Source organism: Nicotiana tabacum, chromosome 22 (genome assembly GCF_000715075.1).
Source record: "Nicotiana tabacum cultivar K326 chromosome 22, ASM71507v2, whole genome shotgun sequence".
Lineage (NCBI taxonomy): Eukaryota > Viridiplantae > Streptophyta > Magnoliopsida > Solanales > Solanaceae > Nicotiana > Nicotiana tabacum.
Window position 1 is genome coordinate 143352782 of NC_134101.1, and position 72089 is coordinate 143424870.

General features: G+C 39.2%; 2 protein-coding genes and 1 long non-coding RNA gene across 3 annotated transcripts; 2 read left to right on the forward strand and 1 right to left on the reverse strand.

Annotated features, from left to right (window-relative positions):
• The first annotated feature begins 15308 nt into the window (after positions 1-15308).
• Positions 15309-25309, forward strand: LOC107824257 (uncharacterized). Its single transcript, XM_075244065.1, has 8 exons — positions 15309-15613; positions 16394-16699; positions 17446-17645; positions 17776-18126; positions 18237-18437; positions 20208-20278; positions 24320-24459; positions 24653-25309. Exons 1-8 carry the CDS (start codon positions 15538-15540, stop codon positions 24982-24984), a joined length of 1677 nt encoding a protein of 558 aa, XP_075100166.1. The 5' UTR covers positions 15309-15537; the 3' UTR covers positions 24985-25309.
• A 2445-nt stretch (positions 25310-27754) lies between these two features.
• On the forward strand, positions 27755-28388 carry LOC142176090 (uncharacterized). The gene is made up of 2 exons (XM_075243157.1): positions 27755-27793; positions 28077-28388. Exons 1-2 carry the CDS (start codon positions 27755-27757, stop codon positions 28386-28388), a joined length of 351 nt encoding a protein of 116 aa, XP_075099258.1.
• Positions 28389-43417: 15029 nt separating this feature from the next.
• Positions 43418-45626, reverse strand: LOC142176516 (uncharacterized). The gene is made up of 2 exons (XR_012705173.1): positions 44778-45626; positions 43418-43609 (listed from the first exon to the last, which is right to left on the reverse strand). It is a non-coding gene; the product is annotated as an uncharacterized LOC142176516 (long non-coding RNA).
• Positions 45627-72089: the final 26463 nt, after the last annotated feature.

Consider the following 72089-nt stretch of genomic DNA (forward strand, 5'->3'; position numbering starts at 1 on the left):
GAAACCCTTCAGGGGCAGGCTTCCGGGGAAATCCAGATGCTAGGAATGACAGGTTGCGGAAGCAAAGAACCTTCACAGAGCTGGGAGAAACCTACACCGCCTTGTTCCACAAGCTACGACAATTGGGTTTGGTTAGTCCTGTCCAGACTCGGGAACCAAATCCCCCACCTTAGAATGTAGATCGATCAATCAGTTGTGAATACTGTTCAGGGATGCTCGGGCACGATACCGAGAAGTGCTGGAAGTTAAGGCATGCCATACAGGATCTTATTGACACCAATAAGATCAAGGTCCAGACACCGGAGGCTCCTAACATCAACCAAAACCCACTGCCAGCGCACCACGAAACTCACATGATTGAGTTGGTGTGTGAGGGAGGAGAATTAAGAAAACCCTCACAAACAGTGATGATGATCCAAGCTGCCCCGAGAGAAGTCTTAACCAGTGAAGGAACGAGTATACAGCCGCAGGGTGAAGGCGTCAAGCCGGTAGTAATATTGGGGAAGAGCCCGTCCGTCATAGCAAGTAAACCCGAGCCAAGCAAGTTGGTAATACCAGGGATCCTGCCCACACCGGCAGTCATGTTGAAAGGGGTATGTAGAGAACGGGTGACCATAAAGCCGGTGGTCCAACTGCCGATGATTGACAGCAGGGTTGTGCCCTGGAAATATGAAAAGGCAGTGGTGACGTATCAAGGAAAACAGGTGGAAGAAGTCAGTTGTCAAGCGCAAGGGCTGACTCGATCAGGTCGATGTTTTGCTCTGGTGGAGTTAAGAAAAACCAACCCAGTGGCAACCAAGAAGCCAGTGTCTGAAGAAGAGGCTGAAGAATTCCTGAGGAAGATGAAGGTACAAGACTATTCTGTGGTTGAGCAGCTGAGAAAAACACCGGCCCAGATCTCACTATTGTCGTTACTCCTCCATTCTGAGGAACATCGTCGGGCCCTGTTGAAGATATTGAACGAGGCTCATGTACCCAGTGAAATTTCTGTAAACCACCTGGAAACCATTGCCAGCAAGATTTTCGAGGTGAACAGGGTGACATTCTCAGATGATGACCTGCCGGTGGAAGGAACGGAGCACAATAAAGCTCTATACCTAGCTGTCAAATGTGAAGACTCGGTGGTAACCCGAGTATTGGTGGATAACGGCTCAAGCGCCAATATTTGTCCATTATCCACCCTGGACCAGTTAAAGATTGACCGTGGAAGAATCCGGGAGAATAGCATCTGTGTCCGGGGGTTTGACGGAAACGGAACAGCCACTATGGGGGATGTTGTACTTGAACTGACCATTGGGCCAGTCCTATTTACCATGGAATTCCAGGTGTTAGATGCCACAGTTTCTTATAACCTGCTGTTAGGACGACCCTGGATACATGCAGCCAAAGCGGTGCCTTCCACCCTACATCAGACAGTGAAGTTCGAGTGGGAAAGACAAGAGGTCGTGTTACACGGCGAGGATACAACATGCACCATGGGCGGAACCATTGTACCTTTCATAGAGACCGCTGATGACAAAGGTCCTTGGATCTACCAGATCCTCGATACAGGGTCGGCCAACAAAATTTCTGAAGGAGAAATCATCCCGCACCCTAGGGTAGCTGCCGCAACAGTCATGATGGTATCAGAAATGCTGGGTAATGGATTTGTGCCGGGAAAAGGCCTGGGAGTTAAACTTCAAGGGATAGTCCAACCTGTTTCCCTTCCTAAGAATCTGGAAACCTTCGGGTTGGGGTTCAAACCAACCGCAGCAGACAGGAAGCAAGCGCGAAAAATGAAGAAGAGGGTCTGGTTTCTGCCTAAACCAGTGCCACGCCTCTCAAGGTCTTTTGTCAAAGCAAGTGCCAAGGGGTCAGCGATCCCAAAGATTCGAGGACCTTTGATCGGTATAAATGAAGACCTGAATCAGAGTTTTGAGAGGCTATTCACGGATGTCAGTATGGTGGAAGCTGGAGAAGGTTCCAGCCGAGCAGAGATACAATTTGTGGGGCCTGAGGCCAAGACCAACAATTGGACGGTTACTCCTCTTCCTGTCCGAGGGGAGTCTTGGTAGTAGGCTTTGATTAATGTTTTGTTTGTTTGTTTGTTTGATCGGATTATTCAAGGGTGTAATCCCAATTTTACTTTCGTTTTGTAAAAGTGTGAACCCTTTTTATCCTGCAAATTTAATAAAGTTCTTTTCTTTTGTCCCATTTTAATTTCTTGTTTTGTTCTTTTTCTTTCTGAACAGTTCTCTTTTTACTGGTCCTAATGACATGGCATGCACAGCGGATCTTTGACCTAGTCTAATAAATCAATCTGAATCTGACTCAATGATGCAAGAGGTCGTTTGTGATAATGAATCCGAATGTGATGAAGGGGAAGCCTTCGAAGAAATAAACCGAGAACTGTGCCAATTTGAAGAGAAACCCAAGCCTAACCTAAATGACACAGAGGCTGTGAACCTAGGAGACACTGATAACATCCAAGAGACCAAAATTAGCATCCACATTGAGCCGAATGTCAAAGCAGAATTGATCGAAACTCTCAGGGAATTCAAAGATATTTTTGCATGGTCATATGATGATATGCCTGGATTGAGCACCAATTTAGTGGTTCACAAACTACCCACTGACCCGGCATACCCTCCGGTCAAGCAAAAACTAAGGAAATTTAAAACAGAAATGAGTGTAAAAATCAAAGAAGAAGTGATCAAGCAGTTGCAATCGAAGGTCATTCGGGTCACTCGATATCCCGAGTGGCTGGCCAATGTGGTACCAGTCCCAAAGAAGGATGGAAAAATTAGGGTGTGCGTCGACTACCGCAACCTCAACAAAGCAAGTCCCAAGGACAATTTCCCGTTACCCAACATTCATATCCTGATCGATAATTGCGCTGGGCGCGAGATCGGATCCTTTGTGGATTGCTATGCGGGTTATCATCAGATCCTAATGGACGAAGAGGATGCTGAGAAGACAGCGTTTATTACGCCATGGGGAACCTACTGCTATCGGGTAATGCCGTTCGGGTTAAAGAACGCCGGGGCAACGTACATGCGAGCAATGACTGCTGTGTTTCATGACATGATACACAAAGAAATAGAGGTGTACGTCGATGATGTGATCATCAAATCTTGGCGTCAGGAGGACCATGTGGCAGACCTAAGGAGATTTTTCCAAAGACTCCGGAGGTATGATATCAAGCTTAACCCGGCCAAATGCGCATTCGGGGTTCCATCAGGAAAGTTGCTAGGATTCATCGTCAGTCGACGGGGGATTGAGTTAGACCCATCCAAAATTGAATCCATCCGAGATTTGCCACCGCCAAGGAACAAAACAGAGGTAATGAGTTTGCTGGGTAGACTCAATTACATCAGCAGGTTCATCGCTCAACTCACAGCAACTTGTGAACCCATATTTCGGCTGCTGAAAAAGGATGCTGCGGTAGGTTGGACGGCAGAGTGTCAGGAGGCTTTTGACCAAATCAAAGGGTATCTGTCTAATCCACCCGTATTGGTCCCGCCTAAGCCTGGGAAACCTCTAATCCTTTACCTGACGGTCTTAGAAAATTCATTTGGTTGTGTACTGGGGCAACATGACGACACAGGGAGGAAGGAGCAAGCCATCTACTATCTTAGCAAGAAATTCACAGTGCATGAGGTCAAGTACACTCAACTCGAGAAAACGTGCTGCGCCCTAACTTGGGTAGCTCAGAAGTTGAAGCACTACCTGTCTTCATATACTACTTATCTCATATCCCGCTTGGACCCATTGAAGTATATCTTTCAGAAACCTATGCCCACGGGAAGGTTGGCAAAGTGGCAAATTCTGCTCACAGAGTTTGATATCATCTACGTAACGAGGACGGCCATGAAAGCCCAGGCACTGGCAGACCATTTGGCAGAGAATCCCGTTGATGAAAAATACGAGCCTTTAAGAACGTATTTTCCTGACGAAGAGGTGATGCATACGAATGAGTTGGAATTACCTGAAGAACCAGGTTGGAAGCTTTTCTTCGATGGAGCTGCAAACGCAAAAGGGGTTAGAATAGGAGCAGTACTCATTTCTGAAACAGGACGGCATTATCCTGTTACGGCTCAACTACGCTTCTATTGCACCAACAATATGGCCGAATATGAGGCTTGCATTCTGGGTCTGCGCCTGGCTGCCGACATGGATGTCCAAGACGTCTTGGTCTTGGGAGACTCGGACCTCTTGGTACATCAAATTCAGGGTGAATAGGAAACACGAGATCTAAAGCTCATACCATACCGACAATGCTTGCATGATCTGAGCAAGAAATTTCGATCGGTGAAGTTCAAACACATCCCGAGAGTTCACAATGAGGTTGCGGATGCCTTGGCCACCTTGGCATCAATGCTGCACCACCCTGACAAAATGTATGTTGATCCTCTACACATCCAGGTCCGTGATCAGCACGCCTACTGCAATGCCATAGAAGAAGAAGCAGATGGCGAACCCTGGTTTCATGATATCAAGGAATACCTCAGGATGGGGATATATCCAGAACATGCCTCTAGAGACCAAAAAAGAGCCCTTCGGCGTTTGTCAAATGGTTTCTTCCTCAGTGGAGGAGTATTGTACAAAAGAACCCCGGATCTGGGATTGTTGAGATGCATAGATGCCAGTCAAGCAACGTCGGTTATGGCAGAAGTACATGCTGGAGTTTGTGGGCCACACATGAGTGGATATGTATTGGCAAGAAAAATCCTTCGAACAGGGTGTTATTGGCTCACCATGGAACACGACTGTATCACTTTCGTGAGGAAATGCCATCAGTGCCAGATACATGGAGACTTGATTCACTCTCCGCCAACAGAGTTACATACGATGTCAGCACCCTGGTCGTTTGTAGCATGGGGCATGGATGTCATTGGACCCATCGAGCCAGCAGCGTCCAACGGTCATAGGTTCATTCTAGTGACCATTGATTACTTCACCAAATGGGTTGAGGCTAAAACCTTCAAATCAGTAACTAAGAAGGCAGTGGTGGACTTTGTTCACTCCCATATCATCTGCAGATTTGGGATCCCAAAAGTGATCATCACGGATAACGGTGCGAATCTTAATAGCAGCTTGATGAGAGAGGTATGCCAACAATTTAAGATTACACACCGCAATTCCACCCCATATCGTCCTAAGGCAAATGGAGCAGTCGAAGCAGCCAATAAGAATATCAAGAAGATACTGCGAAAGATGGTGGAAGGGTCCAGACAATGGCACGAGAAATTACCCTTTGCCTTGTTGGGTTACCGCACTACCGTCCGGACTTCCATAGGCACAACTCCTTATTTGTTGGTGTATGGAACTGAGGCCGTGATACCAGCGGAGGTCGAAATTCCGTCCCTCCAAATTGTCGCTGAAGCCGGAATTGATGATGATGAATGGATCAAAGCTCGCTTGGAACAGTTGAGCCTGATAGATGAGAAAAGATTGGCAGCAGTGTGTCATGGTCAGCTGTACCAGAAGAGAATGGCAAGAGCGTATAATAAAAAGGTGCGCCCTAGGAAATTTGAAGTAGGGCAGCAAGTATTAAAGAAGATCCTCCCACATCAGGTCGAGGCAAAAGGCAAATTCGCCCCAAATTGGCAAGGGCCTTATATCGTGACCAGAGTATTGGCCAATGGTGCTTTGTGTTTGACAGATGTCGAAGGTAGATGTGTCGACATGGCTATCAATTCAGATGCAGTCAAAAGATATTATGCGTAATTTCTTTAAATTATGGCAATTTTGGTTTATTTGTTTGTATTTGGCATTTGTTGAATAATGAGATGACGGAAGCAATTCTTTCTTCTATCCAAACACTTTTAACCCTCGCTTCCCCCTTTGAGCCTTAAGCAAATTCTTTCAATACCCCTCTTTTGGAATCACTAATGGGAAAGATACGAAAAAAAAAAGAAAGGAAAAGAAAAGAAAAAGAAAAAGGAAAGGAAAAGAAAATGAAAAGAAAGAAAAGAAAAATTAAGGAATATAAAACCGTGGGAACTACGTTTGACCTGATTCCTCAAAGAGGATACGTAGGCGCCTCACGGCTCGGTCATAGTATGCATCATAGCAAATATAGGATGCATAATGTACATAGTGTGCATAATAGGCACAATGTGCGTAACGCACATAGCTCAACATAAGCATAAAAGATAAATTCCCCAAGCAAGAAAACTGGGGCAGAGGTTATGTTTTAAGTTCCAACAAAGGTTTGATTCCAAAAGTTGTAGCACATCACCCTTCAAATTCGTTTTCATTTTTATAGCCTTTCTTCAAACCCACACCAAGACCAACATCAACATCCAAAAGACCTCCCGATCAATGTTCGAGAGATGCCAAGTCCGGCGAATAAGACCGAGAATAATACACTGATCCCCAGCAAAAAAGAGGATCGTGAGACTGAGAATGAATTGATAGTCAGAGGAATCTCCAGAAGAGGGGGTCGTATCTACAACGCCCCGATTCATCGAAAGAAATAAAATGAGAGAGTCTCATCGGTGAAAACCTTCGCATGCACCGAGAGGCGATGTAAGATGAGGGATATGAAATGAGAGAGTCTTGTTGGTGAAAACCTTCACAGGCACCATAAGGCGCCGGGAGATGAGAGAAAAGAGAGAGTCTCATTAGTGAAAACCCCTCGAAGGGCACTGTGAGGTGACGAGACAGATCAACAAAGCTGCCACATTCGAAACAAAATGAACACTCCTTTATCATCCCCAGCAAGTCAAACCATCCGGCAAATCGATTGATACAAATAGACTGGGTCGGGAATCTATGGTGCACGCCATGATCACAGGGACCAGTTGTGTCCTCCAGATAAGTTCTTTTGATTGTCTCCTCCCACAAAATATATTGGTTCAGAAAGATTTTCTCCTTTCCATATCTTTTATTTCTTTTCCTAAAATGTGTCTTGAAAAGATTTTTCAAAGCTTACTACCAGGAACCGAAGGGGAATTCATCCAATGCAGGATAATACAAACAGTCTTAAAGGCCGGTCCCGGGCAATGCAGTGATTGTGCCCGGAAATTTTGGAAGAAGTAAGCTCCAAAAGGGAGTGGTTTCGGGAGTTAGAAGCAGACTCCCACATCATGTGTTTAAAGAGAAAGCAGAAAAGGGGATAAATTGAAAACCAATCCCCAGCAGGCTAGAGACCCCCAACAGGCAACTTTGCCCGCCAACCAATTATGGGGACAAAGAGCAAGAAAAGAGGAAGAGAGAAAAATTGCTCGCCAGAAAGGCACCCTCTACCACCACGATTAAAACTGACCAAATCCTTTTGTCTGTTGCAGGAGAACAGAGGATTGATGATGGCAGCAAGATGCAACGCCATGGAAGTCACCAAAAACCGGGGCAGAAAATTTCTGCCAATTGTCGAAAATTTTCTCGGAAGAACGGGGAAGCAATTTCAATACATTTAAGTTCTAGGTCGCCCACCAGTATAATGCGGGAATACTTTTAAGTTCTAGGTCGCCCACCAGTATAATACGGGAATACTTTTAAGTTCTAGGTCGCCCACCAGTATAATGCGGGAATACTTTTAAGTTCTAGGTCGCCCACCAGTATAATGCGGGAATACTTTTAAGTTCTAGGTCGCCCACCAGTATAATGCGGGAATACTTTTAAGTTCTAGGTCGCCCACCAGCATAATGCGGGAATACTTTTAAGTTCTAGGTCGCCCACCAGTATAATGCGGGAATACATTTTCTAGGTCGCCCACCAGTAGAATGCGGGAATACATTTAAGTTCTAGGTCGCCCACCAGTATAATGCGGGAATACTTTTAAGTTCTAGGTCGCCCACCAGTATAATGCGGGAATACTTTTAAGTTCTAGGTCGCCCACAAGTATAATGCGGGAATACATTTAAGTTCTAGGTCGCCCACCAGCATAATGCGGGAATACTTTTAAGTTCTAGGTCGCCCACCAGTATAATGCGGGAATACTTTTAAGTTCTAGGTCGCCCACCAGCATAATGCGGGAATACTTTTAAGTTCTAGGTCGCCCACCAGTATAATGCGGGAATACATTTTCTAGGTCGCCCACCAGTAAAATGCGGGAATACATTTAAGTTCTAGGTCGCCCACCAGTATAATGCGGGAATACTTTTAAGTTCTAGGTCGCCCACAGTATAATGCGGGAATACTTTTAAGTTCTAGGTCGCCCACCAGCATAATGCGGGAATACTTTTAAGTTCTAGGTCGCCCACCAGTATAATGCGGGAATACATTTTCTAGGTCGCCCACCAGTAGAATGCGGGAATACATTTAAGTTCTAGGTCGCCCACCAGTATAATGCGGGAATACTTTTAAGTTCTAGGTCGCCCACCAGTATAATGCAGGAATACTTTTAAGTTCTAGGTCGCCCACCAGTATAATGCGGGAATACATTTAAGTTCTAGGTCGCCCACCAGTATAATGCGGGAATACATTTTCTAGGTCGCCTACCAGTAGAATGCGGGAATACATTTTAAGTTCTAGGTCGCCCACCAGTATAATGCGGGAATACTTTTAAGTTCTAGGTCGCCCACCAGTATAATGCGGGAATACATTTTCTAGGTCGCCCACCTGTAGAATGCGGGAATACATTTAAGTTCTAGGTCGCCCACCAGTATAATGCGGGAATACATTTATGTTCTAGGTCGCCCACCAGTATAATGCGGGAATATATTATAAGTTCTAGGTCGCCCACCAGTATAATGCGGGAATACTTTTAAGTTCTAGGTCGCCCACCAGTATAATGCGGGAATACATTTTCTAGGTCGCCCACCAGTAGAATGCGGGAATACATTTAAGTTCTAGGTCGCCCACCAGTATAATGCGGGAATACTTTTAAGTTCTAGGTCGCCCACCAGTATAATGCGGGAATACTTTTAAGTTCTAGGTCGCCCACCAGTATAATGCGGGAATACTTTAGCTCTAGAGTTTGGAATCAGTAGCCCCACCTGAAGGCGGAAGGTTACAACAGAGAGTCCCAAGCAGGAAAAACAATAAATCCCCAGCACCAAGAAGCAGACAACTGCAGAGGCAAGCGCGCAATTCAAAAGGAAAAGGGAATGCGTCTCAAAAGAAGCAGTTTGGGAACGCTATGGCATGCCCAACATAACAATTCTGATGAAAAGCCATACCGTTGAAGAAACCATTGAAAGATTTAAGGAAGAGAGCCATATTCCCAGCAAATCAAGCAAAGTGATGAGAACTGACATTCAGAAAAGGTGAAGGACCAGCATCATCTCCAAGTTCACAAAATAAAGGCGTCAGAGGAAAGCGTTAGCCGACAAGAAAGCAAGGCAACAAGAACAAGTTGAAGATGGATGAGATTTCAGGATCCTCAGTTTAACTTAGCTTCTTGTTTTCCTTTTAGAGCAATGTAATAAGGAGATCGGTTGAGCAGTAGCATCCTACAGCAGCATACAACAGCGCACAACAACAGCAAACACTACAGTCACACGGTAGTCCCAGCTACCAAAATTTCCCGAACTACATTGACCTGATTCCTGTTTCAGCCCAGGATATGTAGGAAAACCTCTGAAGCAAAAGTTCGGTCAAATCTTTTTCAAAAAATGCTTCACACGGAGTATTCGGACGGGCAAAAATCGCTCGCTTATCTTTGCGCGAAAACCCTTCGTGTCTTTGTGCAAAGAGGGGCAGCTGTAAGCACGTGGTTTTTGCTTTACGAGCAATCGCTCCAAAAGAAAATAAAAAATAGTGACAAATGATTTCGCTGTACAATTTTTCGAGTTTTCCGTGACATGTGTTGTTAGTCAATTATGGGTCTGTCCATTTTACATCTAGTCATTACCAAACAAAAATACAAAATGCCCGTCGTTAAAAGAAAATTCAAAAAATATATGTATGTGTGCATCGTTCGTTCTAAGCTGTGATCTAACCATTTTTTTTATTTTTTATTTTTATTTTTATTTTTTATTGTCCATTTATGTGTGTTTATCGTTGTGGGTGTCACTCAATATGTGAGTAGGTTTATTTTAATTTTTACATTGTGTTAGGAATTTTTTGTTTAAATTGAAAAAAAGGAGAAAAGGAAAATCCGATTTGGGCCCCGAAACAAGGCCCAAAACCAAAGTACTGATCCAATCCAAACCCAGCCTACCCAAGCACGGACTCAAACGACGTCGTATCGGCGTCCTCATTTGAAGCCATTGATCTGATTCAAAGGAACGGTCCAGATCAGGCTGTCCAACTCACCTCAATGACGCCGTTTTAGGCAAGTTGATCTGAGCCGTCCAACCTCATTGATCCAACGGTCCCTGGTTCCCTCATGACCCGACCTATTTAGCCGGTTTAACCCAACCCCTCACCTAAACCAAAACGACCCCGTTCCCATACCAAACGACCCCGTCCTGTTACCCACCAATAGATCTAAGCCGTTCAGATCACTTGATCTAACGGCTCCAATCTCTCTTCCCCTTCCATATATAAACTTGACCCTTTACCCCGCACCCCCTATCCGAACCCCCCCCTTCAGTCATCTCCTTCCCCGAACCCTGAAACCCCCAAACCCTAACGCCGCCCTAGTTTCCCTTCCACCAAAACCCGGTGGCATGAACGCCGGTGGCCACCTCCCGAACACCCTAAGACCCCCTCACTCTCCTGAACATGGATCTGTTACTCCCTAGCCTCGAATCACTTTCGTTCGTCTCGAATCTTCATTTGAAGATTTGAGTCGAACCCGGATCTATGCCAAACCACCCCATCTTCATACCAGACACCCCCTGACCTTCCTCGTGACCAAACCAAGCTTGGTTTGGTCCGAATCTACCCACAACTCCCAAAAATCCAGATCTGAAAATCCAGACTTTAGAACACATGCACATGGGGAATCCGGATATCCTTAATGGGGGTTTGAGGTCTAATAGACCTTAATCAAGGTGTTCTCATGTGAGAACACCCTGATTAAAGTTTGTTCGGCCTCAAAGGGTCAATGTCGAGTCAGATTTGGTTCAGTTTTGTCTGGACATTTTTGGTAAGCTTTCTTTTCCTTTTTGTTTTATTCAACTGCTAGTTAAGTATGTTAGCATGTTCTGTTGTGTTTGTTCGGTGTTTTCTGATACTTTTCTTAATTTCTTCCGTCTTTGTAAAGACCTTTTATTTGGTCAATTGTTTTCTGTGTATGATTTGAATGTGTTCTGTGATAAACATGATCGTCGATTAGTTTAATCGGCAGATAAGTTAACTCATATAGGCCCCAGTAATTGAACAAAAATTGTCTGATGCCCTTTAGGTCCCTAAACGTATTGTTTATGTGAGCGATTGATTATTACCTGTTATAATTAGTATAGTCGACTCGATAAATATCGTCGATTAGCTTTCTATAACTAATAAATCGAATGAGCTAATAATGTCGCATGACTAATTGAGCTTTGCCACTGACTGTATGCCCCAGCATTGTTTGAAATGGTTTGTTTGCACTGTAAAACTGACTGAAAAAGGTTCAGCCCAGGCAGTCTTGAGTTCGAACTTTCATCAGTTCAAAAAATGCCCTGATGCTGCAATAGGCAGGGGCAGTAATAATCAAGGTTGACAGGGGTATTCTGGGGTGTTAAAAAGAACAGAAGTAATTAGTTTAAGTGAGCTGACAAATGGGGTACTAAATTAGGATTAAACTAATGCCAATGGGGGGACAAGACACAAGAGTATGGGTTTAAAAGGAATACTAAAATAAGCCCATAATCCTTGATTAAAGAATAAACCAGGCGTGGGGAACAAGAGGGGCTGGCATCAAGAGATGCTCAAGCATGGGTTTAACAGGGTAGGGGCAGGCTGCAAGTTGCAGCATGGGGGCAGCTTAGCTGCACTTGGTCACTTTGGCTTATAAATAGGCCATTTGAGAACTGAAAAAGGGCTGGACTTTAGTCTTCAGAAAAAGAAAAACAAAAGTGGAATTTTAGGCTGGAGTTTTAATCTGGGTAGAGGTCTAGTGAGTCCAAAGAAAAACTGAAAACATAAGGTAGTTTCCAGTAAACACTGCAACCAAACACTGCCTGGAAGTTGTATGAGAGTGCATATTGGTCAAGCTGTCTTGGCCAAGTTCTTTGTTTGCATTGATTGAGCTGTTTCTGGTTATTGAATTGGTAGTGTTGCTGCATTGAATACTCTGTTGTTGCTGTTGTTTCATCCTTCTTTTCTGGGTTCATTGGTTTGGTACTCGACTATTTGTTGGTCCTCTTTGTTCTGGGAAATATTGTTGGTCGTCTGAGGTTTGTGGAAAACATTTGGTTTGGTTTGTTGCTGTGCTGTTGCTGTGTATCTGCTGCTGCTGTGTTTGTGGCATACTGCCCGACTGATTATTCCTTTCTTCTGTTGTTCTCCATACCAGGTACACACCTAATACACTGTCAGATGTAATTGGAAAATTGAGGATGAATACAAATGAGAAACTTGAAGAATGTCTTTTTATACATAGATTGTTGCATTAAATATCATGTAATGTAGAATAATGTTATTCTTGTTTGGATGCTGGAAGTAGTTTGCAAGCCTAGTTGATGTCAATGTAGGGTATCGAATGATAATTGTATATGTATGCTGTTAGATAAAAGTGGTCTCAATGAATTAGTTTTCATCTCAGATTTAGTTTACTTTGCCATAGATGCTGTAACGTATGCCAAACATGAAACTGTACACAAGGGGTTAAGTTCGTCTTTTCTGATCAATGGTCCCATATAACTAATAAACCATTTGTTAAGACAAAAACATATAATTTGTAACATAAATCCCGTGGAGGTCGAGCCCGGGTCAAAATAGACCCGGCAGGCTCGCGTCGAACAGGCGGTGGCCCAGGTCTGGCCAATCATGCTTGAGCTGGATTTGGGCCCGTGGTTACTTGATCGGCTGACGGTGCACGCAGTTTCGGTCCCGTTTCGGATTTTTAAGTCTATCTGAATGTTGTTACAACAACTTCAAACATGTAATTAATTAGGACTTTCTACTGCTTTCGATTGATAGAGACAAACACGACAAGAAACATAGTTGCTATAGGATATCTTTTTTTTTTTTTTAAAAAAAAAAATAAGAATGAGATGAGCCTCGATGAAAACAAACAAAACGCGCAGATGCGGGGCCCTTGTTAAGTGTATATTATTGAAGCATTTAGTTTCCAGGACGGGTTGCTTAGCAAATCTCACAACCCTCCTAAAATAACAACACGATAGTCTCTTTAGGATACGCTTTAATAAACCTTACCTTCTTAAACTCGGGTGCACATTTATGTGACCCAAATCCAAATCTCGACGGATTCGCAATGTATTTCTAATCACGGGTACATTGATTGTGACATGATCCGAGAGGCATATCCATGACGTCGCGAATTCCTTTTAAAAGTAGAACGAGACGAGCCTCGTCAAATAAAAATATACACAGCTGCGGGGCCCTCTAACTGTATATACATTAAACACTTAGAATTCGGGACATGCCATTTAGCGAATTTTTCGGCCTTACCCAAAACAACAATACGCTAGTTGCTTTAGGCACGTCTTAATAATTTATTCTCCTTAATTCAGGTGCACATTTATGTGACCCAAATCCAAATCTCAACCGAGTCGAAATATGTCAACAACCATGGGTGCATTGATGTAACGTGGTTCGAGATATGTTTTCACGACGTTGCAATTCTTGATAAAATAACAGTAAATGACAAAAGCGGTTTAAAAGTTAAATTTTGCACATAAGTTCACACTTGTATAAAATCAGATAATCAAGCCGAATATAACAGTTGAGCGACCGTGCTAGAACCACGGAACTCGGGAATGCCTAACACCTTCTCCTGGGTTAACAGAATTCCTTATCCGGATTTTTGGTACGCAGACTGTAATATGGAGTCATTCTTTTCCTCGATTCGGGATTAAAATTGGTGACTTGGGACACCCTAAATCTCCCAAGTGGCGACTCTGAAATTAATAAACCAATCCCGTTTTGATTGTCCTTTAATTGGAAAAAACTCCCTCGCGCCCCTCGGGTGCGGAAAAAGGAGGTGTGACAGGTGCTGACTAAATATTTCTTCTGATACAAATACAAATGCATTAACACAAAGAATAGCTTTATTCCAGACCAAAAATTGTATAAACCAAGAGAACTTCAGCTAGAGCTGAAGTTCGCCAGTTACAAACAAAAACTTCAGCTCTAGAGCTGAAGTTCGACAGTTACAAAACAAAAACTTCAGCTCTAGAGCTGAAGCTTACAAACAAAAACTTCAGCTCTAGAGCTGAAGTTCGCCAGTTACAAATAAAAACTTCAGCTCTAGAGCTGAACTTCAGGTCCGGCTACTAGAATGCTGATGTTCTAGAGCTGAAACTTACAAATAAAAACTTCAGCTCTAGAGCTAAAGTTCGCCAATTACAGACAAAAACTTCAGCTCTAGAGTTGAAGTTCGACAGTTACAAAACAAAAACTTCAGCTCTAGAGCTTAAGCTTACAAACAAAAACTTCAACTCTAGAGCTTAAGTTCGCCAGTTACAAACAAAAACTTCAGCTCTAGAGCTGAAGTTCGACAGTTACAAAATAAAAACTTCAGCTCTAGAGCTGAACTTCAGGCTCGGCTACTAGAATGCTGAAGTTTTGCGTGATTGTCTTTGCTACTTCAGCCCCGTATGCTGAAGTTATGCGAAAAAGCGGGTACGCTTGCAATTTTTTTTGCAAAGCGGACACAAGTTAAAACGTGACACAAAAAACGGGTATAGATGCAAATGCCCCGGTTATTTGGGATAATTTTCTGAAGCTATTTCCTTTGGACATAATGAGGATTGGGCTAGTGGGCCTATTTTAGCCACATATTTGAGTTAAAATAGCACGGTATAGCCAGTTTTCGAACTGGTCATTCAAAAATAGCCACCGTTTACGAAGTCAATGAAAATAGCCACTATTTTGCTGCAACAGAGACCGGTCCCGCATAATAACGGGAGTTCGGTGCATCTGTGTACGAACTCCAACATATTATGCTGGACCAGTATACTTTGCTGACTCCTGTATAATATACGGGAGACTGGAGCACCGGTGCTCCAAATTCTAGTATATTATACTGGACATTTATACTTGCTGGAATTCCAGTATATTATGCTGGAGTTCTAGTGTACTTATGCTGGAACTCCAACATATTATGCTGGAGTTCCAGCATAGTTATCCTGGAACTTCCGTATAATATACGGGCGTATTTTCTGGGTTTTGAACAGTGTTTTCGCTCAAATTTATCTTTACATGAAAAGTGGCTAAATTTCGATTACTTTTGAAACTGAGCTATTTTTGAATAACTAGTTCACTATTTTTAAATTTCTCCCAATATTTGAATGTTAATGGATTTGATTCGGGCCCGCAATGCTATTTTTAAATTTCTCCCAATATTTGAATGTTAATGGATTTGATTCGGGCCCGCAACTTAGGTACTGAAATGTTCTGACCATATCACCCTTACTAACTAGTCGTAATTTCTTAATACCATTTTGACACTTTAAGCGTCTACACGGAATACGCCGCCACCGCCGCCGTATCGGAGCTCCATCGGCCACCGCCTTTTGACAAACCCGCTATGTTCCAAACTTTGGGGTTCATATGCATGAACGTGTATATGTTCGTGTATCAAAAATGATGGCTTATAAATCCACGAAGCGTTTATTTAATAACACAGGTTCTGAAGTTTTTTCTTCGGCAATTTTTCCTTTTTGAGTGAAAAATATTTTCTGGAAAAATATTTATTATGATTTATAATGATATTAGCAAATTGGATAGTGATGAAACTTTGAGACTGAGTATTAAAGATTTATAATAATTCCATGTGTTAGTTGGAGCTAGTAATAGGAATTTAAGAGTTGAGATAATTGTAAAGAAAAATGTTTGTTGTCAGCAGCATAGTTTTGTCCTTCTAGCATAGAGTGTTAATCAATGTAGACAATCCAGCTAGTTTGAGATTGATAGCAGATATCATTGTAGAGTATCATCCATTTTGTTTAATAGAGTAGAATTGATGTAAATGATTCATATAGTGGAACGACCTTTACTAATTTGGAACCAATGGGTAGTTGATTAATTGATAAAGTATTCGCCCGTTCTTGTATGAGGGGTATTGAAGGGGAGAGCACGGTAAAGTTGTTTTAGTGTCACCTGGAGCTGGAGGTCACGGGTTCGAGCCGTGGAATGTGAAGCTTGCGTCACGGTAGGCTGCCTACATCACACTCCCTTGGGGTGTTACCCTTGAACCCTGTGTGAACAGAGATGTTACCCGGCTGCCCTTTCTTGTATGATGGGTATTCTATATATGAAACATTGATCTGAATCGGGAGTACTTGATGGGGGAAGTGGATTCATAGAAAGCAGATATGGTTTGTGTGCGTGCTAGATAAATAGACTACTGAAATTATAATGTTTTTACTTGTTAATATGGTACCTAATTTTAATTCTAATCTGGCAGATTTGAGGATTGTTATCTCAAGGAAACAGGTGTTCTGTCAGAAGTTTGTGTACAATATTCTTAGCCGGTGTCAGTCACATTGGTCCAATTCTGAGAAGGCGTCCTATAGTGGCTTCAAAGAGGGGAAGGTAAACTATCAAGTGACAGAGAAACCTGAAGAAAATAGCATAGGCCACGGTCCTCGGCAAAGTAGTTTCAACGTTGTCAATGATGATTTAAATAGTAATAAGTGGAAGTTAGAACTTGCTTGGCTCTCTAAAGCTCTTGAACCTGCTGTTCAACTATGTAGATCGGTTCTGCCAACAGGTATTTTTCGCTATGAATGCTCCAGTATTTTGGAACCTTCAGGAGTTTGATACTTGTTATCTTGTAGAAGGGTGACTCAATAAGCACATTGCTCTTGGCATGTCAAATGAGCATTAGACTGTACCTCAGTTTATTTGCGGCTGCCCATGTTTTAGTTTTGACTTTATACTCCTTAGTTTTCACTTTTAATTTGACTTCTAACCGCTAAATATAATATTCTTTAATATTATCAGACATTTTAAAGATTGGGGTGATAATTGGATTTGTACAATTGAAATAGCTGGCTTCAAATTCATGGCGTGGATCTACTAGTCACAATGTCTTGAAATTTAAATCTTATTTAAAGGTTTAGAAAACCATTTAAAAGAGTTATCCGTTCTTCAGTATATTGGTGATTTAGAGAGGGAAAGTAAAGGAAAAGGATTTTTAAGTTGTTACAATCAACTTGTTATTCCATCAAAGGACTTTAAAGGTTCAGGATTAATTGCAGACTTAGGAAATTCAAAATCAATCTCAGGTTTGGGGAGTCTATCCTTTTATATCCTACCAAAATTAGCTCTGGTTAGTGGCTACAGTTGCTGATTCTGTAAAAGGGTTTAAGTCTTTATAATCAACTTGTTATTCCACAAAAAGGAATTAAAAGGTACGGATAAATTTTGACTCCTGGGAAATTTAAAATCAATCTCAAGTTTGGGAGTCAATCCTTTTGTGTCCTACCAAAAGTTGATTCTGTATTTCCTTTGCAGGAAATGTAATCGGAGACAAACTTCCACCAACTAATAGGTCTCTTGCAGAGATATTTGCCAGCATTCAACGTAGTAAATTGGGACTCCAGGATTGGAGTCTAAGTGATCTTACCATAGGCTTATATCTCATATATCTCCAGCAGGCATCAACCAGTGCTGTTGAAGATGTTAAGGGTGAAGAAATATCATCTGAGCTGATAGTAATCACTAATTACCAGAACCTTTGTAGTAAAAGTGTTTGGTATTCTGTCTTGTTTTGCCTTTGTTAATGTCAATTTTCCTGTCTGTCATCAATTTAAAACTCTAATGAAGATGAGTCTTTGTGGTTAGGTACAAGATCTCATCTACCACCTCGAGCTGGCTAAGGGGTCTTATAAAGCCAACCCTGCTGCTATTGCTAGGAATACTATGCTTCGAGAAAGCAATGTTATCAAATTCATAAAAAGTTCCGATGTGTTGAGGCCTGGATATTACATGGGAATTGACCATCGGAAGAAACTTGTGATTCTTGTAATTCGTGGAACTCATACTGTGTATGATCTTATAACTGACATTATTTCTTCAAGTGATGAAGAAATCACATTTGAGGGTTACTCTACACACTTTGGAACTGCTGAGGCCGCTCGTTGGTTCCTTAATTACGAGCTGGACACCATAAGAAACTGCCTGAAGAAACACAAGGTGGACCTCTTATCATTTTGCAGTTTGTTTTCCTAGAAAGTTTCGGGTTTAGTTCCCATGTGTCTATAAATATAAAATATTCCCATTCAGTGAGACTTATTCATCTACAGGGATTTAGGTTAAGGCTGGTGGGTCATTCCCTTGGAGGTGCAACAGCTTCATTGCTTGCTATCATGCTCCGTCAAAGGTCATTCCAAGAGCTTGGGTTTAGCCCTGATATTGTATCAGCCATCGGATATGGTACTCCCCCATGTGTTTCTAAAGAACTTGCTGAAAATTGTTCTGAATATGTCACAACGGCAGTTATGCAGGTCAGTAACCTATAATCTGTTGGTTTTTGGATAAAGATATTTTTATAAGGGATAAGGTTCAAAATTTCCCCTTAACTAGACTAAATGGTCTAGATATGCCCTCCATAATAGTTGGGGTCAGTGATGTCCTTGCCATTATGGCTTTTAGTTTAACCTTTTTTGCAAACGGCCCTTCCTTAGAAACTAAGTAGAATTAAGCCATTGATTAATCTCATTAAAATAGGAGAAGGCCACATGTTCAACACGTGGCTAAAAAATAAAACCATCTTCCATTTTTCTAGCACTACCTTCGTCAAGTGACGCTGGAGTCAGCAGAAATCACCATCGTCATTTTCCATCTCTCCATTACCACTTTAAAAGAGCTCCAACCATTCACCTTTTTGAACCATTCTCTGCATTTTTGCGTCGGCTTTCTCCTCCCAAAAAAGCACTAAATTTAACCACCACCGCATTGGAATAAACCACACCCAGCCGCTGTCCTTCTCCATTAAAATCTACCGTGCTTCTACAACCACTAATCAGCCCACCATTAGCTACTCAGAAACTTGCAGCAACCACCTCCGACATCCAAGCCTTCATCCCTTCATCACTCCAACCAAACACTTCAATGAGTCACCACCAGTAGATGGGTCACCTCCAATTTCACATTTGGCATTTTTCAAGCTAAGCATTTCTCTATGCGGGTTAAATTAAGGGTCTGAAATTGATTCTTTATCACTAGTTTTGCTGTTCTTCTTCCAATTATCAAGAAGACAAGAGCCGAGTCATTGAATCTAGAATGAAGTACCTGAACACGCCCCCGTGACGTCCTCGCTATTTGTTGCCGTGAAGCGCGCACTGGATTGCTTCTTTGTGTTGGCATAGATTTTGACTAAGCCTCACCTGCAATGGGCAACCTCTATGCACCACGTGACGCTGCAGCTCTTCGGTTACCTTCGATGGCTAAAATTCTCTGAATACCGTATCTATTCAACAGAATTATACCGGTGGCAACATCACCAAGCCGATGCAGAGGGTAGGCATTACCATTTTCAAGCTCAGTACCGTGTCAAACTCGGCATTACCATTTTGAAGTTCTTCTATGTAATCATCTCCAATGACGACTGCCCCAAAGTCCGAATTTCAGCAGTCAATTCTGTCCAAAAAATCTGAATTCCTCTATTAGAAACCATAACTTGACTGAAAATCCAGCAAATTGTTTGCACCTTCAAGTTACCATCTTCTCTATCCCACCTTCAAGAAAACGGTCTTATATTAAAATGTAAGAAATAATTTTGGAAACATTTTCTTTTTGCGAAATTGAAGTGGAAGTATATACACATATATTACATACATACATACAAATAGGTTGTGCATATAGGCTTCAAGTTAGAGGGGAAAGGGAATAAGGATGACCGGCATGTGGGTTGGGTGAGGACTGAGGGGGTTGCCGAAAAGGGGGGAAATGGGGTAAGGGATCCGGTAAGAGGTGGGGGTGTTAAAAGGGTTGGATTAAACATGTGGCAATTGATAGTGCTAATTAGTCCGATTAGAGATAATTAGTCTCTAATTGTTTCTCATTAGTCAATAAGGGTAAATATGAGCCACTTTGTTAACGGCAAGACATTATTGACCCCAGCTATTTACTGAGGGAATATCTAGACCATTTCGTATCATTCAGGGGCACATTTGACCCTTCTCCTTTTTTCATAATAAATGTGACTATGGAGCAGAATCTGTAGAACCTATTGTTAACATTTGATTGATTCTTTTCATGTTTTACAAATGCAGGGTGATATAATTCCAAGGCTTAGTGTCACCTCTCTCACGAGACTTAGGAATGAAATTCTTCAAACTAACTGGTAAGCAAATGTATCGTTAAATGGTCCTAGGATCTTCTTAATCATTGCTTTGAAGATACATGAAGCTGCATCTTTAGGCCTCCGTTTGCATATTGCTGTGCTTCTTGCTTATCGCGCATTTTCTTTTCTATTTTTGTTCTCCTGCTTGTATAGAGATGGGTTGTCTCTTCCTTTAGCAACTGTCTGTCAATAGTTAAATCAAGGACCAACTATTTTCTTTGTACAATTCCTGACTCATACATTGACTGTTTTTTCAAGTGAATGATATAAAGACTACATCTACAACATTAGTGACAACATCAACAACACTAACCAAGTTGTCTTTTTCCTTTTGTTTTTCCCTTTAAGAAATTGCTGTGCATAAAAATTTAGATGGAATATCTATAGTTTCTTTCTACCATTCCTGATGCCTGGACTCTACTTTTTTTTTTTTTTTTTTTTTGGGTAAGGTAAGCTATGATGCCTGGATTATACTAGATCTCTAGCTTGAATGAGTGAGTCAATTTTGTAGGCTGTCACTGGCAAAAGTAGTTGGTTGATAGTTACATGAAATACCCAAATGATGAAATATTTTATAGTTTCCTGCTAAGTTCTCAGTTCTTTACAACTCAAAAAGCCAACTCTATTTCGTTCAGTCTGATTTGGTTAACTGGGGCAAGGATGATGCAATGTCCGCGAAAAGTTCATGGCTATATCAGGGCTTCTCTGCCTTATTGGTGTAAAGCTTTGTATTCGTCATAGTTTAGGATCGGCACCCAAGGTGTAAAGATATGATCAGTGAAGTTGGTGACACATGCTATGATCAATATCCAAACAAGATCTTGATGGGTCCCCGCGCCGGCACAATTTCTCCCCCCTTTGCCTGGTCGAGCTATTGCTCCGACTCGATATAGATAACATAGTCCATGCCCATACTTTAGTCAGCTCTCTCTCTCTCTCTCTCTCTCTCCTTTCAACACTCCTGGCAAAACTACGAAGTCAAGAAGAATTGATGGGCCTGACCTTGTCTTCACTGCTTTCACTAGAAAAAAACACAATTATAGGAAACGCATGTCCATTTTTCGAGGTAACAAGAGCTATTATTGGGATGGAGATGAACTTATACAGGTGTTTCTGGTTGACTTTTGGAGCACCCGCTAGGTTTCTGTTAGTATAAAGGATCATTCTTAGAGAACCATGTTGTGTAGGTTCTCTACTTTTTTTTGTATAGAACTGCTTATATGAGCTGGTTTCCTACAACAATAAATTCGTTCCTTTATCAAAAAAATATGGACACTATTTTGATAAGTTCAAAAGATATAAGATTATTAGCTTATCTTAGCTCACCTTCTAGTAAAGAGAAACTGTCCATTTAAGAGGAGGTAAAATCTGCTGGGACGAAAGAAAAAGGAAATTGGGTCACTGTTGTCAAAAGCGAAAAGCTCTAAAAAGCGCTCCAGGTTGATTGGGGCTTTAAGCGCAACTAAAGTGTGGGCTTTTGTAAAAAAAGGCGCAACTAAGGAAAAAAAATAAAAATACATATATGTACTTCAAGAAGAAAGAAACAAATTCACTCCTATTGTTTGCTTCAACAGCCAATACACTTATTAGCTGATAATATTTGTTGTTTAGTACCGCTCAGTTCAAAATAAAACTCATGGGCATTGAGGCACGCACCTTAGTGGCTTGCCTACACTGAACCGCAGCTTAAGCGAGGCGAAGCGATCTCCTTAAGCTTTTCTGTGCTTCAGGGCTTAAGCGTGCCTTAAATGAGCCTTTGACAACAACTGATCATGACTATTGGAGTAAAAGGAACCTAGTTCATTCATGATTTTATGTTTATAGGGTTTTTAATTGCTAGTTTGGCTAGATGATGTTCCTGTTTGTAGCATTAAGTCATCCTTTAGACATTGTTTACACTAAATAGATGAGAGAGCTTAGCCCTTTGGGCTATGGTTCAATAGTGAGCATGCAACGCCTGAATTGTGGTTAGGCGCACGTCACAAGTTTGAACCCTACCATTGACTGAAACTTGGTGTTTAAGTGGGATCAGGGTAGAGGGGTGGGCCAATATTCTCCTGAGTTCCAAACCTGTGAGCACAATTGGGATTGAGCTAGCTAACTCACAGGGGATTCTCAGTTATATGTCTACGCCCTAATTTAAAAGATCAAGTTGCAAGAAAGAGGACATTCCTATTTATTTGTTTTAGGTCTTTGACACGTCTCTCACATGCTGGACTTAAATCTTTTTCCTGGTCCCCAAGCACGTCAACCATATTTGTTGACGGGTGACGCTGAGACTTGAACCAAGGACTTTTATCCACTTTGATGCCATGTTGAATTGTTTGAACTAAACAACAACAACAAAAAACCCAGTGTAATCCCACAAGTGGGGTCTGAGGAAGGTAGTATGTATGCAGACCTTACCCCTACCTTCAAGAAGGCAGAGAGGTCGTTTCTGAAAGGCCCTCGGCTTAGGAAAGATAAAAGGAAGGGCAACAACAATCACACTATATATAAAACCGAAGCAAAAATACAAAGATACAATCCTTCTAAAAAAAATTCAAAGATACAAAACTAAAACTGAGTATTGTAATCAGAAGGCCGAAATGAAAGCAACGACAAGTAATCACATAAATCAAAGAATACAAAAGTACACAAATAACGCTAACTCATGTACTAAAGCTATTGTTACAGACAAGGACAACACTAAGCGACCTATTCTAACCGTTTACCTTTATTCTCGACCTCCACACCTTCCTATCCATGGTCATGTCTTGCCTAATCACCTCTCCCCAATACTTCTTCGTCCTTCCTCTACCTCTCCTTAGGCCCTCCAGGGCCAACCTCTCACACCTCCTCACTACTGGTGCATCTGCGTCTCTCCTCTTCACATGTCCGAACCATTTAAGTCTCGCCTCCCTCATCTTGTCCTTCACAGGGGACACGCCCACCTTATCCCGAATAACTTTATTTCTAATTCTATCGAGCCTGGTATGCCCGCACATCCATCTCAATATCCTCATTTCAGTCACTTTCATCTTTTGGATATGAGAGTTCTTGACTGACCAACACTCAGCCCCATATAACATAGTCGATTTGACCACCGCTCTATAAAACTTACCTTTAAGTTTAGGTGGCACATTCTTATCACACAAAACACCTGAAGCGAGCCTCCATTTCATCCATCCCGCCCCAATACGATGTGTAACATCCTCGTCGATCTCCCTATTCCCTTGTATAACTGACCAAGGTGTTTGAACTAACTGATCTGAAAATTCAAGTTATCAGAGGAGATGTTTTTATTTGTTTATTTCAGGTTTTCAACATTTAAAAGTAATTTATGTTTTTTTTAATGTTAAGTTTTCAACATTAAAATTTATGCCAATGCATTAGTGCCTTATCTTTTTGGAGGTGTGGGGGGCTAGAAGAGAAAGGTGTGGGCCATTTGCATGTAGTAGTCTATTTTCTCTTTTCCCTCTCTTTTCTCTCTTTTTACAAGCTCAGATTTGCTAAAAGGATTTGTAATATCCACTCTGGAGCTTTTACCTTTATTATTTTAGATATTTGTTGACCCATGGTGACTTGAATTCATCCAAGTCAACTGGGACTTTAATTTACAGAATATTGGTTTTAGTTAAAGGGGCAAAATATAGTTATTTGGCATAAGAAAATTAATTATACATAGTCAAATTAAGGGTAAAGGGTAGCTCTACTGGTTTCTTTTAGCAAGGGGGTTGCAAACCTATTTTAGCAGCACAAGGAAGGGTAATCCATAAGTTCTACACGCAGGGTGATAATGTGACTTTATCTCTTAAACAAGAATAAAAAGCACTACTTTGAGGAGACAGTTATGATGGTCGTATGTCAGAATCTTAAGTTTTATTTCTTTCTTTTTTTATGATAAGTTTTATTTCTTTTTCTTTTCCTCTTTCCTTATTTCCATCTTGTACTACCTTAGGGTTTGGGTGGTTTCATTGTTGGCAGTTAAGGAGGCGGGTGGAAGGTCTATAATGATAAGATCCATGCTAATCTTTGTCTTTCCTGTTATTTGTTGCACAGGGTGAGTGTTCTCCAGAAGGAAGACTGGAGAGGTGTCATAGATTTGTTCACAAATGCGAAGCAGGTTGTGTCTTCTGTGCAAGATGTTGCTTGGAAACTTGCTGATTATACTAAATTGCCAGGCAATGCAAAGTACTCTGGTATGGGAGAGACTTCGAATTGATCAAATGTTCCGTGACATTTGCATTTTTTGTTTTCATTTATTTACTTTTCTGGGTCTGGAATAAAAGAGTGTGTGTGTGTGTGGGGGGGGGGGGGTGGTTGGTTGGTGTGTTGTGTCTGTTTTCAATTATGTTACTTACATATCCTTTCAATTCTCCTCTACGTATTCAGCTAATTCTGGAGTCCAGCCTTCTCCTATTACCTCCAAGCCATCGGGCAATGCAACTTCTCTTGTAAGACGGGAAGAGGCTGGTAGCAAAGTAGCTGATGAGTTGTTTGTGCCGGGAAGTCTCTATTATCTAAAGAGGAATGCAGATGCTAGAATCAATGGAAACAGTGGCGAATATTTCACTCTTTTGAAGAGACACCCAGGTGAACATTTTCAGAGGATACTTCTATCAAGCAACATTATTTCTGATCACAAGTGTGAAGGTTATTATTATGCCTTAAGAGACGTTCTAAAAGGTTTGCCAGGTTCTCCTGATGAAGCTATTTTCCGATGAATACCTATTTAAACCTGTAACATTGTGTAAACTATAGTTTTTTGGTACTTTAATAATCCTCAGAAATGTCCCAAGTTCCCTGATTTGGTAAAGGGAATTTTGGTACCTCTCAATAAATTTGATCCCCAAATTTATTCATTAGTCTTTTTATTCTCTTTGTACCCTCTAGTGCTTGCTCAAATCTTTGAGTCGTGTCCTAGGAAAATTCAGTTATTTCAATTGACTCAGTTAATTGTTGCACTCTTGCAACTCGTTGGGTTGTGTGTTTTCATCGTATTCTATTGTATTATTGCTTTTAATACAACGGATGTGTGTTTTCATTGTATTCTATTGTATTGTTATTTTATATATTATATATAACATTTGCTTTCATTGTTTCTTTATATTTATTGTAGGGAAAAGTACAGAAATAGCTAATTTAAATACAAACTTACCAACCTCTAGCCCAAAATTAGACACTTACCAAAAGTAGCCCAAAATTAGATATACACGTAAGGAAGGATTCTTCTATCCGAGAATCACGCTAAAGATCTTCCTTGCATTCTCTACCTCGGTAAATCACGACATTCTCTCTCAAAAAATTCTCAAAAGGAGCTCCAAATTTTACTCAAAATCGATCAATTTTACTATATACCTTTGCAATTTCTGTGTAGATACAACTTTTGCAATTTCTGTGTAGAAGGAACTACGAACTGCATTCAAAATCAATCAAGGAATTAGTGAGTTTTGACCTAATTTCAGTTACACCAAATATAAGTTTTGAAGATTTTGTAGACGTGATTTCGAAACAACTTATGATAGATACTTCATTGAATGATATTGAAATCAAATACATTATCCAAAATAGTTCTTTGCCAATAGTGATACACAATAGTATGAGTGTATGTATATATCTTGAGCTGAAAAAAAGCTCAGAATTTACAATGTATCCCCTTTGTATAACATCGAGTGAAAAGGATATGGACATGATCTGCTACAATTCCAATTATGCTGTGATTTCCTCAGAATGTGCACAAAGCTCAGTTGTAGAGGAGAGATACAATGGCGATACAATTAAGATGATCGAGTTTGGGGATGGAGAAGACTGGAATGATACAGAATCTGATGAAAATACAATAATAACTGACCATCAACACATAGATGTAGAAGAAGGTCAAATTTATAAAGACAAGGCAACGATAATCGAAGTCATGAGGCACTTGGCAGTAAAGGAAAAATTTCAGTTTAAGGTGCATAGATCAAGTGAAAGCATGTATCAAAATATTTATTGTATAATTATGTATCTCAATGTATATCGTAGTTGATGTTAGAAGCATAATTATGCAGAAAATAAGTTGTTGCTTGTAAGTATGTGGCTGTCACCGTCTAGTATTGTATAGTCGTTGTATTTTTTCATCTAGTATTGTTGATGACAGTGTGTATCACTATATCATTGTATTTCATTTTGCTATGTTTATTGATGGAAAAGTTTATATCCTTGTGTAGGTACTGCCTAGTATGCATCAACAACAACTGTGATTGGTATTTTAAGTCTTCGAGCCTGAAAAAAGCAAACGTTTTCAAGGTCAGAAATTTCAGCAAAGTGCACTCATGCCCCCTGAAAGACAGATCTTATGCACAACGTCAAGCTACTGACGTTGTGTAGGTACTGCCTAGTATGCATCAACAACAACTGTGATTGGTATTTTAAGTCTTCGAGCCTGAAAAAAGCAAACGTTTTCAAGGTCAGAAATTTCAGCAAAGTGCACTCATGCCCCCTGAAAGACAGATCTTATGCACAACGTCAAGCTACTGATAAACTCATCGGCAGTCTTCTGATAGACAAGTATAAATACCCAAAAATAATCTACACTCCTAATGACATAATTGGAGACATGAACAAGCAGTATGGTCTTCAGATGACATATATGCAAGCATGGAGATCGAAAGAATATGCAGTTCAAGTGCTGAGAGGGAACCCGAGCGAATCATATGAAAAGCTGTCAAGCTACTTTTATATGCTGGTTCTTACAAATCCTATGTCGGTGGTAAGTTTGAAAAAAACCCAGAGGAAGACTTGTTCATGTATGCTTTCGTTGCACTATATCCGTCTATAAAAGGATGGCAGTATTGCAAATCGGTTGTTGTTGTAGATGGAACCTTTCTTAAATCGGCATATAGAGGAACATTATTGATAGCATCAACACAAGATTCAACAGGTAATATCCTACCACTCGCATATGCCATAGTAGATTCAGAGAATAATGCTTCCAGGGAGTGTTTTTTTTGCGAGATTCAAGGATGCATTTGGGGAAAGGGAGGGAATGTGCATAGTCTCGGACATGTATGAAGGCATTGAAAATGCAGCGGCAACATTGTATCCACAAGTACCTCATTGTGTTTGCATATGGCATCTATGGAATAATGTAAAAAAAATAAAAAAAAAATCATTTGCTACTCAAAGACATATTCTTTGCTATGGCAAAAGCATACACAGTTGAGAAGTTTGATTACCATATGACAGAGGTAGAGAAAATTGATAAGAGGGTCAAAGATTACTTAATGAATGTTGGGTATGAAAGATGGTCCAGAGCACATTCCACTATCAACAGAACATTGACGATGACTTCGAACATTGCGGAGTCGATCAATGCAGTGCTCAAGGCTGCTAGGGAACTCACAATACTGCCTTTGCTAGACTACATAAGGCAATTTGATCGGACGATGGAATGTTACAAACCTAAAGAATGCAGTAGAGTCATTCACTAATCTTGAAAAAAAATATGATACAATGCTGATGGACAATCTTGAATTGTCACATAAGATGAAGGTATGACTGGAATCTGTAGATACTTGTGCATAAAATATGTAATCATGCCGAATTCACGGATATGTTATATCTTGAACCCTTTGTGTGATTCTGTTAAACTAGTGTCCACCTGCACAAAAGCAAAGGCTTTCAATTTAATGTAGCATTTATGCCTACCCCACTCCTGAAATATTGGTTGGTTTGACATGATATTAAACTATTTTGACTATTGAAGGCTCTCTAGTATATGTATTTTGAGGGCATCTACTTTGTCACCACTAATGATAGTTGATAAATTTTGTAGGTGACCCCTTCGACGAGTTACTTATATTCAGTACTTGACAAGGGTAAACAGAGAATGGTGTTCCTAAAAGATCGAACTTGCAGCTGTAGAAGGTTTCAGTTGGATGAGTTGGCATGTGCACATGCTTGGGCAGTATTAAAATACAAATACATTAATCACATTGAGTATTGTTCGGTGTACTATACTAGGAAGTACCTATTGAAGACCTATGAAATTCCAATTTATCCGGTTCCTGATGAAAGCACATGGGAAATTCCTGTAGAAGTTCTAAATGAAAAAGTCTTGCCACCAGACGTGACTAAAACAATATGAAGGCCAAAGAAGGGGAGGTGCAAGCCAATATCTGAAAGGGAACGAAAAAGGTCGATTTCATGTGGACAGTGTGGAGAAGAAGGTCACAACAGAAAAACTTGTAGAAATAATCCAAAGAGAGGATGAAATGTGTCAAATTTAGAATTACTTGTTATTTTACTTTACTGAATATCATAGAGATTTAGAAGAATGCAATATATCAAGAACTATATCATTGTAGAATGTCATTTGAATTTTAGATATAAATAAATATTTGACCTATCATTTAAAATCGTGTTGTAAGTTTATATTATACGTCTGTTTGATTAAAAAAAAAGTTGTATCGGCTATGTATCATATTTGTATCATATATGTATCGCTTGTGCATCACATTTGTATCGCTTATGTATCACCTATGTATCTCTATGTATAGGCTCTTACTCATGCCTGTATTTGTGTAGTAACAAAGCTAACTAATGGAAAACAGTCGTAGCAGCTAGAAAACTATGCAAATAATTTTAGAAATTTGCAAATAAGAGTGGCTTCATCAATACATATTTGAAAACTGTGTATCATATATGTATCATATGTGTATCATATCTGTATCATGTATGTATCATGCGTGTATCTGCAAGAGACAATGTATCACAAACTACAGTATGTCACACCTCCTTTTCACCCGCACCGCAAGAGCGCAGAGGGAGTTTTTCCAATTAAAGGACAATCAAAACGGGATTTGTTTATTTATTTTAGAGTCGCCACTTGGGAGATTTAGGGTGTCCCAAGTCACCAATTTAATCCCGAATCAAGGAAAAGAATGACTCTGTATTACAGTCCGCGAACCAGAAATCCGGATAAGGAATTCTGTTAACCCGGGAGAAGGTGTTAGGCATTCCCGAGTTCCGTGGTTCTAGCACGGTCGCTCAACTGTCATATTCGGCTTGTTTATCTGATTTTATACAATTATGAGCTCGTTTGCAAGTTTTAACTCTTTAGCCGCTTTTATTATTATATTTTTTTTAAGAACGTGAACATCGTTTAAAACATGTCTTTGGATTGCGTCACGTGAAATGCACCCGCAATGCGAAACACATTTTATTCAATGTTTTGGGATTTGGATTTGGGTCGCATGAAATGCACACTCGAGTTTAAGAAGGTAAAATTATTAGAATGCGTGCCTAAAACGACTAGCGCGTGGTTATTTTTTTTGGAAAAAAGCTGTGAATTTCGCTAAGCGGTCGATCCCGAGTTCTAAGTAATTAATACATACATTTGTGAGGGCCCCGCAGTCTATACGTTTTACTAGGCGAGGCTCATCTCATTTATTTTTTTAAATGGACAATCCTAAAATGACTACATTTTTCTATTAAAATTAGTTTCTAAAATAAAGAAAGAAAATCCTAATTAATTAGGAGCTTTCAAAAAATTAAGAAAACGTAACATACTAATTGCTAGATTAAGACAAATATTAATGGAAAGGAATTTTACTAAATAAAAAAAAACAAATTCGAAATCATAAATAAAATAAGAAATTCGACAACTAATATTCAAAAGAAATCAAATATAGCTAGATTGAAGCTCACATTGTTATATAAAAAAACTATTGGAATTAATTATTCACAACCATTTGAAACTAGATTTAACCATAATTACTAAAGCTTATTAGAAAGTTTATTAAACTTAAACATTATCTAGTCTTGTTTGGCTTTTAACTAAATTTAGCTATCCATTCATGATTAACCTACTGTTGACCATATTAAAACCTTCATAGCTAATGAATTAACCCGTTTTGCCAAGCTGATTCACTAAAGACCAACTTATGTCATTTTCCTCTTATTCCAATTATTAAACAGTAATACATGAAATAGCCTAAATACAATCAGTAAAAGAAATGAAGAAAAAGCGAAATTAAAACTTCAAAGTTCCATTCTTCATATGTATTCATGCTTTCACATTTTCAGCTTACAATATCGACAAGGTTACAGCCATGTACCTGGTATTGAATACAAAAGAAGAGGAAGATGAGAATCAGCAGCAGTAGTAACAATACAACACATCAACAACAGTCCAGCAACACAAGAATAGACCAGTAACAGAGTTTGCAAACCGGTGGAGTAGTAACCCAAGAAAGAAGCTTCAAGCTTCGATGAAACAATAACAATTAATGCTGATTTCAAACAATGAAGGAAAGTAGAAGATTTTTTTCCAGTTTTGTTCTCCCTCTCCCTCTGTTCTCTTCAAGTGTTAAATGAGTCCTCTTATACCCAAAGCAAGACTACCTTTTTCTTTTTACCTCTTTTTTTTCCCCAATATTCTTCTACTATGTATAACTTTTAACTTTTTATTATTACCTATACTATTTCTGATTTTTACTTAAGTAAAAATAGTCAACACGGACACCACGGTTCCCCTCTTTTTGAATGGTCAAAGAAGACCTCATCATTATCCCCTTTTCTTTTTACTTTACATCATTATGTCTTGTCCCCCACTAACATATGTCTTGTCCTCCACCATGTAATATTATTAAAATATTATTTAATCTTAATGGACAGAGCACTCAAAATAATTAATTGTTCAGATTTTCAATTCCAAAAATACCCATCCGACCTTACTGAAATTACCATTTTATCCCTAAAAATACTGCAATTTACCAATCTACCCCCATCAGCTATAACCAATTCACCTAATCAATTCCAACCAAAATACAACAAATATAACCAATTCCTAAACAAATTTTATGAACAAACTCAAACTAAACGACGAACAACAAAGAAACAACTGAGATTATTTTGACTGAACAATATTTTTAAACAACAAATCTACTTTCAGATTTCAACAGGAATTACAAACAAGTATATCCAAATCATTGAACATCAAATTCAAATTAAACTTAAACAGAACAAATAAATAGATTCAAATCACTAAATTAAATAACCAATTGAACCTCAAACTAAATCTTACAATTTTACAAACAAAGTAAAGGATTCAATTGACTAATACATCTCTATATTAAAACTAAACAAGAACAAATGAATAAAAACAAACTGAAGAAATAATCAAAGTGAAAATAACGAACAAGAAAAGAATCAAACTTATACTAATTTTGGATTTGAAAATATTAAACAAAATACGGACAAAAAATGAAACTTAAACCAACTAACTGGAAATGAACAACAACTAGCTCGAACGGAAACAGACAACTCGAACAAACAACCTCGACATACCGGATCTCGACGAACAACGAAAACCCACCTTCATTTTAACCTTGACCAACTCAAAACGACAAACGACGACTTCGACGGATTGAAACTGAAGAACGACGAGGCAGCAGCTGATCGTGGAAGTTGCTACTGGTTTGCTTGTTATGGAGGCGACGATAGTCATTTGGATGTGACGACGACGGGGCTGGGGATGATGAGCTGGCTCGTAGCAGACGAAGCAGCAACCATGGGGTTCGTTTGGACGTGAACTGAGTGGTCGTTTGGGTTGTTCGTTGGTTGAAGGGAGATGTACGATGGCTGTTGTGGCTGTTGCTCGACAGAAAGGGAGACGACACAGGGTGGTCGTTTGGTTGGTTATGGCGACGTGGGTATGGCTGGTTGCTGCTGGGCTGTTGTGAGGACGATGAGGAAGATGAGGGAGTAGGTATGGCTATAGAGCTCGATGGACTGAGCTGTGCGATGAAAAAGAAGAAGAAGCCGCAGCCATGAGAGCTCGAGCTCGATTTCGAAGAAGATGGCGATGACGAAGGCTGTTGGTTCGACGAAGACGATGACATGATGATGGGCAGCTCGCGCGATGGCTGCTGGAGCTCATCGAAGAAGAAGAGGCAGCGGCCATGGCGGACTGGGGTTCGAGGTCGTTCATGGTGCAGGTTCACGGCAAGGGGTCGTTTGGTCGACGAGGCTGTGTGTGATGAGGTGAGTCGAGGAAGAAGAAGACGCAGCGAGGGGTGGTTGTTTGGATGTGAAGGATCAGAAGCCATGGTTGCTTGGGCGTGAAGAAGCCATGGTTGGAGCTCGGAGGTTTGGAGAAGATGAAGAGAGGGGAGGGGGGCGGGTAGTTTAGGTTTTGTTTTAGGGTTTGTACAAGAATGGAAATAGAAAGGGTGGGATGAGGTTTTGAGTTATGGACTGGGTCGACCCGGTTTGAAATGGACCAGGTTGTAGGGGAAGGTTGGGTATCCTTGTTTTGGGCCTAGGTTCAAAATTGGAGAAGAGACCCAATTCCGATTTTCTTTATATTTTTTGCTCTCTTTTCTTCTTTTATTTTTCTTAAACTGAAACTAAATTCTAAAAATTCTTAAATTATCATATAGAACTAAATTAATTTATAAAAGCGCAAATTAACTCCCAATAACAATTAACACACAATTAAATAATAATTACGATAAAATCACACAATTTGGACATTAAATGCTAAAAATGCAACGTACATTATTTTAACGATTTTTTCTTTCTTGTAAAACAAACTTAATTACTTCTAATTGTGGAATTAAATCCTAAGTGCAAATGCGACATATTTTGTATTTTTTTATTAATTTAAAAAATAAACATGCACAGACAAAATACAAATAATTATCCAAAAATGCCACGAAAATTCAAAAATTGCACACAAAGGAAAATTATTTTATTTTGAATTTTTTGGGAGTAATTCTCATATAGGGCAAAAATCACGTGCTCACAGCTGCCCCTCTTTGTCCGAAAACACAAAGAGTTTTCGTGCAAAGATAAAGTGAGCGGATACGAGCAATTTTTGCCCGTTCGAGTACTCCGTGCGAAGCGTTTTTTTAAAAAGATTTGACCGGACCTTCGCTTCAAAGGTTTCCTACATATCCCTGGCTAAAAGGGAATCAGGTCAATGTAGTTCGGGAAGTTTTGGTAGCTGGGACAATCATGGGACTGCAATTTGCTGTTACTGCTGCTGCATGCTGTTACTACTACAAACCGATCTCCTTATTACATCGTGCTTAAAAGAAAAATCAAGAAGCTAGGCTAGACTACGGATTACAAGATCCTATCTATCTTCCATTTGTTCTTGATGCCATGCTTTCTTGTCGGCTTGCGTCTATTTCGGTGCTTCTTTCTTCCAAGAATTGACGGGGATGACACCGGCCTCTTGCTTTCCTGAACACCAGTTTGTATCATTTTGTTCTGTCCGCTTGAGGATGCGGCTTCCTGCATTATGCTGTGGATCTTTTGTTGTAACCTTCTGCCTTTCGGTGGGTTACGTATTTCAAGACCTGAAATGTAAAGACTGAAAAGTATTCTCTCGTTATATAGGTGGGCGCCTAATTGCTAAAGACATGAAATGTATTCCCTTGTTATACAGGTGGGCGCCTAATTGCAAAAGACATGAAATGTATTCCCTTGTTATACAGGTGGGCGCCTAATTGGTAAAGACATGAAATGTATTCCCTTGTTATACAGGTGGGTGCCTAATGGTAAAGACATGAAATGTATTCCCTTGTTATACAGGTGGGCGCCTAATTGGTATAGACATGAAAGTATTCCCTTGTTATATAGGTGGGCGCCTAACTGCTAAAGACATGAAAAATATTCCCTTGTTATACAAGTGGGCGCCTAATTGGTAAAGACATGAAATGTATTCCCTTGTTATACAGGTAGGCGCCTAATAGTAAAGACATGAAATGTATTCCCTTGTTATACAGGTGGACGCCTAATTGCTAAAGACATGAAAAATATTCCCTTGTTATACAGGTGGGCACGTAATTGGTAAAGACATGAAATGTATTCCCTTGTTATACAGGTGGGCGCCTAATGGTAAAGACATGAAATGTATTCCCTTGTTATACAGGTGGGCGCCTAATTGCTAAAGACATGAAATGTATTCCCTTGTTATACAGGTGGGCGCCTAATGGTAAAGACATGAAAAGTATTCTCTTGTTATACAGGTGGGCGCCTAATTGATAAAGACATGAAATGCATTCCCTTGTTATACAGGTGGGCGCCTAATGGTAAAGACATGAAATGTATTCCCTTGTTAGACAGGTGTGCGCCTAATTGCTAAAGACATGAAAAGTATTCCCTTGTTATACAGGTGGGCGCCTAATGGTAAAGACATGAAAAGTATTTCCTTGTTATACAGGTGGGCGCCTAATGCTAAGACATGAAATGTATTCCCTTGTTATACAGGTGAGCGCCTAATTGGTAAAGACATGAAAGTATTCCCTTGTTATACAGGTGGACGCCTAATTGGTAAAGACATGAAAGTATTCCTTTGTTATACAGGTGGGCACCTAATTGCTAAAGACATGAAAGTTATTCTCTTATTATACAGGTGGGCGCCTAATTGGTAAAGACATGAAATGTATTCCCTTGTTATACAGGTGGGCGCCTAATGGTAAAGACATGAAATGTATTCCCTTGTTATACAGGTGGGCGCCTAATTGCTAAAGACATGAAAAGTATTCCCTTGTTATACAGGTGGGCACCTAATGGTAAAGACATGAAAAGTATTCCCTTGTTATACAGGTGGGCGCCTAATTGGTAAAGACATGAAATGTATTCCCTTGTTATACAGGTGGGCGCCTAATGGTAAAGACATGAAATGTATTCCCTTGTTATACAGGTGGGCGCCTAATTGCTAAAGACATGAAAAGTATTCCCTTGTTATACAGGTGGGCGCCTAATTAGTAAAGACATGAAATGTATTCCCTTGTTATACAGGTGGGCGCCTAATGTAAAGACATGAAATGTATTCCCTTGTTAGACAGGTGGACGCCTAATTGCTAAAGACATGAAAAGTATTCCCTTGTTATACAGGTGGGCGCCTAATGGTAAAGACATGAAAAGTATTCCCTTGTTATACAGGTGGGCGCCTAATGCTAAGACATGAAATGTATTCCCTTGTTATACAGGTGGGCGCCTAATTGGTAAAGACATGAAATGTATTCCCTTGTTATACAGGTGGGCGCCTAATTGGTAAAGACATGAAATGTATTCCCTTGTTATACAGGTGGACGCCTAATTGGTAGATAATAACTTGAATTTGTTTCCTCGAATCTCCGAGAAAATTTTCAACTGTGGCAGAAAATTTTCTGCCCCAGTTCTGGCGATCTTTCTTATGGCGTGTCTTTCGGCCATCATCAACACTTTATTTTCCTATTCAAATCAAAGAAAATTTAGTTAGTTTTTTTTTTTAAATATGGCGAGTGGTCATGTAACTCCTGATGGGGGATGATTGTTCCCTTCCCCTTATTCCTGTTTGGCGTTCCCAAAACTTGTTGGGGATGACGTTATTTGCTGGGGATAACATTCTGCTGGGGATGGTTTTTCCATTTATCCCTTCCCAGTTCTGTGTCTCAAAACTTGCTGGGGGTCATTTTGCTGAAGATGAATTTTCTTTTCTTCCTTTCCCATTCTGTGTTATCCGACCACCTCAGAACTTGGTCGATAATCGGTCGGGGTTCTGCTGGGGATCCTCCTGGAACTTGGCCCACAATTTCCTCAACATGCTGTTTTTCCGGTTCTTCCCCGTACTTTCCTTGCCATTTTAGACCAATATTATTCGGCCTTGCAACCAACGTCTTTTGTCATATTGCCTTGTCTCTGGCCTGTCCTCTTCACATTTTGTGTTGTACCATTTTGGCAACTGGTAGTAAACTCTGAAAAACCTTTCTCAAAAATAAATTTCTGGAAAAAGTCTTTTAAACAAAGAAATGAAAAGATGGAAAAAGAGAAAATCTTTCTGAACAAATGCTGGGGAAAAGAAAAGAAATGAACTTATCTGGGTGGTATAACCGATTCCAACGATCATGTCGTGCATTCCGGATTAATCAACCCAGTCTGTTTGTGTCGATCAATCTTTCTGATGTCTTCACTTGCTGGGGATAAATAGATGCCCACCTCGCAAAATGCGGATCCTTTCAGCCAATCTATCTTGTCGCCTCATAGTGCCCTTCGCGGGGTTTCCACTAATAAGACTCTCTCATTTCTCTTAGTTCCCGTCGCCTTATGGTGCCTGTGAAGGTTTTCACTGGTAAGACTCTCTCATTTTGCTTCTCTCAGCTTACGTCGTCTTATGGCGCCTGTGAAGGTTTTCACCGATAAGACTCTCTCATTTTGCTTCTCTCAGCTTACGTCGCCTTATGGTGCCTGTGAAGGTTTTCACCGATAAGACTCTCTCATCTTATTTTCTCAGCTGGGGATTGGAGTGTTACCGGTAAGATTCTATCTGCTGGGAATTCTTATGGCTATCAATTCTTTCAGCTCATGATCCTCATTTAGTCGGGGACCAGCGTGTTATTCTCGGCTTTTATTTGCCTGTCTTGTCACCTCTCGGATACTGATCGAAAGGTCTTTTTTTTTGACATCAATATGGGTTTTATGTGGGGTTTAAAAGAAAAAAAAATTCAAAATAACTTTGATGGGTAAAACATTACAACTCTTGGAATCAAACCCTTTTTTTCCAAAATTTAAAAACATAACTTCTGCCCCAGTTTTCTTGCTTGGGGAATTTTTGATTTTTGTTACATTATGACCGAGCCGTGAGGCACCTACGTATCCTCTTTGAGGAATCAGGTCGAACGTAGTTCACTTGATTCCTTTGTTTTTCTTGCGACCTTCCTCTCTTTTTTTTCCTTCTTTTCTCTTTTTCATTTTTTCTTTTTCATTAATGATTCCAAGAGAGGGATATAAAAGAATAAGTAAGGCTCAAAAGGGTAAAGCAAAGGTTAAAAGTGTTTGGATAGAAGAGAGAATTGCCTCCGTCATTTCATTATCCGATAAGCACCAAGTACAAACAAACAAATAAACAACAAAAGAAATTACACATAATATCTCTTGACTGCATCAGAATTGATAGCCATGTCGATGCATTTCCCTTCGATATCTATTAAACATATAGCATCATTGGGCTTGCTTTGTTCAGATTGCGATAATCAACACACACCTTGATTTTTCCATCTTTTTTTTTGCCCTGGCACCACATTAGCCAACCAATCAGGATATGGAGTGACCCGAATAACCTTAGCATGCAGCTATTTGGTTACTTCTTCCTTAATCTTCACACTCATGTCGGTTTTGAACTTCCTCAATTTTGCTTGACGGGAGGAAATGCTGGGTCAGTGGGCAATTTGTGAACCACTAGATTGGTGCTTAAACCCGGCATATCGTCGTATGACCATGCAAAACGTCTTTGAATTCAATAAGTGCTTTGATTATTTCTTCCCTGATGTTTGGTTCAATGTAGACGCTTATCTTAGCTTCCCTGATATCATCCACATCCCCTAGATTGGCGGCTTCCGTGTTATTTGAGTAGGGCTTGTTTTTTTTCTTCAAATTGACTCAACTCTCTGTTAATTTCTTCGAAGGCTTCATCCTCATCGTATTTCGACTCATCATCACAATCTTGTACTATAAGTTCGAAATCATATTGATTTTTTAGACTAGGTTGAAGATCCGTCGTGCATGCCATGCCATTAGAACCAGTATAAAGAGAACTGTTCAGAAGACAAAAAGAAGAAGAAAAATTAAAACAAAATAAGGAATGAAGAAAAAAAAACTTTCACTTTATTAAAATACGGGATAGCAAGGTTTCACACTTTGGCGAGCATAAAAAGAAATCTGGATTACAACCCTGGAATAATCCAGACAACGAGAAAGAAAATCAGAGCCCACTACCAAGACTCCCTTCGGATAGGAAGAGGAGTAACCATTCAATTGTTGATTTTTTGCTTTCAGCCCCACAAACTGTACATCCACCTTGCTGGACCCTTCTCCCAACACCATAACTGGCTTGTCATCTACCTTTTTCAACTATACCACCGTTTTCCACTGGTCGACTCTTCTTTTGAACCGGCACAGATCAACATCACTATTTGTGAGGGTTTCTTTAGCTCCCCTCCTTCGTGTACTAGTTCGATCATGTGGGCCTCATGGTGCACCAATAATGAGTTTTCATTGATGTTGGGTGCCTCTAGTGCCTGAACCTCGATCCTATTTATGTCAATAAGATCTTGTATGGCAGTCTTCAACTTCCAACACTTCTCAGTATCATGCCCGGGAGCACCGAACAATATTTACAGCTTACTGAGTGGTCCAGATTTCTAGGAAGGGGATTTGGCAATTTGGGTTCAACAGGACTCAACAAGCCTAACTGCCTCAATTTGTGGAACACGGCAGTATAGGTTTCTCCCAACTCAGTGAATGTTCTCTGTATTCTTTCATTTCTGAAAGCCTGATTCCCCCGGAAACCTGCCCCTAGAGGGTTCCTGTAGGCTCTTGGCGGCGGATATGTGTTTTGTGGAGGTGGGTATATATTTTGTGGAGCCGGCACGTGCCATTACGGGCGAGCTGGAGGCTGAGTGTATGTCTGGTCTTGGTGTACGGAGAAGTGTGGTTCTTGTGGCGGGTAATAGGGTTGTGGAGGGTAATTTGGAGTGTGAGGGTAGTTTGGGTGATGGGGTCTGGGTTGGTAGTGAGGGGAAGGACCTCTCGATCTGGACCAGTTGCCTGCCTCTATTGTCGCGACCTCTTCTATCTTTTTCTTTCCAAGCGCACCTCCCGTGCCGCTCTGAATGGCCTGAGTCGTTGCCTTGATTGCCGAGTAACTCAGGATCTTATTGGACTTAAGTCCCTCTTCAACCATGCCGCCCATTTTTACTACTTCATTGAACAATTTACCAACTGACGTCACCATGTGACCAAAGTAAGTTGGTTCCAATGTTTGTAAGAAGTAGTCCACCATTTCACCTTCCTTCATTGGCGGATCGACTCTTGCCGCTTGTTCTCTCCAACGGAATCCAAATTCCCGGAAGCTCTCCCCGGGCTTCTTCTCAAACTTTAGCAATGTGAGACGGTCTGGGACTATCTCAAGGTTGTACTGGAAGTGACCTACAAAAGTCTATGCTAGATCGTCCCAGGTGTACCACCTGCTTGGATCTTGTCTTGTATACCACTCCAGTGCCGACCCCCTCAAACTCTGGCCAAAGTAAGCTATCAGTAGCTCATCTTTTCCCCCCGCTCCCCTCATTTTGCTACAAAAGCCCCGTAGATGTGCCATAGGATCGCCATGCCCTTCGTATAAATCGAATTTGGGCATCTTGAACCCTGCTGGTAATTGGACGTCAGGGAAAGGGCATAGATCCTTGTAAGCCACGCTGACCTGGTTGCCTAACCCGTGCATGTTCCTGAAGGACTGCTCCAGGCTTTTAAATCTCCGCATCACCTCGTCCTGCTCTGGGCTCTTAGCTAGCTTTTCAATCTCCGCCGGGACCTCAAAGTGGGGATTATAGGTATGTGGCTCGTGTGCTTTGAATGTGAGTTCAGGGGGGTAATATTGCGCATTGTGAGCTTGAAACAATGGCTCACTAGATGATCTGTGCAATGGTGCTGGGGCAGGCGCCACAAAGATGGGAACATTTGGTGGAGGAGGATTCTGATTGGGTGGTGGAGCTTGGGGATCATAGGCCTCTCTTCCCTGATAGTAGTAATGGCTTGGGGAACTCGTTGAAGGGCCGATGGAGGGGTATTCCGGCGTGTGTCCTGATAGGAGAGTAGGAGTAACGGGTAGTTCATGCCCCTTTTAGGCTCTAGCTAAGGCTATCTGCATTTCATTCATTTCCAGCCTCATCTTTTCCATTTTTTCCATGGCCTCTTTCAACATCTGATTTGTCGTTTTTCCGACTCAACACTGTTGTCTGAGCCAGTCATGCTTTCTGGTATGGGCCCTTTTGATCTTGTTTGATAATGGTACCGTGCCAGTATGCTTTAACAAACTAACTGGTATTGATTGGAAAAACAACAAACTTGTCAGTGTTAGAGTCTTAACAGATATTGTAATTGCACGTTGGGGGATGCAATGTTCTTAGGCAGTTAACCATTTCTAATATGCTTTTGCTCTGACCGCATGCATCATCCCGACTTATTTTATTTGTGCCTCTTTCGAGTGTTTCAGAGACCTCTCTTTTATTCTTCTCTCTCTCCCTTTTCAATTACGGTCGAATCCTATGGAGATTGCCTACGTATAAGATGAATAATAATAAAACATTTTTTGGAATTTTCAATTTTCATAATAAAACAAACTTGATTACAAAAGTTTAAAAACTGACCATACTAACAGACTTTGACAAAAGACAACAAACGGTCTCGAAAATCAAATAACCCACATACTCTAATCAAAGAATTACAAACTCAAAAACAAACAGCCAGATTCCTCCCCCTATATGCCAATTTTAACCAAATGGTTGTTTTTCAGACGTGGCCCCTTCTCAATTTCACATGAATTTTAAGGCCGGGAAGGATTATTTTACGACCTTTCACAAACTTGTTCGTTCTTTTACGAAAATAGCCCTTCGACAACTGAAAGATACTCTAAGGCTATCTCGGTAAGGACGGTTTTAAGACATCACCAAAGTCGGGCCGGCTTTTTTTAACTACAAACCAAACGGTATTCACTTGACCACTGACTATTTTCTTGTTTTTCAAATAATAAAAGACCTGGTTTTGCAAATACGACCTTTCAGCACTTCGGAGACGAAGATTTTAAGGTTGTGCGGGATAACTGGTCGCAACCCAAAAGAATGACCAAAGATGGTCGTTTACGCAACATCAGCCTTTCGGCGCCCCTTTCGAGAACATTCGACCATTTTTGACAAAACGGCGTGACCCAACTTATTTATGACTCTTTTCTTGTTTTTTTTTCAAATTAGAATAAAAGACCCGGTATTGCAAACACGGCCTTTCAGCGCCTCTGGAGCGAAGATTTTTAAGGCTGTGTGGGTCAACTGGACCAAATCTAAAAAATGACCCAAAGGTGGCTGTTTATGCAAACTCAGCCTTCCGGCGTCCCTTTCGGGAACATTCGGCTATGTTTTGACAAAACAGCGTCACCCGACTTCTTTATGATGAAATTAAAATTTGACATATTTTTTGGCTATTTTAGCAAAAGGGGAGGTTGGACCCGATTAGGGTTGCCTACGTATCTCAAATCCGGTGAGAATCAAACCAGTGTAGTTCGCCCAATTAACTGAACTATTTTAAAACAGGACCCTTTTTTTTTCATTTTTGGCAGCAAATAACAAAACCACTTTCAAAGCATGACTCTTTTCATTTTTATTTTTGGCATTCTTATAAACAACAAAAAAAACTATTTTAAAAAATAAGACTCTTTTTCTATTTTTCCTTTGCTTTTAGTAAAACAAACTATTAAAAATAAAATATTTTTTTTTAAAAAAAATCCGGCAGAGTTTCGACACTATTTGGACATTGTTATTTTTTCAAAGCAGAAGATTAACCCTATACACTGCTATCTTTCTTTATTTCTTTCTTTTTTTTTTCAAATTTTTCCAATATTCAAAACCGGTCAGCATGCAAGTCCAAAGCAAATAAAATGCACAAGCAGTAAGTAGGATGCATCAGGATGGTCTTTTCTGTTTCAGGTTGGTATTCCTAGACGGACCCAACCCATGTGTTGAGTCCCCTAAGTCAAAAATGCACATGATGCAGATAAGCATTCCTACTAGGGATCCGGCATGAAGTTGAGTTATTCTAGGTTCAGAACCTGGGTGTTTGTTCTAGACCTGGCTTACCCGAGCAGACAGCTCGAGCCGGGGGGGGGCAGCGTACCGGGGATACAGAAGCTCAACCCGGCTTTGCAACTTATCCGAACCTCGTTCCAAAATGGGATTGACTCTAAACAGAAAAGAAGTCACACGAAATGCACCCTTCTTCATGATTTAGAAGACTCAGAGAGGAGATAGGTTTCGGCGCAGTTTATATACAGTTCACAAAATATCAAAGCGGTAAAAGCAGTTAGTTAGCACATTAAGCACAGATCATGTAACAAAATCAGATAAAGCTAAACACAACAATTTATTCTAAGCTCGATTTCTAACCCTGAACCAGTGGTTCTGGGTTAATGATTCCCCAGCAGAGTCGTCAGAGTTGTCACACCTCCTTTTCACTCGCGCCGCAAGAGCGTAGAGGGAGTTTTTCTAATTAAAGGACAATCGAAACGAGATTTGTTTATTTATTTCAGAGTCACCACTTGGGAGATTTAGGATGTCCCAAGTCACCAATTTAATCCCGAATCGAGGAAAAGAATGACTATGTATTACATTCCGCGAACCAGAAATCCGGATAAGGAATTCTGTTAACCTGGGAGAAGGTGTTAGGCATTCTCGAGTTCCGTGGTTCTAGCACGGTCGCTCAACTGTCATATTCGGCTTGTTTATCTGATTTTATACAATTATGAGCTCATGTGCAAATTTTAACTCTTTAGCCGCTTTTATTATTATTTTTTTTTAAGAATGTGAACATCGTTTAAAACATGTCTTTGGATTGCGTCACATGAAATGCACCCGCAATCCGGAACACATTTTATTCAATGTTTTGGGATTTGGATTTGGGTCGCATGAAATGCACACCCGAGTTTAAGAAGGTAAAATTATTAGAATGCGTGCCTAAAACGACTAGCGCGTGGTTATTTTTTTTGGAAAAAAGCCGTGAATTTCGCTAAGCGGCCGATCCCGAGTTCTAAGTAATTAATACATATATTTGTGAGGGCCCCGCAGTCTATACGTTTTACTAGGCGAGGCTCATCTCATTTATTTTTTTAAATGGACAATCCTAAAATGACTACATTTTTCTATTAAAATTAGTTTCTAAAATAAAGAAAGAAAATCCTAATTAATTAGGAGCTTTCAAAAAAGTAAGAAAACGTAACATACTAATTGCTAGATTAAGACAAATATTAATGGAAAGGAATTTTGCTAAATAAAAAAAAAACAAATTCGAAATCATAAATAAAATAAGAAATTCGAGAACTAATATTCAAAAGAAATCAAATATAGCTAGATTGAAGCTCACATTATTATATAAAAAAAACTATTGGAATTAATTATTCACAACCATTTGAAACTAGATTTAACCATAATTACTAAAGCTTATTAGAAAGTTTATTAAACTTAAACATTATCTAGTCTTGTTTGGCCTTTAACTAAATTTAGCTACCCATTCATGATTAACCTACTGTTGACCATATTAAAACCTTCATAGCTAATGAATTAACCCGTTTTGCCAAGCTGATTCACTAAAGACCAACTTATGTCATTTTCCTCTTATTCCAATTATTAAACACTAATACATGAAATAGCCTAAATACAATCAGTAAAAGAAATGAAGAAAAAGCGAAATTAAAACTTCAAAGTTCCATTCTTCATATGTATTCATGCTTTCACATTTTCAGCTTACAATATCGACAAGGTTACAGCCATGTACCTGGTATTGAATACAAAAGAAGAGGAAGATGAGAATCAGCAGCAGTAGTAACAATACAACACATCAACAACAGTCCAGCAACACAAGAATAGACCAGTAACAGAGTTTGCAAACCGGTGGAGTAGTAACCCAAGAAAGAAGCTTCAAGCTTCGATGAAACAATAACAATTAATGCTGATTTCAAACAATGAAGGAAAGTAGAAGATTTTTTTCAGTTTTGTTCTCCCTCTCCCTCTGTTCTCTTCAAGTGTTAAATGAGTCTTCTTATACCCAAAGCAAGACTACCTTTTTCTTTTTACCTCTTTTTCTTTTTCCCAATATTCTTCTACTATGTATAACTTTTAACTTTTTATTATTACCTATACTATTTCTGATTTTTACTTAAGTAAAAGTAGTCAACACGGACCCTACGGTTCCCCTCTTTTTGAATGGTCAAAGAAGACCTCATCATTATCCCCTTTTCTTTTTACTTTACATCATTATGTCTTGTCCCCCACTAACATATGTCTTGTCCCCCACCATGTAATATTATTAAAATATTATTTAATCTTAATGGACAGAGCAATCAAAATAATTAATTGTTCAGATTTTCAATTCCAAAAATACCCCTCCGACCTTACTGAAATTACCATTTTACCCCTAAAAATATTGCAATTTACCAATCTACTCCCATCAGCTATAACCAATTCACCTAATCAATTCCAACCAAAATACATCAAATATAACCAATTCCTAAACAAATTTTATGAACAAACTCAAACTAAACGACGAACAACAAAGAAACAACTGGAATTATTTTGACTGAACAATATTTTTAAACAACAAATCTACTTTCAGATTTCAACAGCAATTACAAACAAGTATATCCAAATCATTGAACATCATATTTAAATTAAACTTAAACAGAACAAATAAACAGATTCAAATCACTAAATTAAATAACCAATTGAACCTCAAACTAAATCTAACAATTTTACAAACAAAGTAAAGGATTCAATTGACTAATACATATCTATATTAAAACTAAACAAAAACAAATGAATAAAAACAAATTGAAGAAATAATCAAAGTGAAAATAACGAACAAGAAAAGAATCAAACTTATACTAATTTCGGATCTGAAAATATTAAACAAAATACGGACAAAAATGAAACTTAAACCAACTAACCGGAAAAGAACAACGACGAGCTCGAACGGAAACGGACAACTCGAACAAACAACCTCGACATACCGGATCTCGACGAACAACGAAAACCCACCTTCCTTTTAACCTTGACGAACTCAAAACGATAAACGACGACTTCAACGGATTGAAACTGAAGAACGATGAGGCAGCAGTTGATCGTGGAAGTTGCTACTGGTTTGCTTGCTATGGAGGCGACGATAGTCGTTTGGATGTGACGACGACGGGGCTGGGGACAATGAGCTGGCTCGTAGCAGACGAAGCAGCAACCATGGGGTTCGTTTGGACGTGAACTGAGTGGTCGTTTGGGATGTTCGTTGGTTGAAGGGAGATGGACGATAGCTGTTGTGGCTGTTGCTCGACAGAAGAGGAGACGACACAGGGTGGTCGTTTGGTTGGTTATGGCGACGTGGGTATGGCTGGTTGCTGCTGGGCTATCGTGAGGACGATGAGGAAGATGAGGGAGTAGGGATGGCTATGGATCTCGATGGACTGAGCTGAGCGATGAAAAAGAAGAAGAAGCCGCAGCCATGGGAGCTCGAGCTCGAGCTCGAAGAAGATGGCGACGACGAAGGTTGTTGGTTCGACGAAGACGATGACATGATGATGGGCAGCTCGCGCGATGGCTGCTGGAGCTCGTCGAAGAAGAAGAGGCAGCGGCCATGGCAGACTGGGGTTCGAGGTCGTTCATGGCACAGGTTCGCGGCGAGGGGTCGTTTGGTCGACGAGGCTGTGTGTGATGAGGTGAGTCGAGGAAGAAGAAGATGCAGCGAGGGGTGGTTGTTTGGATGTGAAGGAGCAGAAGCCATGGTTTCTTGGGCGTGAGGTAGCCATTGATGGGGAGCTTGGTGCTTGGAGAGGATGAAGAGAGGGGAGGGGGGCGGGTAGTTTAGGTTTTGTTTTAGGGTTTGTTCAAGAATGAAAATAGAAAGGGTGGGATGAGGTTTTGAGTTATGGACTGGGTCGACCCGGTTTGAAATGGACCAGGTTGTAGGGGAAGGTTGGGTATCCTTGTTTTGGGCCTAGGTTCAAAATTGGAGAAGAGACCCAATTCCGATTTTCTTTATATTTTTTGCTCTCTTTTCTTCTTTTATTTTTCTTAAACTGAAACTAAATTCTAAAAATTCTTAAATTATCATATAGAACTAAATTAATTTATAAAAGCGCAAATTAACTCCCAATAACAATTAACACACAATTAAATAATAATTACGATAAAATCACACAATTTGAACATTAAATGCTAAAAATGCAACGTACATTATTTTTACGATTTTTTCTTTATTGTAAAACAAACTTAATTACTTCTAATTGTGGAATTAAATCCTAAGTGCAAATGCGACATATTTTGTATTTTTTTATTAATTTAAAAAATAAACATGCACAGACAAAATACAAATAATTATCCAAAAATGCCACGAAAATTCAAAAATTGCACACAAAGAAAAACTGTTTTATTTTGAATTTTTTGGGAGTAATTCTCATATAGGGCAAAAATCACGTGCTCACACCGTATATTTTTCATATCTATAATTCACAACACAAAATCAAGGGAGAAAACACCAAAATAAACTAAACTGCAACAATCCAATATCGCACTGAAACTCATTAAACCTTTATAACAGAGCAAATATCTCATTTGCCATACAATTCTTAAAAGTATTCATAAAATTCAAACACAAACAAATCTGATCCATCTTACAACAATGACAACATAACAGAACACAATACAAAAACAAAATTATGGAGTTCATCCTAAACAATGACAAAAGTAACTACTTCTTCTGCTTCCACGACTTATTCTGTCGACCAATAATCTCATCATCACTTTGCGCGTTCAGTTCCATCTTCTTTCTAGCATAATCCCACAAGAGAGCACCAAATCTGCGCCGGTGTGCATAGGCATTGAATTTTTTAGGAGGCGTCTTGCCCTCAATGAAATACTCAGCAAATGATGCCACAAATACACCGCAATCACTGCAAAAATAAAAAGAACAACAACTATCAAACTGCAGAATCTAAAAACAAGACAGATTGTGTTGAAAGAAATTCATACGCTTCGGCTTGTTGAGGCAATCCTTCAACCAGTTTTACATCAAAGGGGGCAATCAAGTCTTTTGATTTGTAGACACCAGTGCGCCAATTGATATCTTTTTTATTTAAATAGAAATGCGTGTGCACGAAAAAATGAGGCAGCAACACAGAATACTTGGCCATGGTCTTATGAACTTTGGCTTGACGAGCAGCTTCACCGCGCATAGAGTCATACACATAAATGCACCTATCCTTGAAGGACATCACAGCCATTATCCAATGCCATTGTTCTGCAACATTAATTGGCATTAAGACATGTTCGACAGTGTGCCATGGAATATTAGTATCCAAGACAAACCCCTAAATATACTCTGCAATGATATGTTTCGGAGTGCACACATCACTATCTCCATCTGTATCAATAAACACCTGCCACAACTCATTAAGTTTCTCGTCGAAGTACCAATCTGTGGTGGTGAATGTTACAGGTAGGTCTTTGTCATACTTCCCCTTCTTCCTCAGATAATAGAACAAAACATCAATGTGCTGAAGCAAAATATAACAAATAACTAATCACTAAAGGCTCGTAAGCTTTAAGCAGCTATAATTTTTCAAACCAAAATCACAGAAAACAAAGGAAAATGAATGCTCACTGCTATCTCTTGTGCCAGGAAATAGCAATTAATAATCTGTTCTAACTTAAGAGGACTGAGTGATGTGTACATTGGCTAAAATTTTAAAAAAAAATACTGCAAAAGTAAATTCTTACATACCGAGTCATCCAAGGGCTGACCATTATATGCCAAAGTGTAAAACCAATTTTTGTCTTCAACATGAAATACACCAAGATTATAAGCAGGATTGAGTTCACTAACATGCTTCTGGTAAATTTCATTCCTGGTAACATATATACACAAAAGAGTACAGTGATTTGATATAAAATAATGCTATAAGTGATAATATATTAAAATATAAAACTGAAAAAAACTCAGAAGTTGGAAACATACTTTTTTCTGGACTTCCCTTCTTTGACCCACGCAACAAATACATTCAACAAAGAGCTGTTAACGCCAGTTCCGATTTTGCTTTGAAAAAGATGCTTAATAGCATAAATTTGCTTTTTTTCCTTTCGCTGCAACAATACTAGTACTGGAACCTGAATCAAACACATGAACGGAGACTGCACGACGTTTGTAGGACATCTCTTTCTTTTTTCCATTTGCGGCGATACTTCAGGAAGTAATTTAGGATTGTACAGAACCATCTCCCCTGCCGCCTCATCAACACTTGCAGTCGCACAAACAACACCAGTCCGAGATTCAGGAACCTTTTGTTTCTCAGATTCTTCCTCCGTCTCCCCTGCCGCCGCATCAACACTTGCAGTAGCACAAACAACACCGGTCCGGGATTCAGGAACCTTTTGTTTCTCAGATTCTTCCTCTGTCTCCCCTGCCGCCGCATCTGCAATCTCACCAATACCGCCAGCATGTGCTACATCTGGTGTGAAAGTTACTTTAGCAACAAACATGTCAACTTTCACACCAGATGGTCCTTCCATAACATTGATACCTAACTGATCTGCTACACTAAGCATAATATTATTACGATGATACTCACTAATATCTCTTTGAGAATGTGGAACATCTTTGCCTTCACTTCCACCGACTTATTTTTTTTAAAAAGAATCGAATTATCAAAAACAACAAAGAAAAGAAAAGAGAAAAGTGCAGAATGCACAACTAAACACACCTGAAAACCATCCATTTCAACATCTTCATTGCCATCATACTCTATATTGCTCACAAAATCATTATTGTCTTGACGACCACTGGTGTCTTCCTCTGGATGTGCACCATATTTTACTTCATTTGTTCCAAGCTATTTTTAAAAAAGGATACAGTAAGTTAACTAAAAAATAAAAAGAAATGCACAATGGAAAAGAAACACATACCTTGGAATTTATCAACTCAAAGACCTCCTTGAATTTATCAGAAACATATTCCATGAAGGAATTTAACTGCTTATGAAGCTACAAGATGAAACAAATAAGAAAGATAATAGACTTTGAATATACAATTTGAACAATACTTTCAAAAAAATATATAAAAAAGACCAATACATACTTGCTTCACATCAGCTTTCAACTTCTGCAACTCACGGTCATAATCAACAGGTTGGACACTTGACGCGTTTTTTGGTGGAACAGGCTCCTTAATCTGTTTCGGGGGTGGCACGACAAAATCATCGCTATCATCAATAGGAAGTTTTCCCATGTTACGTGATGTCAAATATTTATGATACTCATTGGTAACTTCAACAAGCAAAGTAAATCTCCTTAGTTCTTCAATTGTCGGAGAAATATTTTTAAACTACAAAGGTAACCAAAAGTGATTCAGTCCTAGATGTATCAAAGATGAACTGTATGTTTGATGTATCACAATGAATTATAGTGTATTATAAATGTATATCCCATCAAGATATAATAGATGGTACCTTATTCCCTCTACTGTTGAAGAAACCAATAGAGAAGTCCTCACGCGTTGGCCTGTCTGTCATTTCCCAATTTAATATGCGTGGTGTATGATCTCCAATGCGAACAACAAACTTTTGATCAACTACAGTGCAACATTCATAGAACCACACCTGTAGTGCAAGAGGAAATCCACCAATCCTATAAAACTCAGACTTTCCCCTCAACCTGTCCCTCACCAACTTCATTAAAGCTCGAAACGCAATCTTACCCCATGGAAACGACACATACTCACCACTCTCGACAAGATGGAAATCACGTTTACTTATAAATGTCTTCTGAGACTGAGTGGATATTAGAAATGTGTTTATGAAATAAATGATTGCAATCTTAACTGCTTCTTCATTAGACTGCCATTTCTTCTTCTCAAAACAATCAATAAGTGACTTCTTTGACACCACTTCAAAACAAGAAAAATAAGTATCCACCAACCTATTAGGTCCACTGAATTTACCCTCAACATGTTCATTACCACAACAATTTAAACCACTTACAATACCAAATTCTCGAAGACCAAAACGTAAAACACATTCGTCATTTAATTTCACATAAAATTGATCACACTTATCTTGAACCAACTCTCTAAACATTAAAGAACGAATAAGTTGTGCCTGATTAGCAACTCGAGGTAAATCAAGGAAATAGCCAAAACAACTTTCCCTAAACATTCGAAGCTGGACATCAGTCAACTTTGACTATAAAACCGATATAATGTCCACATTAGTGTATGATAACCAATGAGTAACAGGAACAACTCACCAACTGGAATACAGAGCTTCCGAGGCTACAAATACATGACACGAATTAAAAACAAACAAATACAAACTAAATCCAAATTTTAAAAGAAGAGTCAACATTAGAAAAAATTATAACTGAAATTGTATATACCTTACAAACTTTGTCAGGAATTTTAACTTTTTCTGCCTTCTGAACCTTATTTTTTTTTGGTTTGACACTCAAATTCACTTCGTCCTCCACGACACGCTTTCTCTTACCTTGATCAGCATCCATTATAACCCTCTTGCTCTTCTTTTTCTCAGATTGTCCAACAATATCCTTTGGAGATTCTAACACTTTAACACTGTCGGAACGATTTTGTCTTCGCATATTTTGTTCATCAATTGATTTCTCAACTATAACCGGGGTTAAATGAGGAGATAAACTCATCGAATAGTTTTTCTTCTCATGGTGCTCGATTTCTCAATTGAAACTGACTTTGAATAAGGTGATAAACTCATCGAACGAGTTTGTCTTCTCATATTGCTCTGTTTCACAATTGAAACTAGGTTCAATGACAAAAAATTTTTTAAAAAAAATATACGAACAAAAGGTTACAGAAATTAATATAAAAACTTGATCAAAACTTACAAAATTAGTCGCAAAATCCTAAAGAAAAGCAACATCAATTCTACAAAAACACATTCAATCAGAAAAATATACAAAATAGGAGGTTTTCGACTCCAAATTACCTGGAATCAGACGAAAATAACCGAAAATGTATCTTGTTTTGTCGTCAATTTCAACATTTTTGGTTGAATTTAGGAAAAAATTGCTAAAGAGAGAGAAAGCGAGAGAGAAAACTCGGTGTTGTATACGAAAAATAACGAATACAAAAACTGACATTATTGAAATTATTTGGGCCAAAAATGATATTTGGGCCTTTTTTAGTAGATATTTTGTTTTGGGCTATTTTTTGTTAGGAAAGTTTGTAAAGTGACATAGCTGATAATTTCCCTTTATTGTATTATATTATTAAATTCATTGTTTCGCGAATCATAAAAACCTCGTATATTTAACAAATTTGGTATGTTGGGATTATTATATTATTTTCTTTACCATTCTGCCATTTACTATTGGCCCATAAGAGGGATATATATTTGGAGTAGCCCCTCCATTTTAGCCGCTCCTGGTCTGATCTTCTTTCCCTTCTTAAGTGTTATTCGCTCTCACGTGAATTTACAGACTAGTTTTTCATTTTCTTTTACTTTTTAAATATTTAATAGATTTGTGGGGTATGCTCTAGAATTTGTACGTTATATTGAATTTTCGGTGCTAATTATTTTATTTTATGATAAATTCAATATATATAAAGCACTCAAGTTCCCTTCCCGGAACGTTGAAAGCACACATATTCTTAACAAAATGATATAGTCTCTCCCAGTTAAACAGTACATTATAAAATGATATATTCATAACAGAGTGTTTGATTCATTGCTTGAGGTGCATTGGGCCGAGGCCAGAATGGACTTCCGTGTATCCTAACTTGGGGCAACACTAAGATGTGGCCCGTTTCTGCTTTAATATTTGTACCAGAAAGTACAAAGCATTAACAAAAGCGTGGATCTGTCAATCTACAAAATATTCTAAACAACTTTGTTGGTAGTGCTATAATAATGCATATCCATTCGTGTGGATGGACATTAGATATATTAAAAATTGGATTTCATAACAAAACCAGCAGGGGCCATTGAAATGGAATAATCCAAAAAATGGGAGAATTTTTTGCCGGCCCATTAGACACTCTTTTCTGTTTCATGTTTGGAGGTCAACTAAAGTTGATCTACTTTTTTCTTTTTTTCTTTATATCTTTGCTTTTCTGTGCCTTCTCTTATGATACGTGCTTGAAACAGAGTGGTCACGCGTGTAATACAGTAGGAAAATAAGAAAAATTTACTATATTAGTTTAATTCCTTGGGCCGGCATTTGGGGGCAGGTGGATGGGTATTGGGGTTCGGTTAAATCTTGATTCGCAAAAGTCTTATATTTGGGAGTAAAACGCTCTTTAACCCAGTGCTCAAGTCCAAAACCTCAGGTTTCACGTCAAAAAATCCTCCATTTAGGGGTGAAGCGCTTTTTAACAAAGGCCACTTCATACCTAGTGTTCAAATCCCAAACCTCAGTTATGAATGAAGGAATACTTATCACGCCACACAATTTTTTCTAAAAAATATTTAATTTTTAATTAAGATCTTTGTGATCTTAAAATAAGTATAGTAACTTATGCATGTATTGACTAAGTTCTAGTAGTTTGTACTCTGAAAACATGAGTTGAGTGTCAAGAGGTTATAATTTGAAGTCTAATGGTGACTCTTGGAATATTGCAGTCCAGTTGGATTCTCTTCATAGTTGATATATAACTATATTTAAAAGAAGAAGAAAAAAGAAAAAAAAAAGTTGAGTAGCTTCAGTCTTAAGGTACAAATATCAAAATACATTGTACAATATCTTTGAAGACAGGTTCTCATTGTCACAAAGTATGACGTAGGCTCGACCAGATTTTATTGGCGCCCGTTAAAGTGAAATAGAAGCCATCAACCTAGAATATAAATATTGTTATTACGTAATGCAAAACAGTCCAACAATATTAATATTACTTGCATGTGCATTAGTTGTAGATTGTCATATCCACCTGTACTTTATTAATCACCTCTAGCTTCTTATACCAGTCTAGTCTAATTCATGAACATAAAAACAAATAAATAAATAAATAAATAAATAGGAGTAGATAAATAAATGAATAAAAACACCACCTTTCATCATCTCAGCTCTTTACCCTAATGTTGAAATGACTAATACTGCTGACTATCCCTTGGTTTGTATAAGCTTAAATTACGCAAATCATTAATTTTAGAAAAATCCCTATATTAAGGTTTGGACTTTGAATAACTGCCTGCTGTTCAAACTACATCTTAACGTAAAACATAATATTAGTGAATTTGACATGATATTTAATGAACTATTTTTTGAAAATGAAGTTTCCTAATTTTGTCTCTTAATCATTCGGCACTCTCAATTTTCCCTAACAATTCTTTTTTCTTGTCGGTGACCCGTCAAAACTTCTATATATTTCAAAACTTAGTCTTCTCTACTCTTTGAAGATTATTCACGAGCTGCACTTTACGCGGTTTATTTAACATATACTTACGTAACTGACATATTTGGAATTATTCAACTTCAGTCATTTAATAAATCATAGAAAGGTGTGGAGGTTGAGCATTAAGGTTATAAGTTAGGGGGTGGTTGAACGTTTTTCCAGCTAGTCTGATAGTATTTTGTCTAGGTCTGCTAGCGGTTTTTGTTCATCACACGATTTTTATTTCCAATTTTTTTTTTCAATTTTATTATTAGCATACTTATTGTTCTTCCACTTATTTGTTGTCTCTTACGGTGTTGATACTATTTGTATGATTTCTGTTATTGTTACAGATCTTTTATCTCTGAGCTGAAGGTCTCCCGGAAACAACTTCTCTATCCCCGAAGTAGGGGTAAAATCTGCGTACACTCTATCCTCCTCAGACCCCACTAATAAGAATTACTGGGTTGATGTTGTTGTCGTAGTCATTTAATAAATACTTGTTTTGTTAAAGCGTGTGTATTGTTGATTTCTTTACACAGTGGTTAATAGGGGAAATATGAGAACTCTAACCGGTTTACAGTGACCAGAAGATATTAGAGATTTAAACTCAGTAATAATATAATTTATATGATATCTTAACTGTTGGATGGACTTTTTTTTAGAATATAACATTCGTACATACCAAATGGTGAATAAATTAATTATGGAAAATGAAAGGGCAACTGGCATCTGATTAAATACAATCTACATATACGTAATGTGGGGTTCAATCTTGTTTCATTTTCTTATTCAACACTAGATTGATATCTAGAACAAAACTTAAGAAGATAGGAAATAAAATTCTTGTAGAATGTATGCACACGTGCGATTGCCCCACGTGCATGTTCTTTGTCGGATTGACCAGTCCTGGTATCGACAAAAGTCTGCATCATTCTCCAACACATATCTATTTTTTTTTCCAAAACTAAAATTGCCTAAAATTTAAACCATCAAAATCCTATTAAGAAACACCAAAACTTCTATCTACGTAACCTTAAGGAAACATGTTGGGCCAAGTTCCTGTTCTGTGTATGTCATTTCAGTTGCTACGGGAGGTGCAGCGGCCTATTTCCTTGTGGGTCATATATAGAATAGGGATCTTTATACAAATAGCTAATCAAATTTTGTTATTCGTATTTTTTAATCGAATATATATCAGCTATTTTTAATTTAAGCAGTTAGATGAACGCCTATTTAAGTCAATCCTTCTATAAAATATCACAGCCATGCTCTAACTGATTTAAACAAAATGCCGTATAACTCAATATGATCTTTTAAAAATTACGCTAGATGAACCCTTTTTAAATTATCGTTTATTTGACCTCTTTAAGAAAAAGTTTGGAAAAATAGCTCGTGTAAGAATTTTAAAACACGCTCACCAAGATTTTGAGCACCCGCTAGAATTTGGAAGCACCATAAATTATGGATCACCAAAATTTTCAGTCACAATGCTGAAAATTTTTGGTGATCCGTCAGAACTTGTGGCAAAATCCTGATGATCACCACAACTGTTGCGTGCTTTATAATGATGTCAGCGTGCTATAAAATTCTGACGATTGAGAAATACCCTGCCGACCGACCTTTAGAATTTTGGCATAGAAGATTTTTCCCAAATTCTTTTTACCGTGATAAAAAAAATCAACAATGACACTGAAGTATTCTAATTCTGTCATTCTCCCTATTATCTTTGATGAGTGTTGATACTCGGCTAAAAAGTATATGTATTTATATGCATGTCTTCTCATATTTTACTCGAATTTTATGTATTTTCATGTATATTGTGATGAATTAAACTAAATTTTGGTATTGTTATGTGTAAGAATTAACCGGGAGCGAAGTGGAACGAAAAGGCAAGAGATTGTGCAAAAGAAGATGGAAAAGGGCAAAAGGCAAGTCCAGCGCTAGGCTCTACCTGTGGCGCTAGAGTCAGACGCGATTTTTTGGAGAAGGTGGGCCAGCGCAGGGCTGGCGCGACGCGCTGCCGTGGATGCTAAGCTCATAAGTTCTCCTATTTCATTCCAGATTTGGTTTTTTGGACCCTACGCGATCCCAAGTCGTATAAAATGGATTCTAAATCTAATTTAGAGAGAAGATGTCACTTTGAAGGAGAATTCACATCGGGAGCACGTTGGATCAAGCTTTCAACTAGTTTTTCTTATCTTCTTCCTTTAATATAATAGTTTATTAGTTCTAGAGTTATGAGTGCTATATTAGCATTGTAGTTTGAAGCTTAAATTATTTTTATTCTTTTATTATATTAGTTTATTTATTCAGTCTTGTGCTTAATTATTTGATTACTTTATCACCAATTGAATACATCTATGAATCTACGATTGAAAGAGAAAATTCTAGATTGTAAATAAGATTGAGTAAAGCAAGATATTGAACCTGAACCACAGGAATGGATTTGTGATTAGGATAGAATTATACCTAAATACTTTGCTTGGTCACTATATAGAAATTATTAGTGTGTTCTTGTTAATCCTATTTTTTTAGAAATATAGGCATTATGTTGGCTTGAATAGGTGAGTAGTACTTTGATCGAATTGTACGAGTAATATTAACCATTTCAATCAATAAACCATATAAATTAATTAGACAATTTAAGTAAAAGACTCAACGGAATTGTTAGCTGGCCCATAGCTCTGGAATATTTTCTCTCGTTAAAATAGACTCTAAGCTTGCCGACTTGTTTTCTTTAGTTTCTTAATTTACTGCTCTAGATTAGCTTTAGTTGAATAGTCACACTTTAGAAAATCGCTTGAATAGATAAATTATTTTAGTTTAATTTAGTTGATAGTTAATCACAAGTACTTATGAGAACGATATCTACTCACTCTTTATTAATTATCGATCGCATATACTTGCATGTGTGTCTTCGAGAAACAAATTTTTGGCATCGTTACGGGAGATTTTAAATATCTAACTGTTTTGCTAGATTTAGCTTTTACTGTTTATTTTGTTAGGTCTAACTTTTCTTTGTCTGGTTGCACCAATATCAAGAACTTTGCTTGAATACAACGACTTAGGAGTCAAGATATAATTCAAGGATTTGATTTAGAACCTAAGAGAATATTCCACGGAAGGTTGAGAGAAGTAAGGGGACGGAAATAATATTCCGCCACTCTTTCAACTACCTTTTGAGATGGCAGGCACGTAACTATTAGCGGTGAAGAAGATGCCGATGTCCAGCATAGCTAATGTCACCTCTAGTATCGTGAAGCCCAAAATCATATGCATTTTTATCTTAAACAGAGCATGATCCAGATGCTACACGCAAATGGGCAATTCATGGGTTTACCACATGAGGATCTACAATAATATATCATGAACTTTTTGGAGATTAGTAATACTTACATCACAAATGGAATCACACCAGACTATATGAGACTCACATTATTTCCTTTCTCTATTGGGGAAGATAAAAGATTGTTAAAGGTAGAATCGGTTAACTCTATTACATCATAGAATAATCTAGCTCATAAGTTCTTAGGATGAGATCTATGCACTCTTGAACAAATTCTCTAGGAGTAATCTTGATTGTCAAGGAGAAACAGAGAGATAAACAGTTCACAAGGCCGCTGGAGTTCTTGAGTTGGATGATGTTTCTACATCGTTGGCTTAAATAGCTTCATTGGCAAACCGGTTCAATAAAATGGTTGTGGTTCCGAATAAATAGCAAGTCCAACCAGTGCGGCAAGTGCAGTCATTTTGTAAAGTCTGTGGAGAAGGACGCACCAACAATTTATGCCCAATAAATTCAGAGTCGGTATGTTTTTGTGGGTGATGCAAATAGAGGCCATGTAAATCTGTATGGCAACACCTACAATTTGAATTGGAGGAACTGCCCAAATATTTTATGGGGTGAAAATCAAGGTGCTCAAAATCAGTACAAACCACAAGCTCAACAATAGAAATTTCAATCATCATAGGTTAATCAACCCACCAATTCAATGGGTAACATTGAAGAGATACTAAAGAAAATAATAGTTGATAATTAGAATCAAGCAATAGTATTCGGAATCTAGAAACTTACATGTGCCCAAGATACCTAACCAGCTGGGGCTCTTTCAAGTGATACCAAAATAAACCCTAAGGACCATGTTAATGCTATGACATTGAGGAATGGAAGGACCTGGTGGAAGTGCCCTCTAAGAAGAGAAAATAAATCTCTTTTGTTGAAAAACATATTAATGTAGAAGATGCGACACTGAATGCAAATGTTGATAAAGGGCTGGCGAAAGAGATTGTGAAGAGGCAACGATCACCGATAGTAGCTAAGCCACCACCTCCTTTTCCGCAAAGATTGTAAAAAGTGAAGGACAATGCTTCATACAAGAAATTCCTGGATATTCTAAAGAAAGTACAAATTAATATCCCTTTGGTAGATATCTTGTATGAAGTGTCGAAATATGCAAAATAAATCAATGACATTGTGGCAAACAAAAGGAGGTTGTTTGAGTTAGAAAATGTGGCACTCACAGAAGAATGTAGTGCGATAATCTAAAGAGAGATACCTCAGAAGTTGAAGGATCTAGGGGTTTCATTATTCAGATCTCGATTGGTAAACATGTAGTCGAACGAGCTTTGTATGATCTTGGAGCGAGCATCAATTTGATGTCGCTATCTGGTTTAGACAATTGGGATTGGGTGATCCTTGACCCGCCACAATGATATTATAATCGACAGACTCGATCTCTAGCTACCTAGAAAGGGTGATAAAAGATGTGTTAGTGCAAGTGGGGTCTTTCATATGTCCTACTAATTTTACTATCTTAGACTATGAGCTTGATCAAAAATCCTATTTATTTTGGGGCGATCGTTCCTAGCCACAGACAGAGCTATAATTGATGTTTATGAAAGGTAGATGACAATGAAAGTGAACGATCGAGTAGAGATTTTCAATATTTATAAAGCACTCAAGTTGCCAACCCAATATGAAGATTTGGCCATGATTTATGTTTGTGGAGAACAATGTGACCACTATGATGCCATATGACCTTGCAGACCCTTTTGAACGGGTGTTGTTGGGGATGAGGAGGAAAGTGAGGATGAGTTGGTTGAAAAAATTGAGCAAGTTTTTAATATGTCATGCAAATATGTTCACGGGCTTAAAAGATTTGAGGAGTTAGATCAAACATTCACATTGGATCCTCTTAAACCATCCATTGAAGAAGCCCCGAAATTGGAACTTAAGCCTCTTACAACACACTTACGATATGCTTATTTGGGGAATGGTGAATATTGCTAGTCATAATCTCATCTAGTTTATTAATTTTGCAATAAGAAAGGTTATTATGAGTGCTTTGTGAGCATAAGAGAGCCATTAGGTAGACCATATCAGATATCAAGTGAGTCAGTCTATTGTTTTGTATGCATAAAAGTTTTTTAGAAGACGGGTACTGTCCAAGTGTAGAATAAAAAAAAGATAAACCCCATTATGAAGGAGGACGTAAAGAAATAAATTACCAAGAGACTTGATGTCGGTATCATATTTCCTATTTCGGACAGTAATTAGGTGAGTCTGGTACATTGTATGCCTAAAAAAATGGGATGACTATTATGGAAAATGAAAGAAAATGAATTGATTCCAACTAGCACTGTGATGGGGTGGAGAGTCTGTATTGATTTTAGGAAGCTCAACAAGGCTACACGCACTTATCACTTTCCCATCCTACTTATTGATCAAATGTTGGAAAATCTAGTTGGACATGAGTACTATTTCTTCCTTGATGGATATTCGGGTACAATCATATTGTCATAGCCTACAGGATCAAGAAAAAACTGCATTCACTTGCCCTTATGGTACCTTTGCTTTCAAGCGAATGTCATTCAAACTCTGCAATGCACCAATCACTTTTCAGAGGTGCATGATGGCCATTTTCACTATTATTGTAGAAAAGTATGTAGAAGTCTTCATGGATTACTTTTTAGTCTTTGGGTCATCTTATGATAATTGCTTGAAGATTTAGCTAAGGTGCTAGCACGATTTGAAGAAACGAACTTAGTACTAAATTGAAAAAAGTGCCATTTTACAATGCAAAAGGGTATTGTTCTGGGGCATAGAGTTTCAAGAAGTAGAATTAAAGTTGACAAGGCTAAGATGGGGGAAGTTGCAAAATTTCCACCACCCATATCTCTAAAGGTTGTTCGGAGTTTTTTGGTACACGTAGATTTTTATAGATGCTTTATTAAAGACTTCTCTAAAATTGCTACTCCCATGTGTAGGTTGCACAAAAAGGACGTGGTGTTCAAATTTGAGGAGGCCTGTTTGATGAGCTGAAGAAGAGGTTGGTGGTCGCACCAATCATTGTAGCATAGACTGGTCCTTGACGTATGAACTTATATGTGATGCAATCGACTTTGCCATTGGCGAGATGTTTGACCAAAGAAAGAACAAGATATTTCACTTCATATATTATGCGAGTCAGACACAATAGGCGCGTCCAATCCCGCCACTTCGAACCAGGCCAAAAGGGACTATTGGTTAATTCCAGACTCAAGTTTTTTCCTGGAAAGTTGAAATCAAGGTGGTCAGGTTCATTTGAGGCGGTGAAGGTCACCCCATATGGTGCAATTGAATTCTGTGCTTTAAGTGGTGAAAGAACTTTTTATAGTGAATGGGAAAAGGGTCAAACATTATTAGGGATGTGTAATTGATTGTCAGACGGCCAAAGTGATACTCGCCGATGAGTAGATGAGACCTCTACTTTGTGCCGCGATGTTAAGTCAGGCTCTTGTTGGTAGGCAACTCAATGTTTATCGCTTTTGTAGAGTTATTTTTCTTCTTTAGTTAAAATGTAGAATAGTATTTAGTTTTATTTGTAGTTGTTATATCATAAAATTACAGGTAAAAGTTGGAATGAGCATGTGAAATGGATGCGTAAAATTTTTGTTGGAACGATATGTAACATGACATATAAAATAAGTTCCAAAATGCAGCCCAACAGCCCAGCGTCCAAGCCAACATGCGCGCTACACCTGGCGCTGGAGGCTCTGGTTGTGGTATAGAGGCAGCGCTCACCCCTCAGGAATTATTTTTTAAAAACCCCTTGACATGTTGACCCGTTGATTCCCGACGCAAATAGATGTTTTATCTCACAAAATCACCCATCTTCCTTACCCATTTACCCAACCCGACCCAACTAATAATTTTAAAAACTAAAAACCTAAGCCATAACCCTTCTCCCTCTCTCGCTCAATTATCTCTTTTTCTCTCGTATCTCTCTCTCGCACTGCTTTTCATCCTGTTCTCTTTGCCATACCAGGTAAGTGGTTTTCTTTCTTTTTCCTTTTGTTTTTCTTTCTCCTTTACTCTAGTCTCGCAATGCTACCCATTCCCTACCACCCCTAATGTGATTTCCCCCATCCCCAAATCCCCTTAGTGTCAAAACCTAAAGAACACTAGTCGAGGAAGGGTTAGTGTGTCGTATTTAATGGATTGTGGTGGCTTTGGCTGACATATACGAGGTGGTAAATTATAATTGTGGCCATCTCATTCAATTTGGGAGGGTAATCTTTATAACTCGTGGTTGAAAATATTGAACAAACCTTATGCTCACCAACTGTTTGATAAAATACATGAGAGAACAATTTGCTCGTCGGTGAAGTTTGAGTAGTCGTGCGTTTGTGTATGATGGTTAGGGTTAAGTGTGGGGTATTTTAGGGGTGGTTTAACAATCCCCAATATTTTTGATGCCTTGAGTGTCATGCCGTTATCGACTGTTGCACGAGTGTCGTGCGAATATTGTGTACGAGGGCTGCACATGTAAGCCTGTCTGCCTATGATTGTCATATACATTGTATGTCGACTTTATGTAGTATTTTAGGGTAGCTTATGTAAAGCCCCATAAAATTTCACCAAAAGCCTGGGGTTTTATGGCACCGAGGTAGGGAAATGTGATTGACTGCGGTACGGACTTTGTGGGTTGTATAGTATGTCGGGGAGTTGAAGGAATCATTTTATAGACCATGGAACTTTTGGGGTCCACTATGCAACCGCAGTACCACATTGTGGGTCGCAGATCGGCCGTAGAGTGAAGCATGACTTGAGCTAATTTTTAGGACCATTATGCGGTCCATTATGCGGCTGCATAACCATTTTGCGGGCCGCACATTCCTTCGCAGAACCAGTATGAGAAACCTTTGAAAGGAGGTTCTGCGGTCCATTATGCGACCGTAGAACTGATTTGCGGACCGCAGATCTGTTGCAGACCTGTCCAGTCCTGCCCAATTTTTGGGACCCTATCTATGGTCCCCTTTGCAAGCCACAAACATATTTTGTGCTCAGGTCTGTGACTGCAGACCCGACATCATAGAATTTAAGTTTTGAAAATTTTTACCAGATCCTATTTTTATAAAAACAACCTTGGGGTTATTTTGGCTGGATTAAACACATATTTTAGAGAGAGGGGAGTGATATAGAGAGAGAGGAGAGATCTCCAAGTGCATTAATCATCAATCCCTGCCCCAACCTTGAAGATTCAAGGGAATCATTCACTAGACCTTGTCCTAAAACTTCCATGCAAGAGGTTATGGGCTTAAGTATGTTGTGGGGTGGGAAATAAGCCATGCATGTGACATTAGGTGATAGTATGTGGCATTTTTGAACTATTTTAGATAGTATCTTGTTAAAATTGATTGAGGAAGGAAGTGGATTACCATTGTAGAGCTTTGTAGTCTATTTTGCATAGTAGGTATTTGACAAAATTCCCGAGTTATACCATGAGAATCCTACTAATTTTTGTTCGATTTTTGCTATCTTCCTATAGATTGATTGCTAGAAGTGTTGGGACGTTGTAGTAACATAAGAAAAGCTCAAACAAGATGTGTTGACTAAACTTATCTCTTAAAATCGAATCCCACGGTATTCGCATAAGTCTCAAGAATGATGGGTCAATTACTTACTTCTCATGTACTGAGTTATTTATTATAGATTTGACTATTGCAAATAAACTCTGTGTCGAAAGCTATATGTTCAAAATGTATTCCGAATGCCCTTATCATATTGTGTTGTCCTCCGAGTTTGTATTCGAACATGATCATGTGTTGAAATATTATGAATTCAATCATGTCTCGATTGCTAGATTTTATGCCAAAATGTGGAAGAAATCTCAATGTGCCTAAGATTCTTATTTGCTCATACGTGTAATAAAAGTTGTCATTAAAGATGTTTTGTTGTTAATGATCCTTGAAAGAAAAAGGGGCGAACATGAAATATGAAATACGACCGACGTGCCAAGAATGATATTACGTTTGTGGACACAGGTGCCAAATAAAATGAAAAGATAGGTAAAAGACTATAAAATGAGCTGAAAGCCCTTTATATAATAAATATTTGGGAGTATCGTTAGTCACCAAGGAAGGGTAGGCTAAAATAATTTAACCCCGAAACTACATGTGCCAGTATAGGAGTGGAGTGGGATTATTCTCTTATTTGGGATGAGATTGATGTGATGAGAATATTCCCCTTAATTGGGATGAGATGATTGCTAACGAAGGATGATGTCGATCCGCATAGCATTGTGGTGAGACGGCCTAGCCGATCGGATCGAGATCGAACTCCACGCGCATACATGGTGGTGATTGTTCTTGAGATAATGATTGAGATTGTGATTGTGATTGTGGTTGGATGTCTTTGGTGATATGACCTAGCCAATCGGCCCGTGATCGGACTCCGTGCTAAAGACACGGTCCTAAAGATCTCCCAAACTAAAATATGGAAATTTACTTGAAAATTTGTCTTGCTTCTATCTTGATGTTTTGGTATTTTTTAAGGCTCCCATTGATTATATGATTGTTCTTCCTTGTATTATTACTCATTCTATTGAGAGGGTGTTTAGTCATTCATACTAGTCCTATTTCATATGTACTAACGTCCCTTTTGCTGGGGGCGCTACATCTTTAATGGATGCAGGTGGTTCCACACCAGGCAGCATTGATTAGTGATAGTGGTACACTCTCTTCCCAGCAGATTTGGTGCGCCCCACTTCATTCCGGGGTCGTGCATATTTTGTTCCTTGTGTAGTATGTTTTGAGGTATAGCTGAGGCCTTGTTGCCGGCACTATCATAATACTCTTTTGTATCTAGTGGAGGCTCCGTAAATATAGTGTGGATTGCATATCGGTATTGGGAAAGTCAAACTAAAAGATATTGTAATTGTATCACATGTTTTCACTTCTAGACTATAAATGTGTAATGTAATATTTTAGAGACTTATAAATGACGTGACTAATGGCAATAGACTAGTGTTGTTCACATGAACCTCTCATTGTTTAATTTAGGAAATATATCTTTGTGTTATTCATGGGTAAGTTCGGGTAGAAGGCATTGTATAGGCTTGCTTGATCGGGATATCTCGGTTGAGCGCCGATCACGCTCCCGAGGTCGGGGCGTGACAGTTTAGTTTTACGTTAGTCGTTTACAAGTAGTTAGGGGCCAAGCTTCTCTCGATTGATTTTCCATGGCCCCACTATGATCAAGTGCATTAATTGAATTATTCAATCTTGCGCTACATGCGACATGTGTGTGTTTGGTATATGGAATTCTTGAGTACCCAATGCACTTAACATAAACATCCTGTGAGAGGATGATGTGTGAAAACGCCCGTGCTTACTTTCTTATGGCCTTTGCTTTTAAGTGTGGGTTATGTTCGACCTTCACTTTTCCCTTGTTTGAATTTTTGATAGTTTCTAACGTGCTTTTTGATTGATCTTGCAGTGTTGCAATGGCTCGTGATGCTTCAGGAAAGTCTTCTAATACTGCGCCCCCTCCTAAAAAACATAAGCGAGGTGAGGCCACATATAGTAAACAGGACAAATGGAAATAAGTGGAAGAAGGCCCCGGTATGAAACCTATGAAGCGACGTCCAAAGGTGAAGTTGGTAAGGGAAGATGTTATTGAATGGTACAATGCATTAGTACCATATGGGACATACAACTCTGAGACGTGGATTAATGTAGCCATATTGGATAGGAACTTTCTGTCACGATCCAAACCCCATCTAGTCGTGATGGTACATAACCCCATTGCTAGGTAAGCCTAACATAGAATAAGATAACTTAAGTAAAAGATCGGTAACAACAAGAATAAAATAATCGAATTCTATAAAAATTCCCAAGGACTGGTAGTACAAGTCATGGGCCACAATGATTTAGATTTATAAAACCGATATGAAGAATAAATACGATATATATTTGAAGTTTACATAAACATAATTTAAATCCTAAATTACCATGAACAAGAGGTGGCTTGAATCTGGAGCACTGGTACGTCTTCCGCAGCTATGCAACTCCTACATCTGCACGCAAGGTGCAGAAGTGTAGTATGAGTACAATAAACCTCATGTACACTATAAGTATTTTGACTAACCTCGATTAAGTAGTGATGATGTTTTAAGTTAAAAAATACACACTTATTATTTTACTTGTGCAAAGGATAAGCGGGAAAAGTAATACGAAATAGAGAAACAAATTTTTTTATAACAGACGAAACAAGAATATAAATGATAGAGGGCCTAATAATATCATCACTTTGTAGTCTCACATAACTACATGATAACAAAAACCAACAATCAAGAATAACCATAATACATCTTCTCCGTTGCGTTGTGCAACCCGATCCCATATAAAATATCAATACCATTGTGGCGTGCAATCTGATCTCATATATAATATCAATACCATTAAGGCGTGCAACCCGATATATATATATATATACACATACATACACACACACGAAACTATTCTAAAACAACCAAGCACATGAAATTCACAATGTAACACCAAGAATGTCACGACCCCAATCTCCCACCATAGAATATCGTGGTGGAACGTAGTCTCTAAGACTAGATAAGCCTAACGCACATGAAGAAATAACAAATATAATAAATGAACTTCAAATCTAACTCAACAAGTGACCATAAAAGAATTCCACAACATAGTTGACAATAATTCCTAAAAAAATCTGGTGAGACTAACTCATAAGCTCTACGCGAGTATACTAAACATCCCTAAAACATCACCTTCTAAATAATTGTATGCAATAGAGATGCAAGATAGAGGTTGACTCCGAGGCTTGCGAACCCCGATAGATGTACCTTGAAGTCTCCGATCCAAAGCTCAACTCACATATGCCTAGCTTGGTATGAAGTACCTGAATCTGCACAAAAAGATGTGCAGAAGCGTAGTATGAGTATACCATAATAAATACCCAGTAAATAGTAAGCCTAACCTCGATAGAGTAGCAACGAGGTCTGGTCAACACACCTATTAGAATAAATAAAGAAACTGAACAGGTATGGTACAATATAATAATGGAACAAGAAAATGATACTATGAAGAAATACTACAAGATAAGGTACATTGAAATTAAGGCACTAAGGGCATAAAGGGAGGAACACATGATAAGAACACCAAGTATACGATTGTAGACAAACACTAGTGATGTAAATGAAAGATAACAACAAGAATCACGTTCGAGGTACCGCCACGTATCTCATTTCACAATCACAATCACAATCATTCCTTATACCACTGCGGGAGCCTTACATTTAGTTTTAAAGATTATTTTTTGGAAATAGCTACCCACATTTTAGCCCATCTTATCACACCGCGTGGCTTCAAGTAGTTTCCCTACTAGCAACACGCGTATCAAACCCACCTTATTTCACCGCATGCGTATTAACCCCTATCCTTATATCACTGCATGCGTATCTATATCACAACTCGTACCACAAGTGCCCAAATACTACAACTTGTCAAAAAAAAGAACAATAATAATATTTCCACAATAATAGCCCATGTCTCAACCACAATGTGTAAAAAAATCTCAACAATAGCAACGGAAAGTGAATAGCTCAACAAGGATGGTATTTCAATAATTTACAACTTGTCTCAATATGATCACGACTTTTACAACTACAACACCGAAACTCAACAACAGGATATTCCAATAAATAACATCTTCAAGTAAGGTAACTCAACAATTAAATATTTAACAAGGCAATAAGGAAACAATAACTTCAACTAAGCATGTAAGGGCAAATAACAAGTAAGAGATGAGACAAGTATTAACAATATAAAGTAAGGCATGTAAGTATAGATTAATGATGATGAATATAAAATGTTATAACAATGAGATTAAATGCATGAAAAGAATCTACATAGTTTAAACCGGTTAATTGCCACATATAGCCTGTGTACCCACTCATCACCTTGTGTACACAACTTTCACATACCACAATTAACACAAAACATTACCAATCCTAAGGGCAGATTTCCCTTCACAAAGTTAGGCAAGATACTTACCTTAAACCGCTAACTCAATCCACTATATCCAACTCTGAATGGTTCAAATATAGCCAAAATAATTTTATACCATAAATACAAATCATAGGAAACTATTCCAGATAATAAAATTGCAATCTTTAAAGAAAATCAAAAGTCAACTCAAAAAGTCAATCATGTGTTTGCATCTCGGAACCTGACCAATCTTACAAAATCCGAATACCCATTAAATAATGAGTCCAACCATACTAAAATTACTCAAATTCGACCTCAATCCGACCTTGAAATACTCAAAATATAGTCTATCAAGTTTTTAAAAATTTCCCCAATTTTTCCAACTTAAAATACAAACTAAATGATAAAAACAATGGATTTATATATTATAGCCAAATTCGAGTTAGAATCACTTACCCTGATCAAGTCCTTGAAAATCTCTCTCAAAATCTCCCAAAACGAGCTCTCTAAGTCAGAATGTGGATAATGAAATAAAACCCTCAATCTGCCCCTTTTCTGTCCAGTGATTTTGCTTCTACGGACCTATAGCCGCTTCTGCGGAAAATACATTGCAGGTGCGGCTTTCACTTAAGCCCAGCACCATCCGCTTCTGCGGACAAAACACGCTTTTTCGGTAACGCTTTTGCGGATAATGGCTTGCTTCTGTGGAAGCTTAACCGCATTAGTTGTCCTTCCCAACCCACTCAAAATTTGCTTCTGCGATAGCCCTTTTGCACCTGTGGCCAATCTCACCGCAGGTGCGATGACACCAGACTTCAACAATCTTCAACAATCAACAAGTCCAAAAATGATCCCGATTTGAATCCGATTCACACCCGAGGCCCCCGTCTGAATATACCAACAAGTTCTAAAAATACATAATGGATCTACTTGAGGCCTAAAATCACATCAAACAACATCGATTCTACAAATCGTACCCAATTCTACCCTATGGAAACCATGAAACTTCCAAAACTAATGCTGATTCATACCAAACCAACCCCGATTGACCTTAAATTTTACACACAATTCAATGACACAACAGACCTAATACAACTCCAAAATTGGAATCTGACCCCGGTATAAATAAAGTCAACTCCCGATCAAACATCTCAACCTTACAAACCTTCTATTTTCTAACTTTCGCCAATTCAAGCCGAACGACCTACGGACCTCCAAATCAATATCCGGACACGCTCCTAAGTTAAAAATTACCATACGACGTTAGCAGAACCGTCAAAACTCCATTCAAGATTCGTCTACACAAAAATCAAGCTCCGATCAACTCTTTCAGCTTAAGCTTCCAACTTTGGGACTAAGTGTCCCATTTTACTCTGAAACTCACCCGAAACCAAACCAACCACCCCGGAAAGTCACATAATCACAATATAATATAATGGAAGCAACAAGTAGGGGAATGAGGCTAAAATACTCAAAATGACTGGCGGGGTCATTACATCTTCCCCCTCTTAAAACAAACATTCGTCCTCGAACGAGTATAGATATATCCCTGAAGTGATGAAAAGATGAGGATAACGGCTACGCATATCATGCTCGGTCTCCCAAGTCGCCTCCTCGACTGGTTGACCTCTCCACTGAACCTTTTCCTAAGCAATGCTCTTTGACCCCAACTTTCGAACCTGTCTGTCCAAGATGACCACCGGCTCCTCAACATAAGACACATCCTTGTCCAATTGGACTGAGCTAAATTCTAAAACATGAGACGGATCACCATGATAATTTCGGAGCATGAAAACATGGAAAGCCGGATGAACTGCAGATAGACTAGGTGGCAATACAAACTTGTAGGCCACCTCTCCCACTCTCTCAAGAATCTCAAAAGGTATGATGTACCTAGGGCTCAACTTTCCCTTATTCCCTAACCTCATCACACCTTTCATAGGTGAAACTCGGAGCAAGACTCTCTCTCTAACTATGAATGCAACATCACGAACCTTCCGATCCGCATAACTCTTCTGTCTAGATTGGGATGTACGAAGTCGATCCTGGATCAACTTGACCTTATCCAAGGCATCTCAAATCAAATCCGTGGCCGATAACTTATCCTTTCCCGGCTCAAACCAACCAATTGGAGAACGATATCACCTCGCATATATAACCTCATAAGAGTCCATCTAAATACTCATTTTGTAGCTATTATTGTAGACAAATTCCACAAGCAGCAAGAACTGATTCCAAGAAACCCTGAAATCCATAACACAGACACGTAGCGTAACCTCCAATATCTGAATGGTGTGCTCGAATTATCCATCCGTCTGTCTGGGGGAGGAATGTTGTACTTAACTCAATTCATGTGCCTAACTCATGCTGTACGACTCTCCAGAAATGCAATGTAAACTGTGTGCCCTAGTTAGAGATGATAGATACCGGCACGCCATGAAGTCAGACAATCTCGCAGGATATAAACCTAAGCCTACTGCTCTGAAGAGTAGGTAGTCACCATCAGAATGAAATGAACCGCCTTAGTCAACCTATCCACATTCACCCATACAACGTCAAATTTATTCTAAGTCCGTGGGATCCCAACAACGAAGTCCATGGTAACTTGCTCCCATTTCTGCTCGGGAATCTCAAGTCTTTGAAGCAACCCACCTAGCCTCTGGTGCTTATAATTCACCGGCTAACAATTTAGGCATCGAGCTACATACTTCACTATGTCTTTCCTTATTGTTCTTCACCAATAGTGCTGCCTCAAATTCTAATACATCTTAGCGGCACCCGAATGAATGGAGCACCGCGAACTGTGGGCCTCCTAAAGAATCAACTCACGTAACCCATCCACATTGGGCACATATAATCAGCCCTGTATCCACAACACACCATCATCTCCGATAGAAACCTCCTTGTCATCGTCGTGCTGCACTGTGTCCTTAAGGACAAGCAAATAGGGGTCATCATACTGACACTCTCTGATGCGATCATATAAAGAAGACCGAGAAACCATGCGAGAAAGAACCCGACTGGGATCAAAAACATCCAATCTAACAAACTGGTTGGCCAAGGCCTGAACATCCAATGCTAATGGCGTCTCCGCTGCCAGTAGATAAGCTAAACTGCCCAAGCTCTCTGCCTTTCGACTCAAGGCATCAGCCACCATATTGGCCTTCCCGGTATAATATAAAATAGTGATATCATAGTCCTTAAGCAACTCTAACTATCTCCGCTGCGCAAGTTAAGATCCTTCTATTTGAACAGATGATGGAGACTCCGGTGGTCGATATAGACATCAGAATGGATGCTGTAAAGATAGTGACACCAAATATTCAAGGCATAAACAATAGCTGCCAATTACAAGTTGTGGATTGGATAATTTTTCTCGTAGACCTTCAACTACCGAGATGCGTAGGCAATCACCCTACCGTCTTGCATCAACATCGTGCTAAGGATAACACGTGACACATCACAATACACAATGTAAAACCCCGAGCCCGTAGGCAACACCAACACATGGGCTGTAGTCAAAGTAGTCTAGAGCTTTTGAAATCTCTCCTCGCACCATCTGAAATGAGCACCCTTCAGGGTCAATCTAGTCATAGGTGTAGCAATAGATGAGTAACCCTCTACGAAACAGTGATAATATCCGGCCAAACCAAGGAAACACTGAATCTCATTCTTCGGGTATACTTTGATCCCCTCACTCGACACTATATAACCCCAAAACAACACTAAATCAAGCCAAAATTCAAACTTTGAGAATTTTGCATACAATTTCTTTTCTCACAAGGTCAGGAGCACAATCCTCAAATGATTCTCATGATCCTTCCGGCTGAGGGAGTACACCAAGATGTCGTTAATAAATACAATAACGAATGAATCAAGATAAGGCTGGAATGCACTGTTCATCAGGTGCATAAATATTGCTGGGGCATTGGTCATCCCAAATGACATCACAAGGAACTCGTAGTAATCGTACCGAGTCCTAAAAGCATTATTAGGAATATTCAAATCCCAAATCTTCAACTGATGATAACCTGACCGTAAATTAATATTTGAGAATACTTTAGCACCTTGTAGCTGATCAAATAAGTCATCAATGTGATGCAATGGATACCTATTCTTAACTATAACCTTGTTCAACTACCAATAACCGATACATTTGCACATAGAGCCATCTTTCTTCTTCACAAACAAGAGTGGAGCACCCCAATGTGACACACTAGTCCAAATGAAACCCTTGTCAAGCAACTTCTGCAACTGCTCCTTTAACTCCTTCAACTCCACTAGGGCCATACGATATGGTGGAATAGAAATAGGTTGATTGATCGACGATAAGTCGATACCAAAATCGATGCCCTTATCGCTAGCATGCTCAGAAGATCTGCCAAAAATACATTTGGATAGCTCTCACTACCGGAACTAACTCAATAGTAAGAGTATCAATGTTGATATCCCTCACAAAGGCTAGGTATGCATCATACCCTTCCCAATCATTCGTTGTGCCTTAAGGAAGGACACAACCCTGCTAGGAACATAATCCAAAGTACCCCTCCACTCCAACCGTGGTAAATCTAGCATAGCCAACATCACCGTCTTGGCATGACAATCTAGAATAGTATGATAGTGAAAAAACTAGTCCATGCCCAAGATAACATCAAAGTATACTATGTTGAGTAATAATAGATCAACTTAGGTCTTAAGACTACCAATAACAACTAAACACGACCGACCGATACACACGGTCAACAATAATAGAATCTCCCACAAGCGTGGACACATAAATAGGAGAAATCAAAGAATCATGAGATATATCCAAATATGGAGCAAAGTAAGATGACACATATGAATAAGTAGATCCCGGATCAAATAAGACTGATGCATCACTATGAAAAACCAGAACAATACTTGTAATATCTGTGTCTGATGTAACTGCCGCTGTCCTACTCAGAAAAGCATAGAATTTGGCCTGACCTCCCCTTCTAGGGCGGCCCCTACCTGCTTGACCTCTACTCCTCGCTGGATGTGCAAGTGGAGTGGCAAATGGACCAATAACCACAACCTGAGAAGTCTAGAAATCTTGTGGAATACGTGGAGCCTGAGTAGTCTGTGGAGGTTCACCCCTCTTGAGTCTGGGGAAGTCCATCACCATATGATAAGTACCACCATACTTAAAATAAGCAATCAAAGGGCGTGGCTGCTGAAACTAGCTCGGGCTTGGTCAGTTGGACTGACCTCTGAAAGCACCCCGTACAGGAAGTGCACTAGACAATGGCAGTGCATAATGGGCAACCCGAGACCTAGAAATAGTCAGGGTACTACTGGAAGCTGGAAGTGTTGTAACTGGGGCACGAGCACCACTATATCAGCTAGAATCTCGAAGCCTCTTGGCCTCTATAACCTCTCTTTCCCGGCCCTGCATACCTTCTGATCTCTGTACGATCTCTACCACCTGTTAATATGGGGTATCTGTCTCCAACACTTGAGTCATGCTGAATCTACTACCATAAATGAGCCTTGGATAAATCGACGGGCTCGCTCTCTAACTATGGAAACCAAGGCAGGTGCATGTCTGGATAACTCACTGAATTTGACAGCATAC

Excerpts from the sequence above, each read along its gene's own strand:
- LOC142176090 (XM_075243157.1), top strand. The coding sequence starts at position 27,755 with ATGCTGATGGACAATCTTGAATTGTCACATAAGATGAAG. Across the intron at positions 27,794-28,076 it reads AATTGTCACATAAGATGAAG|GTGACCCCTTCGACGAGTTA; the intron begins GTATGACTGGAA and ends TAAATTTTGTAG.
- LOC107824257 (XM_075244065.1), top strand. The coding sequence starts at position 15,538 with ATGCATGAACGTGTATATGTTCGTGTATCAAAAATGATGGCTTATAAA. Across the intron at positions 17,646-17,775 it reads AAATATCATCTGAGCTGATA|GTACAAGATCTCATCTACCA; the intron begins GTAATCACTAAT and ends CTTTGTGGTTAG. Across the intron at positions 20,279-24,319 it reads GAAATTCTTCAAACTAACTG|GGTGAGTGTTCTCCAGAAGG; the intron begins GTAAGCAAATGT and ends TTTGTTGCACAG.